This window comes from Hyperolius riggenbachi, chromosome 3 (genome assembly GCF_040937935.1).
Source record: "Hyperolius riggenbachi isolate aHypRig1 chromosome 3, aHypRig1.pri, whole genome shotgun sequence".
Lineage (NCBI taxonomy): Eukaryota > Metazoa > Chordata > Amphibia > Anura > Hyperoliidae > Hyperolius > Hyperolius riggenbachi.
Genome location: NC_090648.1, coordinates 469,384,581 through 469,456,669, shown reverse-complemented (window position 1 = coordinate 469,456,669; position 72,089 = coordinate 469,384,581). Strand labels below are relative to the sequence as shown.

Sequence of the window (72,089 nt, the reverse complement as noted above, 5' to 3'; positions counted from 1 at the left end):
AGGGGACATCTCCTATTACCCTCTGACACAATTTCGCCGCTCCCCGCCGCATTAAAAGTGGTTAAAAACAGTTTTAAAAAGTTTGTTTATAAACAAACAAAATGGCCACCAAAACAGGAAGTAGGTTGATGTACAGTGTGTCCACACATAGAAAATACATCCATACACAAGCAGGCTGTATACAGCCTTCCTTTTGAATCTGAAGAGATCATTTGTGTGTTTCTTTCCCCCTATTCTCATGCACTGAAGTTTCAGGCTGCTTGTTTCTTCCTGCAAACAGCTTTGCCCTTGTCTGTAATTCTTCAGTATGTGAAAGCCCAGCCAGCTCAGAGGACGATTTATCCAGCTTGTAAAAGATAAGAGAGAAGCTGCTATAATCCTAAATAACACACAGGCAGTGTGCATAGAGGGGCCTGGAAGGGGGAGTTCATAGCAGAACCACAACACTGAAGAACTTGGCAGCCTTCCAGACACAGGCCGACAAATCTGACAGGGGAAAGATACATTGATTTATTACAGAGACTGTGATAGTAGAAAGTGCTGCAGTAAGCCAGAACACATTAGAATATCTTTTTGAACTTGTAGGATGATAAAAAACAGGATGCAATTTTTGATACGGAGTCTCTTTAATGACAGTATGTTTGTTTAGGCTGAAATTCCTCTTTAAGTGACGCAAATGACATGAATGAAATGAAGTGACACAAGTGTAAAATGCTGCAAGAAAATACTGGTGCTATATACTGTAAATGCATAATAATAGTAATAATCTACATAATGTTGTCTCCCAAAATGAAATGAAAAGATATCATTGTCCATCATCTAGCAGTTCTCTGATCTCTGAATGTGCTGCCAATTGCCAACAGAGGGAAGATGTCAATTGAGGGAAATCATGTGATTACTCATCAACTGCTGAACATTCTGCAACAACCTGCTGAAGTCTCTGAAGATCATGTGAGCGATTGATCACAATGTCAAATGATACCACAAACACCAGTGTAATTTCACTTCAGATTTTTAAAGTGAGCTGAGAAGTATATGAAGGCTGCCATATCTGTTTCCTTTTAAACAATACCAGTTGCCTGGCAGCTCTGCTGGTCTATTTGGCTGCAGACGTGAGTGAATAACACCAGAAACAAGCATGCAGCTAATCTTGTCAGATCTGACAATGTCAGAAAGGCCTGATCAGCTGCATGCTTGTTCAGGGGCTGCAGCTAAAAGTATTAGTGTTAGAGGATCAGCAGGGCAGCCACGCAACTGGTATTGCTTAAAAGGATAGAAATATGTCAGACTCAATATGCCTCTCGCTTCAGTGGTCCTTAAGGGCTCGTTTCCACTATCGCGAATCTGCATGCGTCCAACGCATGCAGATCCGCACATGTAATACAAGTGGATGGGCCTGTTTCCACTGTAGCGTTGTTGAGGTGCGTTTTTTTCAGCGTGAAAAAAACGCACAAAAGAGCCAACGATTTCGCCTGCGTCGGGAATCCGTGCGAATCGCCGCTAATGTATTTAATAGTAAAAACGCATGCGTTTGTTACATGCGTTTTTACCCGCGATTTCGCACCTTTTTCAATTTTATTTAGCCCTGGCAGTGTCATGGTTAATTTCGCATGGCACCCTGCCATGCGAAATCGCAGGCGAAATCGCGGGTAAAAACGCATGTGGAAACGCATCCGCATGCGTTTTTACAAGCGTCGGAATGCGGCCGAAATCGCGTCGCAACAGTGGAAACAAGCCCTAAAGTAAATCAAATCAAAATACAAATTTGCTTCCGTGTATGACTGTGCGCTGCTGCACAAAAGAACAGATTAGAAACAAATGTCATCAAGATTTTCCAGCCTGTCTGATCACATTTTCTATCGAACAGACCTTAAGAATTAGTTGGAAATGTTTGACTACAGCAAACACCATGAAGATATGACCAAAGATACCAAATTTGCGTAAAGGTGGTCATACACAAATCGATTTTTTTTTCCTTTTTTTTTGAACCTGAGAAATTCGATTGATTTTTTCCCCCAAAAAATGTAAAAAAAAATCAAACCAGTATACTGTAAAGACTGAGGCTAAGTTCACAGTGGGACGTTAAAGTCGCGCGTTAAAACAGCATTTAACGCAGAATAACTCACTGCAATGAAAAATCAATACCCCGTTCACAGTGCACACGTTGCGTTGGTGTCTAACGCTGCACGTTAAGTAAAAGTACTGCATGCAGTGCGTTATACACGTTATTGGCTGCGTTGGACTGTTTGCACATGCTCAATGACTTGGAAGCATACTTTTCATTGCCTGTATTTTTTACTGTATCTGCTGTATGCGACGGTAATGCTGCGTTGCCACTTTTTGGGCACGTTGCGTTGTAAGCTTGCGGTGCGACTTTAACGTGGCATCAAAACGCAACGTCCCACTGTGAATCTAGCCTCAAGGTGCCCATTAACAGTACAATATTCTTCCTGAGCAGGAAGTACGTCACTGGGATTCCCGTTGGTCCGTGCATGCGCGCCATATTGCACCCTGCTCCTTTCTTTTACACTTACTGCGTTGCCCATGTACTTGCAATGCTGCATAATCCGTGTGGTAGCCATGAATCATGCAGCAATGCGCTGCAGCCTTTGCATCGGGGATGCAGCAGTTTGGATACTTCCAGCACACTGCGTTAAAGTGGACCTGAAGATGGTAAAAAAAACAAAAAACAGTCACTTCCCTGGGGCTTCTGGCAGCCCTCTGCCGCCGATCTGCGCCCGCGACATTACCAAACAATCCTCCGGTCCCCCGCCGCGGCTCACTTCAGCTCTTGACGACTTGCAAGTCAATGTCCACTGCGCCAGTGTCCTAGTACGTGCTCCCGTAGCTGGCAGCATCCTGCGCCGGAGCAGTATGAGAAAATCTCTACTGCATCTGCGCAGTATTCTCCTGGCAACAGGAGCGTGAACGAGAACACGCACAGCCAGGGCCACGCAGACGCACTGGGCAGCGACTGCCAAAACCGACAGTAGCCGCAGCGTGGGACTGGAGGATGGTTTGGTAATGTCGCGGGCACAGGGCGGCTTCAGGGAGCTGGCATAAGCCCCAGGTAAGTGAAACTTTTTTTCTAAAAAAATTTATTTGATTGTTCAAGTTTCTTTTATCCCCCCCCCCGGTTCACATTAGCATTTTTTTCCGGAACGCAACCGGAACGTATACTGTACAAATGGAACGGATGTGAATGGATCCAATGCTAACCTATGGATCCATTCACATGTGTCCGTTGGTACCGATACGTTCCGTATGTTCCGGTCCCCGGACCTAAAAATTGCTGCAGGCCCTAATTTTCCGAACCGTTCTACTTAGCGGAGCGGATCCGGACAAAAATGTAGCAGCATTGGGGGCAATGGGAAACGGAACATTTCTTCACACTAGTGAAGAAACGGACCGTTCCACAGGGGATGGCGGTATGTGCCGACGCGAATCTAGCGACGGAAGGGTGAGGGGAGGGTGCAGCAGCCGGGCGGGCTACAGAGGGTTTATAGATACCTTATCTTCATAGGCAGCCGGTGGTAGAGGTATGTGACTGCATGACATGTCATGTGATTAGTCACATGACGCGCTCTGTAGTCACAGCGGAAGAAGAGGAAGTCTCTACCGCCGGCTGCCTATGAAGATTAGGTATGTATTGCCGAGTGAAAACGGATCCGGTCAATCATTGATCAGATCAGTTTTCACTATGTGAACCGGGCTACAGACTGAGCCATCCGGATCCGGTGAAGCGGAGACCGGATCAGCTCACCGGATCCATTTGGCTTATTTTGCAGATGTGAACCGGGCCTAAGTATGCAAGTCTCCTAATGCGGCGGGGAAGCATAACGCGGGGCGACACAGTAGGTAAATGTAAAAGAGTCCTTAATGAGTGAGTAAATTGAATATTTGGGCAACATCACGCGCAATACTGATGATAATGTCGCTTGCGGGACAATCACAGTCCAATCGGTGCCGTGGTCAAGTAGTGTATGGCCAGCTTCAGAAGCAGAGCAGCAGCCCAGCTCTAGCCTGTTGTGTTTCTCCTGCAGGAAAGAGACGGAAGTGGAAGAGGGACATTTGGAAGCAGTTAGGATTATTGAGAAACACAAAAGGAGTAAACCCGGGAGTTGAAAACTTCTAGTAAAATTCCTCAGAGGACAAAACATCTCTTTTCCTAGAATGTGTAATTATGTCAGCACAGAGGGAACCTCCTCCACTCAGACATGAGCTGATTGCCATATTGAGCTTCAGATCATTTGCAGTGGGATACTCCCATCGGCACAAAGATTCCAAACTGGCCACCGATAACGCTTTCCACATCAGTAGTATTTATCGGTTATCTACCTCTGTGGCCCCCATACCCCGAAATCAGGAGGACCACTGACAGCAAAAAAACTCAGAACCATCGCAGACTGACTCATAGAGTTCCAGATCAACAGAACATTACAGCCTTGTACACACGCCTGACGGCAATGGACAAGATGATTCAGCAGTCCGAATCACTAATTCCAAACAACGCGTCAGTGGGAGTCGCAAACAGCAGTTCCTGTGCCCCTCTCCATAGCAAGAAAAAGTAATAGACAGCATTATTATTATTATTTAGTATTTATATCAGGGCTGTGGAGTCGGAGTCGTGGAGTCGGGGCAATTTGGGTGCCTGGAGTCGGAGTCGGGAAAAAATGCACCGACTGCGACTCCTAATGAATTTAAATTGTAATTAAAATAGAAAATATGATAAAATGTTCTATATCTCAGATAATAGTCATCATAAATAATTTATACATACAGTAATAGCTGTAACTTGTTAGTTTTTCTTTGGTGTATATGCAGAGCCTCTGTTTGGGTTCAAGGTGCGTTTGTAGTCTCTGGGGGGGCTCAGCGCATCTCTGAGCTGAGGCCATTCGGAGGCAGCCTGGTGATGCGCTGATCCCACTTTTTCTGCGCAATTCTTAATTTTACTGGTAGCGCGCCCAGGCTATGCATATGCATAGGTAGGATTTAGTTAGTGTTAGGTCCCCTCCCATGGAGGAAAGACTTCTTCGACAGTGGGAGGGACGAGTACCTAACAAATTGCATGCAAACTGTTAGTGGAAACTAACATCCTCCAAGTGGTAGACAGGTTGTATGTGTGCTCATTGTGTATTTGTATCCCATGAGTGGGGTCTGCACTTTTTTGCAGGTAAGCATTCATCTGTTTTTAAGTCAGCGCAGTCAGCGCAGTCCGGCCGCATGCCACTTCCACAGCCAGGAGCGTTCTGCACCTGCGCAACAGTGCTGCGCAGGTGTAGTACGCTCTCGGCGGCGGAGTGTGTGCATGCGCACTTCGCCAGACTGGCTCAAGTACCTGGACTCATAGCAGAAGATCCAGGTGGCGGAGGAGGACAGCGAGTGACTGATTAGCCTTAAGGGGACTGGAGGAAGCCCCAGGTATGTATAAAACTTTAATTTCATCTATCTCAGGTTTACTTTGTTACACAGTAGTACTATACTCTACATATGCACTCCCCACAGAGCTGCAGGGAATCCACTGAGAATGCTGTGCACATTGAACACAGAGGTGTTGTCTATCACCCATAAACCTGGTTCAGATTGTGCATGAAGAATGTGAATTAGAGGAAGAATCCCCTTATTCCCCTCCCCTGCAGAGTACCTGCACATCACTCTTACATGTGCCCACAGTTACATTGCCTAGGGACTGATAGATGTTCTTTGTTCCGGTCTGTACCTTTTACAAGTACTCTTACCAAGGACTAGTTAGTCTATGACTAAAGGGAATAAATATGGCAGTCTCCATATCCTTCTCACTTCAGTTGCCTTTTCAAATTCCTTATGCTGCATACACACTTGAGATAACAGTCTTTGGAAAATGAAAGATCACAGACCAATTTTACCCCCTTCCATGTAGTATGAGAGCCATACCTACACAGTCTATTCTATGGAGCTGCACTCCCCAACAAATAAAATCTTTGCAGGATGCTGCACACACAGATGCCCGTACACACTCAAAAGATCATTATCTGCAAAAGATCTGTTCCTGCAAAAGATCCATTCCATGCAAAATGCATTATAGTCTATGAGATCTGCAGATCATCATACACACTTGGTTTAACAGACTTCATCTGCATATCTGGCAATCATTATCAATAATCTAGAGGTACGGTCCTTTGTATTGTGAAGGATCAAAAACACAGTCCTTTTTCAGGGTAGTCCACCTTACCCACCAACACTTATTTATAACTTTAGAAAAGGACTATATAAACTGATGCAATCTCAAAACGGCAAAAACATTCTGAAAAATATTTATTGACACATATAGAAAAACATCAAAAACACATGATTCTTCAGTATCACAGTGATTGGTCTTGGGAATGCAAAAAATAGATTGAATTTGACAAGTGGTTGCAGCTTGGCGGGTATTGAACTTCAAGGCAACGACACATGTTCGTTTCGGGCTTTTATGTAAAATTGTATGCGCCCTTCATCAGGCCGTGATACCCAATTCTAAAAAATGAAGATATATAACAACATATTAAAAACACGAAATACATCAAGTGCAACAAAAGACCTGTCGCACAAGAGAAACCACCACCTAGAAAAGGTTCATAGCATGTACCCTAGGTTTAGTTCAAAAACCTACATGCGTAGATCAGACCAGAGATTTGTGAAGCAAATTGTAGAAGAATGTGTGGAGATGAGGATAAAGTAAGTGAAAAGAGGAATAAGGACCTAAGAATAGAAAAGACCACAGTAAGCCAACTTCCTGGGGACTAGTAAATATCAGTCCTCCTATGAGAGAAACAAAAGCCTAGGAGTAAAGTAGGCCACAGTGAACCAACTTCCTAGGGGCTAGTAAATATCAGTCCCCATATTCATAAGTTGGTCACCAAGGAAGTGTGAAATATATAGTATATAGTACATGGATTGTGACTAGGCCAGAGATTTTAATATGAACATGGAGAAAATCAACAAACCTGTGTAGCTCTACCAAAGGGGAGGAGACCAATCAGGCAACAAAGGCCGAGTACTGGGGGGTGTCTGAAGTCACCAGACACACAAAATCTAGAATAAAAATTTAAAGGAAGTATAAAAACTCAGCAAAACTCATCCCAATATGGTGAAAATGCCCAAACACATAACACACAGCCGAGCCCTCTGTATGTCAAAAAAGAAGGGACCCTGTAATATGTGTATTCAGACCCGGGCCACCTCCATGTGATACCCAGCACGTGAGCACATGCAGAGGCTCACACAGAGACATGGCCCAAGGTCAGACAACCACAAATGTACAAATACCAACAGTATCTCAATATAAATGCTCATTTCCATATAATATATCTATACATATCCTACCTAGGACAACACAAATACATTGTGTATCAAATAAAAAGATCTAGATCATAAGCACAAGCACAACTGTATAAGCAGAGTTCCACTAGAAAGCATATAAATAATGTGCACAGGGCAACATATGGCCACCACATACAATACAAGGCAGACCATCAGCGTTAAAGAGACACTGAAGCGAAAAAAAATATATGATATAATGAATTGGTTGTGTACTATGAATAATTACTTGAAGATTAGCAGCAAAGAAAATATTCTCATATTTTTATTTTCAGGTATATAGTGTTTTTTCTAACATTGCATCACTCTATAATATGTCCAGATTACACAACACTCAGCATTCAAAATGAGTCTTTCAGAGCAGACTGTGAAGTAATAAACTCTCCTCTGCTAGAGGAAAAGTAAACAGTTCAATTACAGTTGAGATAATAAAAGTCAGATAACAGCCCTCTCCAAGACCAAGTTGGTCGGAGAGCTTAATAGCTTTTTTGCATAGAGATAACAACTGGAGTTTCTCAACTCTTCCTGCACTAGAAACAATTAGACTGATGTATCTGATCTTAATGTTTTTTTTCTTAGCTGTACTACACATACAAATCATAATATCATCATTTTTTTTTCGCTTCAGTGTCTCTTTAAGAGTCCATAACAAAGAGAACAGCTAATCAACAAACTAGATAGGAGATGGAAAATGTATAAATGGATTTACCTTCCCAACGGCTAGAAACAGGTGCTGCAAGGTGGGAACCCAGATAGAGACGGCATATCCTGCCATTTAAATATCCCACCAAGCACCGCTGTCTATTAGAGGTCAGCCAATCCGGAGCTGGCAAAAACGGAACCACCCTGGAGCGCATCTCAGACCCGGATATAGAGTCTACATACACGGAGTAGCTCATAGGGAGCAATAGAGAGGGCGCCGCCCCCTCTAACCGGAAGCGGCATCAGACTATCCATGCACCAATGGGAGTGAGACTAGTGGCCATACTGAAACACACGAGACAGTAAATATATCGGGCTCCAATAGGAATGCGGCTAGTGACCATGCTGGAGCGCAAGCGGAAGTAAGTATATCCAAATCCACAGGCACCAATAGAGATGCATCTCGTAACCACGCTGGAGCGCAGGAGGAAGTAAGTATACGTTAGAGGTACCAATGGGGATATATTGCACAGTAGACCATTCCTAACCACGCAGGCGCGCAAAGAGAGGTATATATATAGGGAAGACCTCCCATATAACATCTAATCCTAAAAGGATATACTGACACAACGAATATATCCCTAATATTATATCCATAAAGCAAAAAAGAAGGGATTAAAAAGCAAAAATACATCACTAGAAACCCTCTTTTAAAGGGACATGTCAAAATTGTTTCAATGTCACAGTATCACAATAGGCCACCCCATCATAGATAGAGGTCCCACTAATATAGAACACCAGAGAAGATCAAGAGTAGAGGCTATGCAGTGCGTCACATGTCCAGGCACCCAAACCATACCAGAAGTGGAAAGCCGAAACCCCAAAACGTTGGATGAGCCCACAGTGGTAATGTTGATCAATAATCCATAGTCCAAGTAGCTTCTAGAAAAGAATGTAAAGAGAAGAGACAAGGGACATATTAACATAAAACTTTCAAATAGACAGTTCGTTTCAGAAAAACAGATATATAAAAAAATGGGGTTGCGTCCAGATTGACAATGTGATCTATAATGGTCTATATTCGACATTGAGTCCAGCTGGCGTTAGTGTCTGTAAAAATCTAATCCAGCGGGCCTCTTTATGTAATAACATTAATTCTCTATTTCCACCCCTTCTAGGGGGGGGGGGCTATGTCTAGGATGCAAAATCTCAACTGGTTCGCCGAATGGCCCATAGAAACAAAATGCTGGGCCACCGGGGAGTCAATCTGGGATGGATCTAGGTTGCGTCTCAGAGCAACATTAATTCTGGACCTGTGCTCAATGATGCGCTCCCTCACAGATCGAGTGGTTTCCCCTACGTACATCTTGCCACATGGGCACCTGATACCATATACCACATATTTAGTATCACATGTGGCATGGTGGGAACATTTAACTGGGAACCCTTTCATGGGGTGATTAATGCTTTTCCCCTTTAGGACCAATTGACAACACGAGCAGTGTAAACACGGGAACGTGCCCTTGCGCACAGGTGCCAGAGTTCTCTGAGTCCCAACCTTACAAGATCCCATATCCGCCCTGATTAAGTGATCCCTTATAGACTGCGCCCTCTTGTAAGCCACCATCGGAATCTGCTTAAATGCTGGTATTTCAGTACTAACAGACCGCAGGATAGGTATCACATGGAGGTGGCCCGGGTCTGATTACACATATTACAGGGTCCCTTCTTTTTTGACATACAGAGGGCTCGGCTGTGTGATATGTGTTTGGGCATTTTCACCATATTGGGATGAGTTTTGCTGAGTTTTTATACTTCCTTTAAATTTTTATTCTAGATTTTGTGTGTCTGGTGAGTTCAGACACCCCCCAGTACTCGGCCTTTGTTGCCTGATTGGTCTCCTCCCCTTTGGTTGAGCTACACAGGTTTGTTGATTTTCTCCATGTTCATATTAAAATCTCTGGCCTAGTCACAATCCATGTACTATATACTATATATTTCACACTTCCTTGGTGACCAACTTATGAATATGGGGACTGATATTTACTAGCCCCTAGGAAGTTGGTTCACTGTGGCCTACTTTACTCCTAGGCTTTTGTTTCTCTCATAGGAGGACTGATATTTACTAGTCCCCAGGAAGTTGGCTTACTGTGGTCTTTTCTATTCTTAGGTCCTTATTCCTCTTTTCACTTACTTTATCCTCATCTCCACACATTCTTCTACAATTTGCTTCACAAATCTCTGGTCTGATCTACGCATGTAGGTTTTTGAACTAAACCTGGGGTACATGCTATGAACCTTTTCTAGGTGGTGGTTTCTCTTGTGCGACAGGTCTTTTGTTGCACTTGATGTATTTCGTGTTTTTAATATGTTGTTATATATCTTCATTTTTTAGAATTGGGTATCACGGCCTGATGAAGGGCGCATACAATTTTACATAAAAGCCCGAAACGAACATGTGTCGTTGCCTTGAAGTTCAATACCCGCCAAGCTGCAACCACTTGTCAAATTAAATCTATTTTTTGCATTCCTAAGACCAATCACTGTGATACTGAAGAATCATGTGTTTTTGATGTTTTTCTATATGTGTCAATAAATATTTTTCAGAATGTTTTTGCCGTTTTGAGATTGCATCAGTTTATATAGTCCTTTTCTAAAGTTATAAATATCTGGCAATCATCTGCAGATCTGAAAATCCACCCTGTTGAATCTGATCTGCAGATGATTGTCTGTTAAACCAAGTGTGTATGATGATCTGCAGATCTCATAGACTATAATGCATTTTGCATGGAATGGATCTTTTGCAGGAACAGATCTTTTGCAGATAATGATCTTTTGAGTGTGTACGGGCATCTGTGTGTGCAGCATCCTGCAAAGATTTTATTTGTTGGGGAGTGCAGCTCCATAGAATAGACTGTGTAGGTATGGCTCTCATACTACATGGAAGGGGGTAAAATTGGTCTGTGATCTTTCATTTTCCAAAGACTTTTATCTCAAGTGTGTATGAAGCATAAGCGTTGACAGTTAAGAGACGAATTTCATGTTACATACTTTCAATCAACAAGATTGTAATATGCAAATTAGAGGAGTCGGTGTCGAGGAGTCGGTGGATTTTTGTACCGACTCCACAGCCCTGATTTATATACTACAGACATCTTCTGCAGCGCTGTACAATTTTGTCTTGTCACTTAACTGTCCCTCAGAGGAGCTCATAATCCAATCCCTACCATAGTCATATGTCTGTGTATGTATTGTGTAGGAATCCCACACTGACACGGGGAGAACATACACACTTCATGCAAATAGTGCCCTGGTTGGGATTTCAACTGGGGACCCAGTGCTGCAAGGCGAGAGCGCTAACCACTACGCCACAGTGCTACCCCCATAGTAGTCCCATCTCTATAGCAACAGAGAGAGTGGCAAACAGCTGTCACTGCGCTCCCCTTCCATAGCAACAGAGAGAGTAAACAGACAGCAGTCCCTGTGCCCACTCGATAAAAACAGAAAGAGTTGCAGACAGCAGTCAGTGCGACCCCCACCCATGTGCAGTACTAAACCCATACCTTCCAACTGTTTGAGATAAGAAAGAGGTACACTTAAGCCACACCCCAGGACACCCCTAGTCATGCATACCATAAATATTTCATAAGAAAAATGTGTTGTTTTATAATTCAAACAACACTGGTGGTTTCTATAGTGTATTATTTTCCTTCATATTAACATATGACAATACGAAATATATCAATATAAAGGATGGGATTAAAGTTTAAAGTTACCAGTAGTCAGTTAAACACACTTTTCAGTAGAAAAATACGCATATTACATACATATTAGAAAGACAGAGGGATTGGGTTCCCAAAAAGGAAGTGTTGTTTTGAAAAAGGCACAGTTGGGAGCTACTCTAAACCACTAATTTCAGGGACTGGGAAAAGGACACATTGGCACTTGAGGTTTAAAACAGTGGCAGCAAGCAAAACCACTGCGCCTGTGCGTCCTCGCTGACATCACTAATTATATTGCGCAGGCCCAGTACAGTCTGCGCAGTACGCTCCTGGTGACATCAGCGGGATCGCGGGCGCGACCATGCAAGCGCAGTGGTTTTCCGACTTTAAAGTCAGAAATTCCAGAAGTGAACCGGAGAGGGGGACAGGAGCATCGGTGAGTGGCTGCGTGGGCACAGGATGTCTGCGGGGGACCATTAGAAGCCACAGGTACAATCTAATCTTTTTTCCCCCTACACTAGTCCTTTAAAGCAGTGTTTCCCCACCCTGTCCTCAGGGCTCACCAATAGTGCATGTTTTGTGGAAATCCACAGAGGTAGTTAATCAGCTCTGCTGAGACACTAATTACCTCACCTGTGCATGTTTGTGGTTTTCTGCAAAAGTACTGTTGGTGGGCCTCGAGGACAGGGTTGGAGAACACTGCTCTAGGCCCCGTTCACACTGCACGCGTTTGTGTCCGTTTTTAAGGTACGCGTTTTGTGTGCGTTTTGCGAGGGCCAGAAAAATCAATGCAAAGGTATGGCCCTCGTTCACATATACGCGTGGCAAACGTATGCGTGGCAGAAACGCATAGTTGGATGCATTTCTGTGCGTCGCGCACAGAAACGCATTATAATGAAAGTCAATGGGCGCGCACTAAAAACGCATGGCATGCGTTTTTGTATGCGTATTCGGAGGTGCGTTTCTCGTCGGAAGTGTAGCTGACTCTTCCAGGTATGATCAAAAACGCATAAGGAAAAAACGCATACAAACGCATTACAAAAACGCGTACAAACGCGTACAAACGCATGCGTTTTTCCAGTGCGTTTACTACATGCGTTCTGCACGTTTTCCACACGCACATAATATGAACAGGGCCTTAGGGCTGGTGCACACCGAGCGGCTTTTTGGGCGTTTTCAGATCCGCTTGCGGCTGCGGATCTGCTTGGTCAATGTATCTCAATGGGGTGGTGCACACCAGAGCGGCAGGCGTTTTGCAGAAACGAAAAATGCCTGGGTGAGGCATTTTTTGGATTTCGGATGCGTTTCTGCCTCAATGTTAAGTATAGGAAAAACGCAAACCGCTCTGAAAAACGGCACTTCAGAGCGGTTTTGCAGGCGTTTTTGTTACAGAAGCTGTTCAGTAACAGCTTTACTGTAACAATATATGAAATCTACTATACTGAAAACCGCAGCAGCAATCCGCAAAACGCTAGCAAAACGCCTCATAAAAATAAAAAAAAGCGTTTAAAAATCTGCTAGCATTTTGCGGATCTGCTAGCGGGTTTTGGTGTGCACCAGCCCTAAAAGGATATATCTGGGGAGAAAGAAAGTTTCACTCACCTAGTACTTCTTCCAGCTTCAAGAAGTCTGTTGTGTCCCACGCCGTAGTCCCATGCTGCGCCAGGCCTGTGCTCTCCCCACTGGAAGATCGCGGCCGGGATCTTTTGCGCATACGCGGGTGTGCTCATGCTCCCGAAGCCTGGATTGCTCAGCGCTTGCGGTGTAGAGTGCTCCCAGCCACGGTAGGATGATCACTAGAGGAACGCAGCTCACCCGCGCAGAAGATCCCGACCCGGTCGCAATCTTCCAGGGGGAGAGTGGAGGCCTGGCTCAGCACTGGACTATTGCGTACGGCCTAGTGCACACCAGAGCGGTTCGGCAGCGTTTTCAGATCCGATTGCGGATGTGGAAACGCTAGGGTAATGTATTTCAATGGGGTGGTACACACCAGAGCGGGAGGCGTTTTGCAGAAACGCATACTCCCGGGCTGCTGCAGATTTTGGATTGCAGAGGCGTTTCTGCCTCCAATGTTAAGTATAGGAAAAACGCAAGCCGCTCTGAAAAACGGCAGTTCAGAGCGGTTTTGCAGGCGTTTTTGTTACAGAAGCTGTTCAGTAACAGCTTTACTGTAACAATATCTGAAATCTACTACACCAAAAACGCTTCACAAAACCGCAAAATGCTAGCTGAAACGCTACAGAAAAATAAGAAAAAGCGTTTCAAAATCTGCTCGCATTTTGGGGATCTGCTAGCGGGTTTTGGTGTGCACCAGGCCTACCAGACTTCTACGGGATGGAAGAAGCACCAGGTGAGTGAAACTTTTTTTTTTCACAGATAAGGGCCAGTGCACACCAAAAAGCGCTAGTGTAATTGCAAACGCTCAGCACTTTTTGAAGTGATTTTTGTAGGCGATTCTAGGCATGTGCCTAGCGATTTTCTAAGTATGCCTAGCGTTTTTTGGAGCGTTATAATGTAGCGCTTTTTATTTTTTGATACAGTAGAGCTGTAACTGAACAGCTACTGTAGCAAAAACGCTTGGAAAATCGCTCTGATCTAGCGCTTTTCAGAGTGATTTTCCACTTTCCTATACCAACATAGAGGCTGAATTGCCTCAGAAATCAGCTGTAATGTTGCAGGACCTGCGTTTGCGTTTGGGAGAAAATCACATTGCTCTGGTGTTCTCCATCCCATTCAAATACATTAGCCAAGCACTTTTCAAAGCCCTAGCGTTTTTAAAAGCGCACTTGGTGTGCACCAGCCCTCAATCCTTTAAAGTGTACCAGAAATGTTTAAATAAGCAACTTTTAAACTTACCAGGGGCTTCCTCTAGCTCTATGCCTCTTGAGCGCCTCTATTCCTCGGCTGTGTCCCACCGGTATACATCTCAGTCGTGGTTCATCGGGCATGCAAGGCCGTGTCACGCTCCCAAGGCCCAGGCCATTCCCCGTGGCCAAGGCTGCTCCTGGCGACAGTAGCGTGACATAGCTACACATGCGTGATGAACCACGACTGGCATATATACTGGGGGACAAGGCGAAGGAAGGAGCGGATGGAGCCCACGGCCAGCATGGGGCTGGAGGAAGCCCCAGGTAGGTATAAAAGCTGCTTATTCAAACATCTCTGGTTTCCTTTAACCACTTAAAGGGGTTCTCCAGGGGGTTTTGAAAATAAAATCTGACACTTGGGGCTTCTCTCTTCCCCTTGTAGCTGTAATGTCCCGCGCCATCCTCCTCTGATCCACCGTTCCCTGCCGCCGACACCAGGCAATTATTCGTCAGACAAGACGAATAATGCGTGCTCCCGCTCGCGTCATCGGAAGCTTACTGTGCAGGCGCAGTACACAGGTTTCTTGTACTGCGCAGTAAGCTTCCGATGACGTGCGCGGCCATGGGAGTGCAGCCGCAGTTGGATGGGATGCCGCGCTAGACCGGGGCTGGTGGCGGGGAACAACGGATAGGAGGAGGACGGCGCGGGACATTACAGCTACAGTGGGCTGATAGAAGCCCCAGGTAAGTGTCAGATTTTATTTTGAAAACCCCTGGAGAACCCCTTTAAAGTGGAACTGTAGATATAAAATAAACACAGTGTTTCACTTACCTGGGGCTTCCCCAAGCCCCCAGCAGCTGTCCTATCCTGCGCCGCGCCTCAACGAGTCTCCGTAACCCCGCCGCCGCTCGGCCCCGTACCTCGAGGCCAGTGCAGCCCTGTCAAGCGTATCCTTTCTTCGCGTTCCCCTCTGCAATAGCGCAGTGGCCCGGCGGCGAAACCGAAAGTAGCTGGCGGAGGGCGAACGGAGGCTCGTTGAGGAGCGGCGCGGGACAGGACGGCTGCTGGGGGCTTGGGGAAGCCCCAGGTAAGTGAAACAATGTGTTTAAAGGGAAGGTTCAGGGACGCTTTGAAAAAAATAAAAATCCAAATCCACTTACCTGGGGCTTCCTCCAGCCTGTGGCAGGCAGGAGGTGCCCTCGCCGCGGCTCCGCAGGCTCCCGGTCTCCTCCGGTGGCGCACCCGACCTGGCTAGGCCGGCTGCCAGGTCGGGCTCTTCTGCGCTCCAATGTGCGTCTCACTGGTGCGCGCTGACATCATCGGACGTCCTCCGGGCTGTACTGTGCAGGCTCAGCAGTACAGCCCGGAAGACGTCCGATGACGTCAGCGCGCCCACGTTAGGCGCATTTTGGAGCGCAGAAGAGCCCGACCTGGCAGCCGGCCTGGCCAGGTCGGGTGCGCCACCGGAGGAGACCGGGAGCCTGCGGAGCCGCGGCGAGGGCACCTCCTGCCTGCCACAGGCTGGAGGAAGCTCCAGGTAAGTGGATTTGTATTTTTATTTTTTTCAAAGCGTCCCTGAACCTTCCCTTTAATAGGAATCTACAGTTCCACTTTAAGTACCAGCGGTCTCTGCCCCCCAGAGACCGCTAGTACAATACCAACGGAATTCCAAAGAATCGCAGGGCATACCCGCTGCACGCCGGGATCACTTTCATTGGCTCCTGACCGTGTGTAACAATGTAAGCCTATGGGAGCGGCATTACATTGATAGACACGGCCAGGAGCCAATGAAATCGGCTCCTGACCACTCACATGGATCTGCCGTCATAGAGACAGGCAGAGCCAATGAGCTGCGGCGAGATACGTCGGGATTAAACGGCGAGATCGGTGGGGAGCGGCGAAAACTGCGAATGCGCGCTGCGGCAGTGATTGAAAACTACGCCCTGCCAGCGAGGTAACCACCAAAACAAGACGTAGAGTGCAGGAACAATCACAGAGGTCACAGGACTGTCAGCACTCACCTCTCTGACTCAGTACCTCACACAATGGTCATATTCGATGCAGCTTTTCTAGAGATGTCTTTGAAAAAAGTCATTAGTCATTAGGCCCAGAGATCTGTACCCAGAATATAGATAGAAGTGCTGAAGGAGTATCTTCCTTTGCCAGAGCCAATACCTGACCACGCCCACATCTCCCTTCTCCTCACAGGAAAGATCTGGGCGGGATCAGCCCTGTGCTCACAGCAGCACCTCCAGGCTCCTCCCTCTTCACCACATGAGACTCGGAGATGGTGGATGGGAAGATGTTTTGACAAAACAGAGAATGTAGTCCTTTCCAGCCAAGCAATATGTGATGTAGCACAGGAGGTCAGCATGAAATCCAGCCAGTCAGGTAATCAAAAGGCAATAATGCACCATGGCTTATGTGTAATAGACAAAACTTTACATAGATATATTGCAAATTATGGCATAGTCCTCACAAAGTGTCAAGAACACAAGCCTCCACTAAGGGCCTATTCACACCAGAGTGTTTTGCCGCGATTTTGGCAAAACGATCAAACGCTAGCGCAATGAAACCCTATGGGCCCGGTCTTACTTGGGCTTTTTGCGCTAATTGCTGCAAATGCAAACGCGTCGCCTGTACCATTTTCAGGTGATTTCCCGGCGATCGCGTTTCAGTGCTATAGAAGCGCTAAACACAATTGTGGCAAAATCGGCGCAGTGTTCAGTGGTTTTTCCGTGTGAAATTGCGGGAAAATCACTCCTGCAAAACGCCAGCAAAAATCGCCGGCGTTTTGTAAGTGTGAATGGGGCCTAAGGGCTTGTTTCCATACAGTGCGCTTTCAGCCGCAATTATGGAAACATGATCGCAGGGACAGCAGACAGTGCATAGACTGCACTCTCTGCTATTTCCATTCATGCTCTGCAATTCACTTTTGAAACGCAGCGCATGGTTGACAGTAATATGAATGGGTAGTGATGCTAAATGCGGAGCCGCGTGGCCCTGCGTTACATGGAAACGAGCCCTAACGGCTTGAGGTGAACTCGCTGGGAACTCTCTGGAAGATCCTAGCTGCCCTCCTTTTCAAGCACGAGTGAGGCCATGCTTGCGCAGTAACAAAAGGCAGCTCTGGCATACTTTGCAGGCACAGCCGTACTTGCACAGGCGCAGTATGGCTGTGCTTGTACATAAAGAGTAGCGCCGCCCGGTTCTGAAATCTGGCAAGCTGTTGCTGGATTCCTTTTGGGGGGCCGCATGCAGCAATGATGGTCCGGAAAACAGCGTAGAAAGCATCTACAAGAGGTTCGCTTGAGGTGCACTTTGTTGTGTATCTGGGATCAAAAAGGTCTCAGGTTTTATACTTACCTGGGGCTTCCTCCAGCCCCTTTGAGGCTGCTCGTTCACTTGCCGTCTACCCAGGCCGCTCCTGTACCCCACTCAGGGCAGGATTTACCATAAGGCACTGTAGACACGTGCCTACAGGGGTCAGATGATGGAAAGGTGGCTCATTCCCCTGCCTAAGTGCCTCCCTCCTGCCTTATCTAGGCAGAATCCCAAGCGAAAATTAGAGGTTACTCACCCAGTTCTCAGCATTCCGCTGTCCAGATCTCCCTTCCGGGGCACCTCTCGCTACCTTATACTTGGGGGAACCCCTAGCTGCTTAAAACTGAGGATAGCTCTGGCTACCTAATACTAAGGGGCCCCTGTAGCTACCTATGATGGGCAAAGGAACTAAAGGAGAAGTGACAGTGGGTGGGTGTATGTAGGTTCATGGAGGGGGAAGTCTATGGTGCCAGGACATCTGTGCCTATGGGCTGCTGTGATGTAAACCCGGGCCTGATCCCACTGGATGCCCATTACTGTGGCTGAGTCGCGCAACTTCACCAGAGTGGCTGATGACGTGTGATTTGCCCAGTGTACTGGGCCGTCCAGCGGGTACTGGAGCAGCCTGGGGAGACGGCAAGTGGCCTCAAGGGGGCTGGAGGAAGCCCCTGGTAAGTATAAAACCTGAGACCTCTTTGGTCTCAGGTACACTTTAAAGTACCGTCTGAGGCCTAGTGCACACCAAAACCGCTAGCAGATCCGCAATATGCTAGCGGTTTTGGGAGCTGATTTCAGAGCGATTCTAGGTATGTTAAGAGAGGTTTTGGGTGCGTTTTTGTGTAGCAGATTACACATATTGTTACAATAAAAGCTGTTACTGAACAGCTTCTGTAACAAAAACGCCTGGCAAACCACTCTGAAGTAGCGTTTTTCAGAGCGGTTTGCGTTTTTCCTATACTTTACATTGAGGACGAAACGCTTCTGCAAACCGCAAACGTGCAGCAGGAGGCACGTTTGCGGCTGGGCAAAAAACTCAAACCGCTGGTGTGCACCATTGCAATACATTAGCCAAGCGTTTTTACAGGCGGATGCGGCCGGCGGATCGCTCCAAAAACCGCTCGGTGTGCACTAGGCCTGAGTGAGTTTTCATTGTTAGCTGTGTGAGTGGTGCTGTGACATATGTCATTTAGTCACTACTAGTCTAAAATATTTGACTGGGTTGCCTGTCAAATATGGAAGAGGTTCAAGGGGCAGTCCTCTACCCTTTCCCAGTGGCGCAGCAATAGGGGTTGCAGAGGTCTCGACCACACCAGGGCCCTCCCTCAACTGCAGTATTAGCCCTTTATTAGTCCTGTGCTGGTAATAATCCCTTCTATAGAAACCTTGAATAGTAGTTATCATTAACAAGCTTTTCCCCAGACCCTTCTTGCACCTCCGACACTGTGTTGTCCTTGGCAGGTTTTGGTGAACCGCATCAATTATTATGTATAAAGTGCTTGGGGAAGGGCCAGTGTAAAACTCGCACCGGGGCCTTAGCTACGCCACTGCCCTTTCACACCCAGTTCACTCCCCCTAGTTTCTGCCATTTGCGTACGTTCTTGATGACATTGCATCCAGTGCATGTGCATTACAGTCTCTTGCTCTTGAACATTGTGCACTGATGGAAGAAAAGAGAAGGTGAGGAGAATCAGCAGGTGGTAAGTAATGTTGTCATGTGTTTCTTTCCATAGGTACCGTTCGGTTTAGGAGTACTCTAAAGTGTACCTGTCATGACACAAGGGGTCACAGCGTCTGGAGACCTTACAGTTAACCCAGGTATGCATATATTTTAAAATTTGTCTTACCTCAAGCTTACATTAAAGTGTACCCAAGCCGAAGATTGGGTACAGAATCAGATACTTATCTAAAGAGAGGGAAGCCTCATGATCCTATTAAGTCTTCCCTCGCTGGTCTGATGTTCCTTGTCACTGAGCGTGTCTCCCCTTCCACCGCCCCCCCCCCCCCCCCCCCCCCCCCCGCAGATTAGCGATAGGGCATTGTTGCTAATCATATCGGGGCCATGCAGCTTGCTTTCACGTATCGTGGCCTGTCTGCCAGAGCTGCAGGCACTGTGCTACTGCGCGTGCGGGCTCGCGCGGCTGCTGCCCGGCCATGATACAGGAAGACGAGCTGCGCTGCTCTGATGTGGAGGGGGGCCGTGCTCAGCAACAGCGGGATTCAGACCACCGAGGGAAGCCTCAATAGGATCCTGAGACTTCCCTCTCTTCAGGTTAAGGTCTGATTTTAAATTTAAAGTGTACCAGAGACCAGAAAAGTAAAGATTTGATACTTACCCGGGGCACCCTCCCGCCCCTTAAACACATGTGAATCCTACACCGTCCTACCGAGGTCTGCTGTTCAGCCCCGGTAACGGGCTCAGTCTGGGTCTTCTGCGCATGAACTTTCCTCCCGCACATGCGCAGTAGACCAGACTGATGCAACTGAATCAGTTTTATGGGGCAAGAGGAAGCCCCGGTAAGTATCAAATCATTACCTTACCAGGTCTCTGGTTTACTTTAAGGTCCTGCCATAGCATATTGATTATTATTTATATAGCGCCAACATCATCCACAGCGCTGTACAGAGTATATTGTCTTGTCACTTAACTGTCCCACAGAGGGCTCACAGTCTTATCCCCACCATAGTCATATGTCTATATGTATCATGTAGTGTATGCATCGTAGTCTAGGGCCAATTTAGGGAAAACCACTTAACTTATCTGTATGTTTTTGGGACCTGGGAGGAATCCAGAATGCCCGGAGGAAACCCACACAGACACGGGGAGAACATACAAACTCTGTGCAGATACCGGTAGTGCCCAGGCTGGGATTCAAACCAGAGACCCATCACTGCAAGGCGAGAGTGCTAACCACTATGCTACCACGCTGCCCGATGGGGGTTCAAGTCAATCCAAAACTTCTTAAAGAAACAATTAAAAATGAAAGCTATTATCGTGTAACTTCACATTTCTGTCTTCCACGCAGATCTAATTCTTCAGCCTGGCCCAAACATGCTCTGCTTCCACAAAAAAAAAAACTCACGACATCTACTTTATTACTCCAAGACCCCCGCATACAGCTGTGCTGCTGACAACAGTTTACACTCCGTCGTGTAATCATCACATATTTATCTTGTTCATTTGTTTAAAATAGTCGCCCTTATTTCATGCGAGCTCTGCAAACAATCGTTTGTGCGTGTAAAAAAATAAAGAGGCCCGTTGAACAATCCTGTTTTAGGAAAACTCACACACAGGAACACAAAGACCTCACAACTGGAGTGCGGGATTCTGGGAGGGACGTGTTCCAAGCATAAAGCATATTTGGCATTCCTAAGTTCACAAAACATAGGTCTGAGCTTACAAAACATCTCAAGCAAGTGATTTATTTCTTGATAACATCGTGTAAGATCCCTGAGCAGGGGCTTGTCGGAGCTTGCGAGGCTTCTGCATTGTTTCCCAGTGACAATGTGGTGTATAATAATATTATTGTTTTCTCAGACAATTAAAACGGGGTAGCCTATCTCGTCTTTTGTTCTCCACCACTGAATCACATGTCAGCTTTGAGAAACATGATCGCCCTCACCCGTCACGTCCCGGACGGTGAACGGGCTACAATGGCGCTGCGCCTACCCAACACCTCTCTCACAGTTTGGTATTATTCTCAACCCATCTGAGCGCGGCAGTGATGGGAAAATCTAGCCTGAGCCTATTCTTCACGGGAAGGCCTTTGTCCTGAGCAAACATGGAGACCACGGATGAAGCCTTAGGCCTCCCTATTGTGTTCCTGGTTTTTGCCACATAAAAAAAAAATAAAAAGCAAGAAAGAAGAAAAAACTAATTTTGATAGAGTTGTGCAGAATCCTTGAATGTCTATTGGATGTCGGCAATTGTCTTGCTCTGACCTCAATTTGGTACTGTAGGGTCCCTTGAAAGCACTGTCTGATGTCACAATGGAGCCATTCTTCTGCTTTCAGCCAAAAGGATTAGTTAAAAGGGGTGACATTCCGTGCGCTGGGTTCCAAGTGCTCGCAGAGACAAAAGCCTGAGATGTTTTTGAAGTTATTTTTAATTGAGTTGAACTAATTTAATAAAGGTCCCAAGGATGGAGAGGAAAGAATAGAAGGAGGGGGGACAACAAAACAAAAGAGAAAGCGATTGTTTTCTCGGCGCTCTGTTACTCCGCTTTTCTTTTCAGAGTTTTCAGGAACAGTAGCTGCATTTAGAACGACCGGGAGCAACTTTAATAAACTGTTCCAAAAAAACGTCTCTTTCAGGGAGCGCGACGGCTTATAAATAAATACGTCAGAAGAAATTCAGCATAAAGCGCATCTGCAACCGGCTCGCCAAAATGAATTCCACTTTTAATGACAGAGGGCCGCTGAAAGTGTTTCCTGAAAGGAAGAAAGGGCCGCCTCTCATTATGACTCACTAATCCGTCTATGGAAATCATTTTCTGAGCCGAAAAGGTGTACATAAAATGTAATTCAATTCAAGAGAAAAAACAATGTTACAGGACTGAAGTGAGAGGGATATGGAGGCTGCCATATTTATTTCCTTTTAAACAATACACATTGCCTGGCAGCCCTGCTGATCTATTTGGCTGCTGGAGTGTCTGAATCACACCAAAAACAATCTTGTCAGATCCGACAATAATGTCAGAAACACCAGATCTGCTGCATGCTTGTTCAGGGTCTATGGCTAAAAGTATTAGAGGCAGAGGATCAGCAAGACAGCCAAAGACAAGACACATGCATTATTTAAAAGGGAATAAATGTCAGCCTCCAAATCCCTCTTGCTTCAGTTGCCCTTTGAGCAATACCAGTTGCCTGGCTGTCCTTCTGATCATCTGCCTCTAAACTTAGCCATAGACCCTGAACAAGCATGCAGCAGATCTGGTGCTTCTGACATTATTGTCGGATCTGACAAGATTAGCTGCATGCTTGTTTCTGGTGTAAATTCAGACACCGCTGCAGCAAAATAGATCAGCAGGGCTGCCAGGCAACTGGTATTGTTTAAAAGGAAACAATTATGACAGCCTCCATATTCTTCTCACTTCAGTTGTCCTTGAAACAATACCAGTTCAGTGTTCTCCCCAGGCTCTTTTAGCCGGGTGCTCCACCCGCCTAATTTTGGTGAGCACCCGCCTCATGCCCCTCCTATTCTGTAAGTAGAGTTGCTTTAGCCCTGCATTCTTCCCTCGCACCCCACCTGGCTACTTTTTCATGCAACCCGGCTGGAAACATTTTCTAGAGAGAACACTGCAGTTACCTGGCAGCTCTGCTGGTCTTTCATGCATCAGTAGTGTCTGAATCACACACCTGAAACAAGCATGTGGAAAAATCCGGACAAAAATCTGATCTGCATGCTTGTTCAGTGTCTAGGGCTAAAATACTAGTGGCAGAGAATCAGCAGGACAGCCAGGCAATGTGCATTGTTTAAGAGGAAAATGTTTAGGTGAGGAATATGCACTCCAGTTATATGCTTGATTGACGCGCCTGGTTCCGTCCAGCAGCACCCAGGATGTGACTTTAAAGCCAATGGGTACCGGATTCAAAAAGAAAAAGTCAGATACTCACCTAAGGAGAGGGAAGGCTCGGTCCTAATGAGCCTCTCCTCTCCCGGTGCCCTCGGTGCTGCGCTGGCTCTCCCGTTCGCGTCCGCCGGCGCAGGGTCTTCGGAGGTCTTCGGGAGCACTCGGGCTTCCGAAGACGGGCCGCTCCATACTACGTACGCGCGAGTGCGTCATAGAGGGCGCTCGCGCATGCGTAGTATGGAGCGGCCGCGTCATCGGGAGCCCAAGTGCTCCCGAAGGCTTCCGAAAGCTCCCGAAGGCATGCGAAAGTGGCAGTATTTGACCGAACTGGTCGAATACTGTTACAGGGGATCCTGGGCGGGACCGGGCATCGGGAGAGGAGGGGGAAGGCTCATTAGGACCGAGCCTTCCCTCTCCTTAGGTGAGTATCTGACTTTTACTTTTTGAATCTGGTAAACATTCACTTTAAGCTTCAATGATGAAAGGCAGACACTGTCATATTGTTGCAGTATTAAGATCTTTTTATTCATGGTAAAGTGAAGCAGAGCTTACAACAATGCCACCCTTTTATCATTGTTTAAAAGGAAATAAATGTGGCGGCCTCCATATCTCTCTCACTTCAGGCGTGCTTTAAAGGACAACATATTGATTTCCTTTTAAACAATACCAGTTGCCTGGCAGCCCTGCAAATGCATTTGAATGCAGTAGTGTCTGAATCATACCAGAAACAAGCATGCAGCTAATCTTGTCAGATCTGACAATAATGTCAGAGACACCTGATCTGCTGCATGCTTGTTCAGGGTCTGTGGCTAAAAGTATTAGAGGCAGAGGATCAGCGGGATAGCCAGGCAACTGGTATTGCTTAAAGGAATACTATCGATTCACATATTTTTTTCAATTGACACAGGAATTGTTTGGGAAGTGCTGCTAAGTACTGGTGTATACATTTTAGTAGCAACTTCTTTGTTTACTGTTATCAAAATACATTCAAACTTTACTGATGCCAAAACTGACGACTGACTGAGCCATGAGGAGAGAGGAAATTCCCCTAACACTTGATCAGTTATCTCTATGTGTACAGGGGCATATCTACAGGGGTGCACATAGGGCACCTGCCATGGGTGCCCCCCCCACCTGGGGGGGGGGGGGCGCGCATCCCCAGTAATCAATAAATCTTCCCTGTGTCCCGTGCTAGTCCTGGCATGCATGGATGCACTGCATGCCTTCCTAAATTGCTGAGCTGGCTCACCGCCAGCGCATTTTTGTATTGCACCATCATCCCCCGCACCTGCAGAAGGAGAGAGCGGTACCGTCTCTCAGCGTGAGTGAGCCCGGAGCCGCCACCCGGCCGCCGCTACTACGGCTTTCCTTCACTTCCGCCAGTCTGGAGTTGTCCTCCCCGCTGCGCTGCCCGCCCCCAGCATCTGTGGTTGCCGTAGTAATGTCGGCTCCACCGTCCACTTGCTGCCAGACAGTGCCTCGCAATCCCCGGGCGCTGGCGATCCTCCTCCATTCGCCGATTCCCAGCGTCTGGTGGTCGCCATAGCAACAGCGGCCAGGCCAGCGCTACTTGCTGCATTTCATCCCCGGCCGGCGATCCCGCTCCTGATTGGCTGCCTCCATGCCGCTGGGGCTGATGGGGTGGGAGAGGAGAGACAACGCGTGTAGCAGCAGCAGGCGGTCAGGTGACGCAGACAGTGAGTGCACATAGATTACGTGCACACCACTGACTGCGTGAGAAGCAGCTAGGTGGCCAGCCAAGCCCATCACAGCAGAGAGAGAGAAATCATGTAAGCAAAGTCTTCACTTCATGAACGTAATAATGCACCTCCAACTTGCAAACCTTTTACTCCTCTCTGTCATACATTAGCTGTTTAGCAGTCATATATGCACACTTTTTTTTACTGCCTATCTCATCTCTCTGCCCACCCCCCAACTCCTGTTTTTTCCCCCTGTTTTGCATTTAGTCTGTCTCTCACTCACACTATCCCTCACACACACTTTCCCTCCTTATCTCACTCACATGCTCCCTCTCACACACACTTTTCCCTGTTTTTCTCTTTCCCACATCTTTTCACAAACTTTCCGTTTCCTCAAAGAGACTCAGTCTCACTACTAATCCTCCTTCCTTCAATTTTTTGATGACAGAATTGTGTGCATTTCATTTGGGGCCTAAATTGGTCACCCTGTCTAGTCTTAATCTGCCTCTGGTAGCATTCAGTCTGAATGCCCATTCCAAAAGCAGCATTCAGTATGAGAACTCCAGCTCCCTATCACCCAAAGGAACATTCCCCCTTCTCTACTGGCATCATCCATTGTAAACCCCTCCACACACTCCGTACCAAACAGCATGAGGATCTCACCCCCTCCTCATTTACTAGCACCCAGCATGATTCCCCCACTCTTCTCCACACAGAGTAGCACCTAACATGATCCTCCCTGCCCCTCCCTACTTGTTGCGCCCAGTGTCACCCTCCTTTTCCACCCAGCATGACCATACTGAGCCACCCAGCTGGAAAAAAATTCTGTGAAGAACACAACTTTTTGATTATCTGGGGGCATGTGACTACCTTATTCTTTTATTTGATAGAATGTGACTTCATTTATTTAAAGGGGAACTGCCATGTGCCCCAACATTAAAGGGCAACTGAAGTGAGAGGGATGTGGAGACTGCCATATTTATTTACTTTTAAACAATACCAGTTGCCTGGCTGTCCTGCTGATCTATTTGGCTATAATAGTGTCTGAATCACACCAGAAACAAGCATGCAGTTAATCTTGTCAGATCTGACAATGATGTCAGAAACTCCTGATCTGCTGCATGCTTGTTCAAGGGCTATGGCTAAAAGTACTAGAGGCAGAGGATCAGCAGGATAACCAGGCAACTGGTATTGCTTAAAAGTAAATAAAAATGGCAGTCTCCACATCCCTCTCACTTCAGTTGCCCTTTAATGTTGGGGCACATGGCTACTTAATTTTAATATATTTCTGAAAAAAATAACCAGCAATATGTAGCAACTCGAAGGGAGGTGTAATTTAGGGTCTGACGATTGCCGAATCACCAAATTACTTTTATGCAGGGCGTGCATCACAGCATTGCTATGAAATGCTCAGCTTCGGCACTCTCCTCGGAGAGCAAAAATACTCTGCTTCACTGGGGGGGGCGCAGTTTTAGTGTTTGCCATAGGCGCCGTATTACTCAGATACGCCTCTGTATGTGTAGCTCTGTGTGTGACAGAGAAGAGAGCTCCCAACAGCTGCAGCTCCTGTGTCCTGTGTTTCTGACTGACATGTCTGAAGAGAGCAGAGAAAATGTAACTAATTGTCACAGCTTTTTCATACTGTTTTTGCTTTCAGAGTTTGATATGTTTGATATTTGCTTTCTGTAGTCTGATATGCAACTCTGGCTGTGCATTGAAGCAGACACCCCTTCTGCAATTGATTTGTCCCAATATAGCTAAATCCTACCCTCAATAAATTACAGCTTTTGCCTCTGATATTTAACATGAAAAGTAGGACAATGTTTACACAGCTACTTAGACATTATTTGCACACTGTCATTTTAGAACACTTGGGTATCGATAGTATTCCTTTAAAGTGAACTTGAGTTGAGAGTAATATGACGGCTGCCATATTTATTTCCTTTTAAAGGGAACCAGAGAGAAATGAAACAAAAAAAAAGAAAAAGCTTTTATACATACCTGGGGCTTCTTCCAGCCCCATAAGCCTGCATCGCTCCCTTGCTGCCATCCTCCGCTTCCTGGATCGGCGGTACCGGGTCCCGTCACTTCCGGCGGACGCGGTCAATTGTCCGCATCACGGGCTCCCTCCATGTATGTACGCGTGAGGCTGCGCAGTAGGCAGCCTCACGCGTACATACATGGAGGGAGCCCCATGTGATGCGGACAATTGGCCGCGTCTGCCGGCCGACTGGCCGACAGGCGGCCATGACGGGACCCGGTACCGGCGGATCCAGGCAGCAGAGGACGGCGGCGTGGGAGCGATCCGTGCGTATGGGGCTGGAGGAAGCCCCAGGTATGTATAAAAGCTTTTTTGGGGGGCCTCTGGTTCCCTTTAAGCAATACCAGTTGCCTGGCAGCCCTGCTGATCCTCTGCCTCTAATGCTATTAGCCATAGCCCCCGAACAAGCATGCAGCAGATCAGGTGTTTCTGCCATTATTGTCGGAACTGACAAGATTATCTGCATGCTTGTTTCTGGTGTAATTCAGTCACTACTGCAGCCAAATAGACCATCAGGGCTGCCAGGCAACTGGTATTGTTTTAAAGGGAATATATATGGCAGCCTCCATATCCCTCTCACCTCCGGTTCACTTTAAAAGAAAATAAATATGAGAGCCTCCATATTCCACTAGCTTCAGTTGTTCTTTAAAAAGGAACTTTACCAAAAAATAGTAGTAGGCGGAATAAAATAAATCAATACACTGGAAAGCGAGAAGTTAAAAAATAGAATATAGATCAAGAAATGAGTGATATGTGCTGTGTAATTCAACCATGTGGTTTGATCCACAATGAGAGGGAGATACTGCTTGTTTGGCAGTTGAAAAAAACTGTTATTTCCCACAATGCAGTGAGGTTCACAGACAGGAAGCTGTCATGGCCATGGCATCACACTGTGGGAGGGGTTTTGCCACAATATCAGCCACACAGACCCCCTTCTTTCTGATTATATATTTCAGAAAAGGTATAGATTTCTCAGGGGAAAGAGGGTGTCAGCTACTGATTGGGCTCCTCTTTAAGATATTAAATAGGGTAAGAAGCTCCCCTCTCCAAAAAATATAAAAAATGACTATCCCAGCAGAGAGAGTCAGGAGACCCTGGCAATGCGTGTCATAGGTGTGCAGAGCTGGGAGTTCAAAAATGCAGAGATCTCATGGCCGTTGTGCCTGGAAATCATAAGGAACGGTTCAGTGGTTTATCTCTGCAGCCTCCACCAAACACTGAAAAGTGCGTTTTAGTTGGAGTGACCTTTTAACTCTGCCCGCTGGGCCTGACCCATGGAGCTGGCACTCAAGCACATCTCTGCTTCCAGCACAATCTATCTCGAGCTGGCCGTTATCTTTCCTGTCGGTCTATTTTTAAAGTGCGGCGCCTCACGCGCAGGATGACTGATCTGCCGTGAACCAAATTTAACATTTTCACAGATTATCTTGTCAGAGTGATGATACCAAATCCAGTTATTAAATCTTAAAATGGACTCTTCATGCAGAGAATATTTCACTCTCCGCTAAACAGCCCTTTCCTGTCCGAAGCCAAATGAGGGTTATCAAGTGCGCCGCCAATAAGTGACACCTATTATTTGTATTATTCTTATCCGGAGTAATACTAACTATTAGAAGTGTTTATCTGGCATCAAGGATTAAAAAAAGAGCTCTGCTGAACTCAGCTCGTACAGGAGGCAGCCACATAAGTTGACTTCATTATAATTTATGAGTTTGGGAACTTAACTTCTAACCTACTACAGTGTTCATTTTGGAGTGCTATGCCATTGGTTAATTTTGACTGCACGAGTTCTGCATAATTACAGATGTGGCTAAAGGTGTAGCAGAATAACTGGAGCTGTGGCTGAAAGTGTGGCAACAGAACTGGAGGTGTGGCTAAAGCTGTAGCAGCATAACTGTGGGTGTGGCTAGAGCTGTAGCAGCATAACTGAAGGTGCAGCAGCATAAATGAAGCTGTGGCTAAAGGTGTAGCAGCATGGCTGGAGGTGCAGCAGCAAAACTGAAGGTGTGGCTAAAGGTGTAGCAGCATAACTAGAGGTCTGGCTGGAGGTGCAGCAGCATAACTGGAGGCGTGGCTAAAGGTGTAGCAGCATAACTGTGGGTGTGACTAGAGCTGTAGCAGCATAACTGAAGGTGCGGCAGCATAAATGAAGCTGTTGCTAAAGGTGTAGCAGCATAACTTTAGGTTTGGCTGGAGGTGCAGCAGCATAACTGAAGGTGTGGCTAAAGGTGTAGCAGCATAACTGGAGGTCTGGCTGGAGGTGCAGCAGCATGACTGAAGGTGTGGCTAAAGGTGTAGCAGCATAACTGGTGGTGTTGCGGGAGGCACTACAGTAAAACTAAAGGTGTAGCAACATAACTCGGGGTATGGCTGGAGGTGCGGCAGCATAACTGTAGGTGTGGCTAGAGGTGCAGCAGCATAACTGGAGGTGTGGCTAAGGGTGTAGCAGCATAACTGGGGGTATGGCTGGAGGTGTGGCAGCATAACTGGAGGTGTAGCATGAAATATGGCAACATAACTAGAGGGGTGGCTGGAGGTGAGGCAGCATAAGTGAAGGTGTGTCTAGAGGTGTAGCCACTTTCCCACGAGAAATCTTTACCTTTTATATAATTATATATATATTTTTAACATTGTTAGTGGGTGTGTTTCTAGACAATGGCACTTAGTGCTGTCTGTTTTTTCCATCTCTGCCAGTAGTAAAGATGATGACTCGCAGACTCACGGTGGATCAAACAACATGAACAAATTGCACGGCGAATATGAATCACTTCTTGATCTTTCTCCTATTTTTTTTTTTTTTATCTTATCACTTTGCAGTGTCTTGATTATATTTTGTCTGCCTACTTCTATCTTTTGATAAAGATCCTCTGTAAGGCGCATTCATACAGATGTCTGAGTGAAGAAGAGAAAGTGCAGAAAGGTTAGTCCCTCAGTCAGGTTCTTGTTGCTGTTTGTGTCCCCCAGTGGGGAAGGGGATTTGGCTGGGTTTGGTGCACCATACTGGGAGCAGGAAGGAGGAGACGCTGCCTGGTGGAATTCATTAAAGAGTGATAATGATTATGAAGATAATGTGAGGAGAGAATAGAAGACCTAATTGAAGCTTCTGTGTGTTCCAAGTAAAACAGGAATTATTCCATATTGTAGCGGCACAAGTAAAATTGGCTTCTCCATCTCCTCTGCTGCTATTCTGGGGAGACTTGGGCCATCCTCTGCCAATTTTCAGCAGAATAGAGACCCCCCCCTCATTGTGGGGGACGGCGGACAATCACTCTCTCTCTCTCTCTCTCTCTCTCTCCCACAGTGCTAAGCCTTAAAGAGGACTTGTCACTCTTATCACGCTCTATGAATCTACAGGACGCATGAACACCACCGTATGACTGCATTACTTTACTTCCCAAACCAAAGTATGATAATATATCTTAAAGGGACATCCGCTCGGATCGCTCCCACGCCGCCATCCTCCGCTGCCCGCAGCTTCAGGAACCGGGTCCCGTCACTTATGTCAGTCGGAGCCAGTCTACGCAGGAGATGACATATGCCCTAGATCAGTCTGGGATGCCTACAGGCCCTGTAGTGACCTATACCATATAATAATGCATTAAATTATTCAGGATATCCACTTTTATGGTAATTTTTCTGGTATCAGCACCAGAAACACTTCCTAGATCTACAGGTGAAAATCAAAAAATTTGAATATTGTGTAAAAGTTCATTTGTTTTAGTATTTCAACTTAATAGGTGAAACTAATATATGAAATACAGGTAGTCCTCAGTTAACGAACGAGATAGGGACTGTAGGTTCGTTCTTCACCTGAATCCGTTCTTAAGTCGGAATGCTGTGCTATTTCTGTCCCCTTTACCTCCCATGTGCCCTTCTTTGGCTCCAGTGTCCCCCTATGTGCCTCTCTGTCTTCCCCTGTGCCTGATTGTCCCCTTCAGTGCCCATTTGTCCCCCCTCTGTTTGTTCCCCTGTGCCTCCATTTGTACCCTCTGTGCCTCTGTAAGCCCCCCCCCCCCCCCCCCCCCCGTGCCTCCGTTTTTACCCCCCTGTTGCTCCTTCCCCTCACTCTCCCTATGGACTCACTTTCCAGCCCGAGTCCAACACTGTCTATCCTCCGCTCTCTGCCTTCCAATAGCCGCTTACAGCACCGCTAGATGCAGCATCGCACTGCTTCCTGTATGTCATGTGACATACAGGAAGCGAATGGGTGCTGCATCTAGCGGTGCTGTATGCGGCTATTGGGAGCAGAAGGCAGAGAGCGAACAACAGACAGCGTTGGACTCTGTTCGGAGGAGTCCAACACTGCTGGGGACATGCTCCGGCACTCGGGGAAAGTTTGAAGCCGCCTCTTCAAACTTTCCCATGCGGAAATGACGTCATCACGACGGGATCGGGCCGTTCGTATTGGCGGGTCATCCGTATGTCGGGCGTTCGTAACCTGAGGACTACCTGTAGACTCATTACATGCAAAGCGGGATAGTTCAAGACTTTGGCTAGGTGCACACATAGCAGAAATGCTAGCGTTGAGGAAAACACTTGGTTTTTGCTGCTAATGGAAGTCTACCGGCTGCAGGAAAAATGTCATCCCAGACATCCCAGGGCATATGTCATCCCAGACTGATGCCCCCTGATGAGTCCCCTGTAAGCCGGCCGCACTGTGTTCGCTCACAGCCTCGCCTTTTGCAGACGGTTATGTGTGCAGCCCTCAAATCCATTTATGAGAACAATCTGCTTATCTGATGGAGTCCCGGGCGCATCCTTTCTACAAAGAAATTATGGCCGTAATCTGCGGCCTGTCCCCCGTGCGGAGATTAACCGCGAGAGCGACAGAGAGCGAGAGGCCGGACAATGGCTGTTTCCATTGCTCAGCAGCAGATTAGACCACAGAGCGGATTACATCTGGAATCCCCCCCTATATCTCTAACCAAACCCTCCTTCCCCTCCACCCACCTTCTTGTTCCTATTTTGATTTTTTTTTTTTTTATGCATTTTATTTTGGTGGTAAATATCACAGCCGTCCGTAGATGTGACACAGCCGCCTCTCGATGACATTTTACATTTCGCCTCTTTTGCATCTTTCCTTTCCTCCCATCAACACGAATGTGAAGTCAGGGAGAGGTGTAAGAAGGCCCCGAGCGGATGGCGACAGAGGCGCGAACGTCCAGAGGACGGGATCACAAGACGGGGGGGGGGGGGAGGTGTTTTTTTAACATTAAAAATGATGATGTTGTTTTAACTGGATAATTAGACAAATCATCTCGGTAATAATCAGTTGTGTGTTTTCTCCTCCATCTAGGTGCGATCTTGTGATAATAGCAGGTTTTGTGAATGCATCACCAAAAGATCTGTTGATAACGGGGAGAACGGCCGACACGCACCCCTGACACTCCACTTATTTCCCAATACAAGGTTACCCCTATTTACAAATCTTGTTCAGTCCTTGTGCACATCTAAAATCGCTGACGGAAACGCTTTTCAATTTTTTGCGTGTTTTTTTCCCCCTCCCGGCTCTCCACTGCGCGCTACGATTTTGTGAAAATCACTTTTGTAAGCGCCTTTGCAGAGAGTTTCTGTTTTTTTCACTTCCAGGGAAGTGAACTCTTTGACCCGGAAAAGAATAAATACAATGTATTTATTCTTAAAAACGTGAACGCAATCGCCGGATAAAAAAACCCCAAAAAAGATTTGTGAGCGTTTTGCGTTTTTCCTATACCTTCCATTGTAGCAAAATGGTACATGCAGCGCTTTGCTGAACGGAAAGCGGACGCAACACCCTGATATGAACTATCCCATAAGGAATCATTGCACAAGCGATTTCAGGGTGTTTTTAAAAATCGCCAGTGCTCAAAAAACCACAAAACGCCCTAGGTGTGAACAAGCCCTAAAGGAGGATGCCAGCATGTGCTAAATAAAAGTTTCCTCCTAGTTATACCACTTATAGCAAGTTTACCCATCTAGGCCGTCTCCTGCTTACAAATGATTTGAGTTGCAACTTTTTAGAGATACAGGCAGTTCTCGGTTAACTAACAAGATAGGGAATGTACTCAGTTCATTCTTAACCTGAATCTGTCCATAAGTCGAAACACTTTTCCACCTCTGTCCCCTGTACATCCCCCATGCCTTTATTGTCCTCTGTGTCACCTCTGTACCCCTGTTCAGCTGTAACAAAGAAATGTTTTTTTTTACTTTTCTGGTTATTATGCTGTTGCTTATCTTTTAGAGGAGAGAGGAAGTTATGAGCTCAGGTCAACTTTAACACCCCCCCCCCCCCACACACACACACACACACACACACACACACACACACACAGCACAATAACATTTAAAGAAAACATTTTTGTTATAGATGATACAAATCCTTCAATAAATCTGCAGTGTGTCTACTTCCTGCTTTTATGGAAGCAGACATAGGGTTAACATCCTGTGTTTACGAATTGGCTGCTCTGCAGAGGCAGCCAGCTGACACAGTTGAGGGATCAAATTACAGTTGTGATCAGTCACAGATGAGGGGGAATTAGACAGGCTAAACTCTCTAAATACATACAGGGTGTATTTCTCGTTGTTTTCCTTCTACCCTGTGCAAGAGTTCAGGTCCACTTCAACTGTCCTAACTTGAGGCGATGTGCCTGGATTTGGGTGTTGTTTTCATAATGCTGAGTGAACTGACCCACTGTATACAGCGGGAGGGCTTTCCTAAGATTTGGAGGCGGAGCTCAGGCAGAGGGTTACAGCTCCTGCGTTTTGGAAACTCTACAGACGATCGTACGCAGGCTACACACAGAGGATTCTGGGAATTTGTTTACAGCGTGAATGTGGTGCTCCGATTCCCACTCACAAGTCTGATCGGAGGGAAACATGCGAACACGAAACGCCGGCACCTCGCGTCACGCGGCCCAACTACTTACAAAGCATATGCTGACAATCCACACCCAACACAAGACAAACTCCATGGAAGCTTTTACATTACCCCAAAACCAATCTGCTCACTTCTCCATTGTTTACTGTCCCGCTGGCAGGACACAGGCAGCACTATTTCCATATTTTCACACAATGTCAGTATTTCTTTTTGGTTTGGTTTTGCGTTGGGGCTGCGAACAATCACAGCCGCTCTCCTCAGGCAAGAAGCTAAACTCAAAGGAGTGCAAATTTACATTGCTGTGATAAAGGAAACCTGACGGGAGATGGCTATGGAGGCTCACATGATTATTTCCTTTAAAAGGAATACTGTGCCCGTGCAGCCAGTAACCGATGCTCTGGCCCCGCCTCCGGTTCACTTCTGGAATTTCAGATTTAAAAGTCTGACAACCACTGTGTCTGCGTTGCCGTGTCCTCGCTCCCCTGATGTCACCAGGAGCGCACGGCGCAGGCCCAGTGTGGTCTGTGCCTACGCAGTACGCTCCTGGTGACATCAGGGGAGCGAGGACACGGCAACGCAGGCACAGTGGTTGTCAGACTTTGGAGTCTGAAATTCCAGAAGTGAACCGGAGGCGGGGCCAGAGCATCAGTGAGTGGCTGCACAGGTACAGGATGTCTGCGGGGGACCATTACAAGCCCCGGGTAAGTTCAACTCATTTTCCCCGACCCCCCCCCCCCCTACAGTATTCCTTTAAATAATGCATATTGCCTGGCTGTCCTGCTGATTCTCTGCCTCTAAAGGTAGCCATACATCAGGCGACTTGGCAGCCGATCGACCATCCGATTTGATTATTATAATCGAATCAGGTGAAAATCTGTGGCAGTGCATGCCCGACCGACAATGCGACCAATTTCCGCCGGAAATTGGTTGCATAAGTCGATTGCACATGCTGCAAGATGTTGGGCCGACTTGCTCAATTGGGTGTGCGGCAGTAACGGAGTGCCATTTCGGGAAGATGGACGAAGGCGACGAAACCCCCGGCGCTGTCCCCCTAATGTTAAATGTCCCTCTGGTGCCCAGTGCAAGTTATTCATTACCTGTTCGCTGCCCCTGTTTGTCCTCTGGGCGCACTCCGCTCTCCATACACACGCGACCCACGTGGTTGCCTAGTAAGGGTGCACGTATGATGTCAGACGTCACTCACGGGGCCACGTTACTTGGTAACCATGTGGCGCGCATGTATGGAAAACAGAGTGCCCAGAGCCAGCAGTGGACAAGCGGAGGCTGCGGACAGGTCATGTATAACTTGCACTGGGGGGGCATTTTATGTTGGGGGATAGCATTGGGGCAGCGAGGCAGCGAATGCATGAAATTGATCAGGAATCAGCCTGCAGTGTATGGGCAGCCAACAGATCAGATTCAATTACAGAGAAATTTGTCTCTTGGTCGAATCTGCCCATCATCGCTAGATGTTTGACTACCTTAACCACTTCCGGATTCTCGGTGCGTATATATACGCCCCTGAATCCTGAAGTGTATACCATGTCAGTTCACGGAGGGTGTCTCCGTGAACACCCTGCGAGCCGATCGGCGGCTCGCAGGGTAAATGTAAACACACGGAGAAGACCTTCCCCGGTGTTTACATGTATACAGCGCTGCTGCGCAGCAGCGCCGTAGAGGAGTTCGGTGATCCCCGGCCTCTGATTGGCCGGGGATCGCCGGCATCTGATAGGCTAAAGCCTATCCCATCAGGCGCAGGATGGAAATCCGTCCTGCGCCGCTCACAGGGGGAGGGAGAGGGAGGGAAGGGGAAGGAGGCCAGGAAGCGCCCCCCCCCCGCAAGCGCAAGCAGCCGGCGGCGATCAGACCCCCCCAGCTGGACATCCCCCTAGTGGGGAAAAAAGGGGGGAAGTCTGATCGGCCTGGCTGCTATCTGATCTGTGCTGTGGGCTGGAGAGCCCACGCAGCACAGATCAGCACACAATTTCATGGTATGGAAGTGGTTAAAGAAAACCTGTAACAATACAAAGTTCCCCTGGTTAGTAGTCACCTTGGGTGGGGGAAGCCTCCGGATCCTATCGAGGCTTACCCCGTCCTCCTGTGTCCCACTGCGGTCTCACTGTGCCCCTCCAAACAGCGGGGATGTAAATATTTACCTTCCCGGCTCCAGTGCAGGTGCAGTATCGGCTCTCCGCTCTGAGATAGGCGGAAATAGCCGAACGCTGTTGGCCCACTCTACTGCGCAGGCGCAAGTCTCCTGCGGCTGCGTAATAGAGCGGACCTGACGGAGATCGGCTATTTCTGCCTATCTCCCTGCAGAGAGCCGCAACAGCGCCCCCGCTGGAGCCAGGAAGGTAAATATAGCAAGCCTTGTCAGGCTTGTCGGCTTGTCGAGAACTGGATTGCAGGAGACTTCGGGGGAGCCAGCGCTGGATTGCCTGTAGCTACAGCGGAGGGGGAAGCCTCATTGGGACCCTGAGGCTTCCCCCTATGAGGTGAGTACCCCCCAGGGGAACTTTTTTTTTATTACAGGTTCTCTTTAATACTGTAAGCCATGAACTCTGAACAAGCATGCCGACCATACAGTATGTCTATGACAAATCTGACCAGAGAAGCTTCCTGCGTGTTTCAGGTGTGTGATTTAGGCCCCATTGACCAGAAAGATCAGCAGGTTGGCCCGGCAACTGGTGTTGTTTAAAAGGAAATAAATATGGCAGCTTCCAATAGATCTCACACCTTGGGTTCCGGGATCACACTCAAAATTAAATGTTTGCCCCAATGAAACACTAGAAGACTACTCTGATGTAATTTCAATGCATATTTACATCTAATGGAAGCTAACATATATCATTGGCTGCAGGAGAAATTCTCAGACTGACTCCTAATCAAGCAATTAATGAGCAAGTAAAGTAGGGAAAGTTAACTGCTTTGACTGTATCCCCCTTAGCTGTTAATTTTATGCTGTGTTTAATGCCTTAGACCAGGGGTGTTAAACTCAATCCCGTAAAATCTATAACATAGCATGAGTCACGGGCCGAACTGTTTGTTAAGATTTAACACTTATTGAACAGTCACCCATATAACACTGCAGATAGGCCAGCTTTTTGAAACCCAAGTTTTTAATGTAAGGTGGGGTGTAGACTATCTGCGGGCGAATACCATCGGATACATGGGAGGGGGGGGGGGGGCGGGGGGAATATGCAGAGTGCATGTTGGAGTGTGTTTCAGCATGTTTAGCTCCCTGTCCTTCCCCTGACTTGCATCCTATAGTGTCCCATGCAGATTCTGAACTAGAGCTCTAGACTCACTACTGTCACATGACAGTGAGCCTGGAGCTCTAGTGGCCTGGTCAGAAGCTGCACGGGACACTAGAGGATGCAAGCCGGAGCAAGGACATGTAGCTATGCATGCTGAAGCCTGCTCTGCAGTGAAAGGTATGTATGTGTTTTACCATCCACTAGGGGAAGGGCCTGGGGGTTTTGAGCCTTGAAGGTGCATGCAATTTGCATGCAAGCCGGAACTATTAGCATCCCTTTGACCATCTTCACTGCTGGCTGGCCAAATATTTACAAACCACCTCCCACTGTTTTCAGCTGTCGGTATCCTGCTTCTGTGACCAATGATGAATGTGGGTGTGTTTCCTGATTCCAGCTCCGCCTCCTCTCACTGATGCCACTGCAGTCTTAAGAGAACTCCATGAATCCAGACATTATTAGTCTGTACAGTGTGAGATAAATTATATTGAAATTACCTCTTTGGCTTCTGGCAGGCTGTATCCAGTTGCTACTTCTTGCCAAGAAAGTGAGAGCTCCTTCCCGAGCATAAAGCAGGTCACAGGGCCAAGTCCACCTACTCCCACTGCTTAACTAAGAGGTCTAACAGTTCCCCTTTAATGAGAGGGAGCAGAAGCTGGGGGGAGCAGAGCAGAAGCTGAGCACTATACATTACCTGCTTCTGGCAGCAATACAGGTCCTCTTCGCTCCTGTTCAGTTTACAAGTGGAGTTCAGCCAGCCAATCCCCATGTGGCTCTCATCCCTGTCACATGACGGGTCTGAAGCCGCATGTTGATATTGGCTGGTTGCATGCCACTTGTATACTGAACAGGAAGTGAGGGAGGGACCTTTACCGCCGCCAGGAGCAGGTATTGTAGAACACTCCACAGCCGCTCTGCATTATGTACAGGTCTGGGCTTGGGCAGCCAGGCCCCTAAACCCCGCAAAGATCTGTCAGCCGCCCCCTCCTTCTCCATCATGAAGGGGGGGGGGGGCTTCATGATGGAGAAGTGGGGGCGGCTGACAGATCTCTGCAGGGTTGGGGGGCCTGGCGGCCCAATGTAGTTACGCCCCCGGCTTAACTGTTTATGGCCAGTATTCCAACTTTGAGAGCCATGTGCACCTCTCATCACCCAGCAGTAAGAACCATTTCTTATTATTTATCTTTCTTATGTAAACACACTGGAGAGCATGTGGAAGGGTAGAGCATGAAAGATCTAGTCAGGAAGGGGTGTTGATACGCTGCAGTGCTGGCCACAAAGAGATAATCTCAGTCATCAGCACAGAGGAAGTGGGTGGAGCTTGGTGCTCTTACCAATAATCCCACCCACGTTGTATAGCAGGATGATGTAATAGAAGGAGGAGTTTGGACAGTTTGCAGGAAGACAGTTTTGCAAACCAGGTAATTAAAATAATTTAAAAAAAAAAAAAAAAAAAGGTAAATGTGAAAAGGAAAAAGCATTGTACATTGCAAATTATGTTATATTCTACATGGCCTCAATTCTGGTAGGGTTATCAAACAAATTTCCTTATGTAAGGTAATTTTCCTCATGAGGTAATGACATTTAGCAATTCTGGTAGGTTTTAGTTATGTTTTACCTCATGAGGTAAATTATGAGGTAATTCATGAGGTAATTTGCATTAATTTTACCGAAAATGGCTATTCTCATGGAAATTAGGGGACATGTTAGCACATAATTTACCGATCAGTTTAAGACCTACCAGTACCAGGAGGTAAAGTCAATTTGTAATTTGGCGCTTTATTAAATTAATGTTCAGCGCTGCGTAAAATGTTGGCGCTTTATAAATACAATAAATAAATAATTTGTATGCAATTTGCAGTTTTTAGTGTCGTTCCTATTGCTGTTTTGGGCCTCTTTCACAGTAGGACGTTGCGTTTTGCAAATTACAGCGCAATGCCCCCAAAAAGTCGCAGCACAACTTAATTCCCCATTATGGTTGCATACAGTAGAGCATACAGGCAATGAAAAATATGCTTCCAAGTCATTACTGAGCATGTGCAAACAGTCAACGCAGCTAATAACGTGTATAACACACAGCATGCAGCACTTTCACTTAAAGAAAACCTGTACTGAAAATAAAAGTCAAAATAAGCATACACAAGTCATACTTACCTTCCATGTAGTCTACTCCTCAGTGTCTTTCTCCTGTCCTGCGTCCTATTTGTTCACTATGATCAAGGGAATTTTCCGTCCTCCATTTTGAAAATAGCCATTACCCATAACAGCTTTCTGGTCAGCACACAGTTAAACTGTAACATCGCTCACTTGAGCCATAGGGAAACATGAACATTACCTGGTACATCCGTTTTCCTCTCAGCTATAACTAACAGCAACTGTCCTCTCAGCTATAACTAACAGCAACTGATATTTTACTGACAGCAACTGATATATTTCAGATCTGACAAAATATTGTCAGAACTGGATGGGATTATTGTCAGAAGAAAATGGTGAGCTTCTGAGAGGAACTGATGGCAAGGTAACTCTGTAATGTTCATTTGAAGTTACCTCATGTGTTTATTTTAAATATTTTTACTCAGTACAGGTTCTCTTTAAAGAGTAACTGTCAGGCTGCAGAAGCTAATTTAAACCTCTATTCTCCTGTGTTAAACAGTTTAGAAGGAAGCCCAAAAGCCATTAGTGAAGATAAAAATCTCAGTTACCTTTGATGTGTGCTTATCTTAAAGGCTGTTATAGACCCATAAGGACGCAAGCCGCATACTAAACTGCAAAGCATTCTGGGGCTCTCCCCTCGGCTGCTAATGAGACGTTACAGCAGCTTCTAATCAGTCCAGCGCGTAGCACTGATAAATCTCCGGGCAGAGTACACTGCAGGAGTCAGCTATTGTTCCTAGCCACATGGCTCATTAATATTCACTGCACACTGTGTTGTTCAAGTACCAGCTTTTCTGTGATCAGGAAGCAGGCAGGACATGACGACACATTTGACAGAAAAACATGGAGCCTGCCATGAGCTGTCAGGAGCATCTATCTCTGCATATACTATATACAAATTCTGTGAAATCTAAACGTGGACAGTGAAATGCATATGTAATGTAAGTACAGCCAATCTTTAGCTACTGATATATGTGTTTATTTTCTCTGAGACCTTATACCTAACAGCTCCTCTTTAAAGAGACTCTGAAGTCTCTAAAAAAAACGTCTTTTTACTTCACTAATCTGTTTAATATCTTTGCCCTAACTAGAGATGAGCGTAATGACCTAATTACGATTTCGCAAAATTTCGCGTAATTAGTGTAATTACGATTATGGCCGTAAGTACATAATCGTAATGAAGAAGGATTTCGCGAAATTTCGCGTAAGCGTAATTTTCGCGTAATTTTCGCATTACAGTCGTATCATGCCGTAATTTCGCATTAAACGCTACCGTAATTTCGCGTTAAACCGTAACGCTCCGTATAATATAAAAAAGCCGCCGACTTTAAGGGTTAATAGCAAAGCCCCCTTAAATGCTAAGAGCCTCAAATTTGGGGAATATATTAAGGAGATCAGGAGGAATAAGAGGAAAAAAAAAATTTTCAAAAAGACCTTATAGTTTTTGAGAAAATCGATGTTAAAGTTTCAAAGGAAAAATGTAAACATTTAAAAACCCGCCGACTTTAACGGTTAATAGCAAAGCCTGCTTAAAGTTTAGGAACACCAAATTCCCAGGGTATATTAAGGGGAACAGTGGGAATAAGAGGAAAAAATTTTTTTTCAAAAAGACCTTATAGTTTTTGAGAAAATCGATTTTTAAGTTTCAAGGGCGAAAATGTCTTTTAAATGCGGAAAATGTCAGTTTTTTTTGCACAGGTAACAATAGTGTATTATTTTCATAGATTCCCCCAAGTGGGAAGAGTTTTACTTACTTCGTTCTGAGTGTGGGAAATATAAAAAAAAAAACGACGTGGGGTCCCCCCTCCCAGACCTCTTTAACCCCTTGTCCCCCATGCAGGCTGGGATAGCCAGAATGCGGAGCACCGGCCGCGTGGGGCTCCGCACCCTGACTATACCAGCCCGCATGGTCCATGGATTGGGGGGTCTCGGAAGGGGAGGGGCAGCCAAGCTTTCCCCTCCCCCTCCGAGCCCTTGTCCAATCCAAGGACAAGGGGCTCTTCTCCACCTCCGATGGGCGGTGGAGGTGGAGGCCGCGATTTCCTGGGGGGGAGGTTCATGGTGGAATCTGGGAGTCCCCTTTAAAAAGGGGTCCCCCAGATGCCCACCCCCCCCTCCCAGGAGAAATGAGTATAGAGGTACTTGTACCCCTTACCCATTTCCTTTAAGAGTTAAAGTAAATAAACACACAGACACTTAGAAAAAGTATTTTAATTGAACAAAAAACATAACCACGAAAAAAGTCCTTTAATATTCTTAATTAACCATTAATACTTACCTGTCCCTTTAAATAAATGATCCCTCGCAATATCCTCGGAAATGTTCTATCATTTACAATGTAACAAAGTTATTACAATGTAACAACTTTGTTACATTGTAACTACGCCGCACCCGACGTCACTCGCCGCCGCTGCCGCGTCTGTGCTGCAGGGCCCGACAGAGCTCTGAGCTATAGCTCAGAGCTCTCTAAGCATCTTTGTATTTGGGCTCCAAGGAGCCCCATTGGTCCTTAGCAGACCAATGGGGTTCCTTTAAATCAGAAGGAACCCCATTGGTCTGCTAAGGACCAATGGGGCTCCTTGGAGCCCAAATACAAAGATGCTTAGAGAGCTCTGAGCTATAGCTCAGAGCTCTGTCGGGTCCTGCAGCACAGACGCGGCGGCGGCGGTGAGTGACGTCGGGTGCGGCGTAGTTACAATGTAATAAAGTTGTTACATTGTAATAACTTTGTTACATTGTAACTGATAGAACATTTCCGAGGATATTGCGAGGGATCATTTATTTAAAGGGACAGGTAAGTATTAATGGTTAATTAAGAATATTAAAGGACTTTTTTCGTGGTTATGTTTTTTGTTCAATTAAAATACTTTTTCTAAGTGTCTGTGTGTTTATTTACTTTAACTCTTAAAGGAAATGGGTAAGGGGTACAAGTACCTCTATACTCATTTCTCCTGGGAGGGGGGGTGGGCATCTGGAGGACCCCTTTTTAAAGGGGACTCCCAGATTCCACCATGAACCTCCCCCCCAGGAAATCGCGGCCTCCACCTCCACCGCCCATCGGAGGTGGAGAAGAGCCCCTTGTCCTTGGATTGGACAAGGGCTCGGAGGGGGAGGGGAAAGCTTGGCTGCCCCTCCCCTTCCGAGACCCCCCAATCCATGGACCATGCGGGCTGATATAGTCAGGGTGCGGAGCCCCACGCGGCCGGTGCTCCGCATTCTGGCTATCCCAGCCTGCATGGGGGACAAGGGGTTAAAGAGGTCTGGGAGGGGGGACCCCACGTCGTTTTTTTTTTTATATTTCCCACACTCAGAACGAAGTAAGTAAAACTCTTCCCACTTGGGGGAATCTATGAAAATAATACACTATTGTTACCTGTGCAAAAAAAACTGACATTTTCCGCATTTAAAAGACATTTTCGCCCTTGAAACTTAAAAATCGATTTTCTCAAAAACTATAAGGTCTTTTTGAAAAAAAAATTTTTCCTCTTATTCCCACTGATCCCCTTAATATACCCTGGGAATTTGGTGTTCCTAAACTTTAAGCAGGCTTTGCTATTAACCGTTAAAGTCGGCTGGTTTTTAAATGTTTACATTTTTCCTTTGAAACTTTAACATCGATTTTCTCAAAAACTATAAGGTCTTTTTGAAAAAAAAATTTGTCCTCTTATTCCTCCTGATCTCCTTAATATATTCTCCAAATTTGAGGCTCTTAGCATTTAAGGGGGCTTTGCTATTAACCCTTAAAGTCGGCGGCTTTTTTATATTATACGGAGCGTTACGGTTTAACACGAAATTACGGTAGCGTTTAATGCGAAATTACGGCATGAACGAAACGCGGAATTACGCGTTGAAAATTACGCTTACGGTATTTTCAATTACGATTTTAATGGCAATTACGCTACCGTAATTTCGCATCGTAATCGCAAATTTCGCATGCGTAATTTTAGTAATGCGAAATTACTAACATTTCGGCTCAACTCTAGCCCTAACTAAACAGCCGCATCCCCGCCGCTATAAACTCTGGATTCTAAATCCCCCCAAACTCCCCGGGGCACACTACGGGGAGCGCTTCCATGGGAGGCAGGGCTATGAGATGCAGTCTGTCAGCGGCGGATCTCCGCCTCTCCCCCACCCCTCTCAGTCTTCCTTCGCTGAGAGGGGTGGGGGAGAGGTGGAGATACGCGCTGACAGACGCGTGTAGAGGCAGAGCTGCGGCTCATAGCCCTGCCTCACACGGAAGCGTACAGGGCAGCGAAATCCACGACCAAGAAAGTCATGGACTTTGCAGGGAGAGGGAGGGGGGAGTTAGGGGGGGATTTAGATAGTTTAGAGCGGTTGTGGCGGTTTTAGGGCTAAGGTATTAAACATATTTGTTAGATAAAAATACTTTTTTTAGAGACTTCAGGGTCTCTTTCACGTGCAGCGTTAGTCACCAACGCAACGTGTGCACTGTAAATGGGGCATTGATTTTTCATTGCAGTGAGTTATTCTGTGTTAAATGTTGTTTTAATGTACGACTTTTGCACTGGGAAAGAGGCCTAAGGCTGCTTTCAGAGTGGGACGTTACAGGCGCAAGTTAGAGCAGCCTGTAACGCAGCCCAACTCAGAGTAATGAAAAATCAATGGGCTGTTCACAGTGCCCACATTGCGTTACAGTGTAACGCTGCACGTTCTATGAACGTGCAGCATGCTGTGCGTTATATGCGGTTTTAGCCGCGTTAGACTGTTTGCACATGCTCAGTAATGTTGTTTTATTGGTTCTTTTTTGTGTGGAGGAGGGGAGAGTCCACTATTTTTCCTAGCCACATGGCTAATTAATATTCACTGCACTGCAATGCCGGTTCTCTTCTCGGTTCTCTGCCTGCTAGCAATGATTCATATGAATCATTCTCGGTTCTCTGCCTGCTAGCAATGATTCATATGAATCATTCTCGGTTCTCTGCCTGCTAGCAATGATTCATATGAATCATTCTCAGTTCTCTGCTCGCTAGCAATGATCCATATGAATCATTCTCAGTTCTCTGCTCGCTAGCAATGATCCATATGAATCATTGCCGGTTCTATCGAACGAAAGTGGCGCACCAAGAGCCGCATAACTCGGCTCTATGTGGCGTCCACATTTAGCACCACCATGCGTTGCGTTAGGGGAACGTTATGCGACCTTAAAGGGAACCAGAGAGGTTGGGGGGAAGCTTTAATACATACCTGGGGCTTCCTCCAGCCCCATAGGCACGGATCGCTCCCAAGCCGCCGTCCTCTGCTGCCTGGATCCGCCGGTACCGGGTCCCGTCATTGCCGCTAGTTGGCCAGTCGGCCGGCGGACGCGGCCGATTCGCCGCATCACACGGAGCTCCTTCTATACAAGTACGCATGTGGCTGCCTGCTGTGCAGCCGCATGCGTACATGTATGGAGGGAGCCCCTGTGATGCGGACAATTGGCCGCGTCCGCCGGAAGTGACGGGCCCGGTAACGGCGGTTCCAGGAAGCGGAGGATGGCGGCGTGGGAGCGATCCAGGCTTATGGGGCTGGAAGAAGCCCCCGGTATGTATAAAAGCTTGTTCTTTTTTTTTCAGCCCGTTCCTCTCTGGTTCCCTTTAACGTCCCCTGCAAAGCAACGTCCCACTGTGTAAGAGCCCTAAGTGTCGTTCCTATTCAGGCTGTGTGATAAAAAAAGAATAGTAGAAATAAAACTCGTTTTATCTATTTACTGGGTTTTTTTTTTTTTAATAAGGGATGCCTATAAATATACTTTTCATAGGTTTCTACATAATTAAATACACCTTCCTCCCCCCCCCCCCCCCCCCCCTCAAAAAAAAACATCTTCCAAAGACTATCCTAACTTTAGTTAAAGACTACTAATATTTATTTACTGCATGCTTACCACTGAAATACCTCATGCTTTACCTCACTTTATGCATTTACCTCATGTTTTACTTCATATTTTACCTCATGTTTGGAAATGGAGAAAACATTTTCAGAATTGCTAAAAAAAAGAGGAAAATACCTCATGAGGTATTTTACCTACACAAAAAATATTTACCTCGCATAGCTACCAGAATTGAGGCCAACATGCAGGAGAAAAACATCAGCCCGAACTGGCAGTTTCAAAACTTCTCATTCTTCATAGATTGTCAGCAGCAGAAGTTCCAATGACTTTCTGCGGCCACCTGGCCGAATCACCTGGCTGAATGAGCCAGGAGCTAAGCAGAAAAGCAGATTATTTGTGTTACAGCTTCAAGGACAATAATGTTATCTTTAATCGCAATACAGTGCTTGCCAAAATAATATATTTTTTGGGGGGTAAAAAAAAAGCTCTACTGCCTGGCAATGCCATTTATAGAACCGTCTTCCTCTTAATCTTTACTATTCACCCCAGGATGATTCAGGCCCGTATGACCCTGTTAGGATATGAATAAGGATCACATAGACCTGAAGATGTAAACCGTTTCTACGCTGGTCTGTGGACAATACACGGCATTGGCAGGCAGCAGAGCATTTCCATGTATTTTGGTGAAGGTGTGCTCCTATGTTTATTATATTTCTGCGCTGCCCCCATGTACCTCTTATGCTATCCCTGCTATGCAGAGCAGGATCATCCACCAGGCAACCTAGGCAGGTGCTTGGGGCCTAGTGGGTGTCAAGGGGCCCACCTGTCACCTTCTCTGAACTCTATTTCAGCTTACCAAAAAGACCACAAGGGGGCCCCAAATCTACTACCGTGCCTACTGTGTCATCTGCATTTTCTGCCATATGGATAACACTCTTGTACAGCAGCAAATACAGATGACACAATTAAAGCTTGCCATACATCACACGATTTTGGTGGCCAATCGACCAACAGACTGATCTCTCTCTGATCTGACCTAAACCACAGGCTGATCCCGATCAATCTCAACATGAAATATTTTGTGAATCTGCCTCGAGACACCGTCTCGTCACCTCCGACATGTCCCCCCAAATATTAGATGGAACCTCCCTGTGCCTGTGCAGTAATACTTTACCTGCCCGCTGTTCCCCCGAGTATCTGCCGCTGTGTCTCCGCTCTTCCTCCTAGGTGCCCCACATTGTCGCCAGCATGTGGCGCGAGTGTAATGTCACACATGTGCCCCATTTGCAATACGGCAGCAACCACGTGGTGCGCCAATGAGGAAGAGCGCAGGCACAACGGCAAATACTCTGGGGGGGCAATCCGCTTTATGTGAGGGGGGGGCTTCTGGTCATGCTTGTTGTGGGGCTGTACCACTCTGGACACACTTGGTATGGGAGGAGGCATAAGGCAGTGTAGGCACGTGCCTACAGGCGCCTGATGATGGAAAGGCGGCTCACTCCCCTCCCCGAGTGCCTCCCTCCCTCCTTCCCTATGCAGAGTCATGATGAGTATGTAAATGAGACGTTACTCACCCGCCTCTCTGCATTCCACTGACCAGATCTCCCTTCAGTCAGGGGCACCACTAGCTACTTAATACCAGTGCTGTGGAGTCGGTACAAAAATCTTTCGACTCCGACTCCTCAGTTTATGAAACCACGACTCCGACTCCGGGTACCCAAAATGGCTCCGACTCCTTAATCTAATACTTCACAGGGCTGTGGATTTTGTACAAAAATCATCCGACTCCGACTCCCGACTCCTCAGTTTATAAAAACAACGACTCCGGGTGCCCAAAATTGTCTCGACTCCAACTCCGACTCCACAGCCCTGCTTAATACTGAGAGTACCTCTGGCTACCTAATGCTAAAGAACACCTGTAGCTACCTATGACGGGCAAGGGAAGTAAGGGAGTAGTGACCGCTGGGCCAGCCAGCACACTTGTGGTGCGATTTGGCGGGTGTTTGTAGCTTCATGGAGGGTGAAGTCTAGGGTGCCAGGCCGGCATGATCGATCAGCTGAATCCGAGCTTGGGAGGAGTTATACTTCACTGGGGGGTGGGGAGGATGGCAGCTACCGTGCTTAGATGAAACTCTATGAAGAGGGGCTGTCTTTCTGCCGCCCGTGCCGATCGCTAACAAGAGCCCTGCTGGTGGATGCGAGCAGCTGACAGGCGGTGAGAAAGAGCCTTAACTTGGGAAGTTGGAACTTCTGTATTTCTACTGTATCTATTCTACTGAAGTAAAATAACTTTTCAACGCTTTGCAATTGAAAAAGTTCCAAGAAGTAAGTGAAAAAGTACTGTCAAAAATTATTCTGAGTATTTTCTTGCTTGCTGTTGGCTTAAATGACATTTTATTTACAAGGTGTGAAAATATCACCTTGCAGAAAACTCAAGAGAAAAAGTGAATTGAATAAGAGCCGCAGTGTTTTCAGTAGAAGTGTTGTTTGCAGCAGTATCTCAAAGCCTACAGCTGAAAAGTCTGCTTTTAAATTCTGGACATGTGATACCCCAATAGATAACAAGTGATATGCATAGGGCTGCTCCTGAGTGACTGAGCAAAATTATTCTGTTCAATGAACTTTCAGGCTACTTACACACCAAGACGTTGCGTTTTAGGGGACGTTATGGTCGCATAACGTGCCCCTAACGCAACGCATGGTGGTGCGGGAGAGGACGGTAGAGTGAGCCGCGTTAGGCGGCTCTATCCGCATAAGGTCTCCCAGGGTGGCGCTGATTGGCCGGCGGGACCACGTGATATCACGTGGTCCCGCCGGCCAATTAGCGGCCGCCAGTGCAGTGCATATTAAGTAGCCATGTGCGCGGCTACTGTAGCGGCATCTCCCCGCCTCCTCTCCGCCCCCCACTGAGCATGCGCAAACAGTCTAACGCGGCTAAAGCCGCTAGAACGCACACCATGCTGCACTTTCACTACAACTTGCAGCGTTACATGTAACGCAACGTGGGCAGTGTGAACAGCCCACTTGTGTTACATTGCTGTGCGTTGGGGGAGCGTTACAGGCTGCACTAACGTGCGCCTGTAACGTCCCTGTGTGGAAGCAGCCTAACACTGCATTGCTGTGCATTTACCGGCTAAAATGCACTGAAGCATACCTCTATGTAGTGTATGCTTCACTGTACGCGTCACATTGCAGTGTAATGTTGCAACACTGTTATGTTGTGATCCTATTTTTCTGGATGCACAACCGAACATGCACAGTGTGAACATATCCATTCTGTATATGTAGACAAGAGTGGCCAGTATCACAATATTAAAGGACCACTATAGTGAAAAAGGTAAGCAGTTAAAATCTCACATAACTGACAGATTTTGGACTAGTCCATCTCCTCATGGGGGATTCTCAGGGTTTTCTTTGTTTTCAAAAGCATTCTCTGAATGGCAGTTGCTAAGTCTTACTGCCATTAGGCATTGTTCACATCATAAATCGCCAGCGCTATCGCAAGCACTGAGCGATTTATTGAGAGTTTTTTTCTGTACTTTTCCCTGCGCTTTGTGCTTAGAAAAGCTCTTTTCTAAGCGCTTTTGCAGAGCAATTTGCTTTTTCACTTCCTGACTTCAGTGAGGAAGTGAACTCTCTCACCCGGAAATGAATAAATACAATGTTTTTATTCATAAAAGCACTTGGGAAATTGCTATCCAAAGCGCTTTTTCAAGTGCTTTGCGATTTCCCTATACCTTCCATTAAGCAAAAACGTTTAGAAAATGGTACAGGCAGCGCTTTGCTGGGTGAATCGGAATCGAGCCGCTCAGATGTGAGCACTCTCATAGGGAATCATTGTACAAGCGCTTTTAGGGCGATTTTGAAAACCGCCGTCCCGTAAAAAAAAATGTGTAAACCCGCTAGGTGTGAACAAGCCCTAAGGGCTGGAACCCACAGGAGCGCTTTTGGCAGCGTTTTGGCAGCACTGCGATACGCTAGCAGTTTGCCAAAACGCTGGGCTAATGTTAATGGATGGGGCAACTTCCACAGGAGCGTTTGCGTTTCCCAGAAACGCAAACGCAGGACCTGCAGCATTTTGGGAGCGTTAGCGCTTCAATGTAAAGTATTGAAACGCTAGCAGAAACGCTCAGCAAAACCTAAACTGAGCGGTTTTGCTAGCGTTTTGCGGTTCAGCACACTGTAACAAAATGAAAAATAATTCACAGGACCAATCAGGATCAAAACGCAAAACGCTAGGCACCCGCTGGGGAAAAAAATACAATGTTGCAAAACACGACCAAAAACGCGCATGAATCCGCTTGCAAACCGCTCAGACAAAACGCTAGCGGTTGCGTTTTGCGTTTGCGGTTTTCAGTGGGTTCCAGGCCTAATAGTGTGCAAGTGAGTGGGTAGGCTGACTGGTATCTTACTATTTTTGGCAGTTAGCAACTGCCATTCAGAGAATGCTTTTGAAAACAAAGAAAACCCTGAGAATCCCCCATGAGGAGATGGACTTGTACAAAACCCCATTCACACTTAGAAGCAAGGATCGCCGGCGTTTTGCGGGAGTGATTTTTCCGCGATTTCACGTGGAAAAATCACTGGACAGTGCAGCGATTTCTCCGTGATCGTGTCTATCGCTTCTATAGCACTGAAACGCGATCTCTGGGGAATCGCCTGAAAATGGTGCAGGCTACGCATTTGCGTTTCGCATTTTTGGGCGATTTGTGGCAATTAGCGCAAATCTCCCAAGTAAGAACGGGCCCATATGGTTTAACTAAAGTAGCGATTTCAAAAGCGCTAGCGTTTGGCCGAAATCGCCGGCAAAACGCTCAAGTGTGAATGGGGCCTTAGTTCTGTCAAATTTTAATTGCCTACTTTTATGCTGTACAGTATTGGTCCTTTAATTACAAGAAACTTACAAAATAAGTAACCAGTAACTTTAAAATAAAAAGTTCAGCGCTCCTTCTAGATACGTGCCCCACGTAGTTGCCAGCACATTCCATTATAGCACGTGTGCGACTCAGTACGCTGGCAAACACGTGGGGTGCAAATGTGGAAGGAGTGCTGAGACAGTGGCAGGTAAAGTATAACTGCACGGGGCATCGGGGGGCACATTGTAAAATCGGGGGACAGCGGCCAGGGGTTCCCGCTGCGTTCAAGGTTCGCGATTATTACACGCCTTAACCAAAGCGCACCCGATAGATCATGCCGGCCTGACAACTTTCAGCATGTCTGATCAATACATGTGACCAATTGCGGCCCAAAATTGGTTATATCGGGCATGCTTTTGGTGGCACTGTCTCATCTGATTTGGTAATTAATAAATCGGTGGATGCATGGGCACCTTAAAGGGGCACTATGGTGAAAAATTGTAACATTTTAAATATGTGCAAACATTGACAAATAAGAAGTACATTTTTTCAGACTAAAATGAGCCATAAATTACTTTTCTCCTATGTTGCTGTCACAGTAGGTAGTAAAAATCTGACAGAAGCGACAGGTTTTGGACTAGTCCATCTCTTCATAGGGGATTCTCAGCATGGCTTTTATTTTTTATAAAAATATTCCCTAAAAAGGACTTAAACCAGGTCATTGGCCAGCTTCCCTGCTCGCTACACAGTTTTTGGGCAGTTGGACAGAGCAACTGCCATTCACTAAGTGCTTTTGAAAATAAATAAATCCCTGAGAATCCCCTATGAAGAGATGGACTAGTCCAAAACCTGTCACTTCTGTCAGATTTTTACTACCTACTGTAAGTAACAGCAACATAGGAGAAAAGTAATTTATGGCTCATTTTACGCTGGAAAAAATGTACTTCTTATTTGTATATGTTGGCACAAGTCCTCCCCTCCCAACCGGAGTGAACAAATATTATAGAATTTACTATAGAGTGTATTAAATAATTTAGAAATAGGATCCAGAGGCTTCCCCCTCTTGGGGCAAGTACTCCCCAGGGGCACCTTTTCCCTTACAGGTTTACTTTGATCTCATCCATTAAGCAGTGTTCCGCAACCCTGTCCTCAAGGCCTACCAACAATGCATGTTTTGTATAAATCCACAGAGGTGCTGCCACCACTAATTACCTCACCTGTGCATGTTTTTGGTGTCCTGTAAAATATGTATTGTTGGTGGGCCTTAAAGGGAACCTAAACTGTGAAGGGTATGGATGTTTCCTTTTCAAATAATACCAGCTGCCTGACTCTCCTGCCGATCCTGTGTCTCTTATACTTTTAGCCACAGCCCCTGAACAGGCATGCAGATCAGACTGAAGTCAGACTGGATTAGCTGCATGCTTGTTTCAGGTGTGTGATTCAGCCACCACTGCATCCAAAGAGATCAGCAGGACTGCCAGGCAACTGGTATTGTTTAAAAGGAAACATCCATCTCCCTCTCAGTTTAGGTTCCCTTTAAGGACAGGGTCAGGGAACTCTGCATGGAGAGTCTCTGGAGAACATACCAACTTCATTCAGATAGTGTCCTGGCCCACATCCTGTCAGTGGTGGCCGTGGCCTAGCAGTCACTGCACTCAGATTTATCTTCAGCTCACAAATTAAATGAAATATTTGAGAAGTGAACAAGCTGCGTGTTGCTGGGGTAATCTGGTAGCAGTTATCTCCCAGGCGTTTGCCCGCAGTCGCGGTGAGAAATGTAGGCCGCGTTTTTCCTCCCTGCTCATAGTGTCTTGCTAGGAATCCCCCTTTCCATTGTCTGGTGATCCCTTCCAGACAGGCCTCTTGCTGCAGAGGAAGCGGTGAGGGGGCTCAGGATAAATATATATATACACGCCGGCCGGGGAAAGAAAGGCGTCTTTTGTTCAGAGCTCGCACACCAGACTTCCCTCGTTGCAGTGGCTGCAGATAGCCGGGAAAGATTAGAGGAGGCCGAACGTTGGCGGCGGACAAAGACGCGCTGTGTCAGGGAGCCCTGTGTTTGCCTTGCACAGTGCAGGCCCTCCTAGCTGCTCGCAGCTCGTTCGAGGGGACACGTCGGGTGAGGAGAGTAAAGCTGAATACTCACCACCAGATGGGTCCGGCGATGTCCCCTTGACGACGGTCGATAAGTGACGCCTCTTCCTGCACGTGACATTACACGACGGGCGCAAACAGGAAGTCAAGCGATTGTGTTACTTTGAGTGGAGTCATTGGGAATCTTAAAGATCTGATCCGCCGTGATTGTCGAAGTGACGTTCGCCTGATCTTGCGCCTGTACCCATGTTGCGATGTCATGTAAATGACCACTCGTTGCTCAAAACAATCGCCGGCCATCTGTAAAATCATCAGGAAAATTGCAACATGGAAACATACTCACCTCGCGACGCAGAAAGATCAATCCAGCGATGTCTCCCTGACGACGAGGGCTCCCTGATCGCTTTACTTTGCACGGGAGTCGTGAGGGATCTTAAAGATCTGTTGTGATGATTGTTAGCGCCACGCCACACTAAGCAACGTCCTCGTGATCGTGCACCTGTACCCACGGCACAAGATTGCGGAAACGACTGATCATCACTCAAAAAATCCCGGTCGTCTGGAAAATCGTCAAAAAAATCGTCAGGTGGGTATGGGCCTGAACAAAACGAGGACACTCTGCGAGTTTGCTGGTCCGTTCAGATTTCAGAAGGTGCTGAAATTGAGGCCTTGCGTATGTCACTGGTGAGGACACCTCCATCACTCACATATGAAACACATATGAATTTCTGATTCAATTAGCAAAACATAATTATTGTAATAATATACATAGAGGGACATTAAAAGAGGAACTCCAATGAAAATAATGTAATAAAAAAGTGCTTCATTTTTACATAACTGCATAAATTATTTAGTCAGTGTTTGCCCAATGTAAAAATCTTTCCTCTCCCTGATTTACATTCTGACATCATATGACATTTTTACTGCTGGCAGGTGATGTCAGTGGAAGGGAGATGCTGCTTGCTTTTTTGGCATTTGGAAACAGCTGTAAACAGCTGTTATTTCCCACAATGCAACAAGGCTCCCACAGTGTGATGTCAGAACCATGGGCCTGACATCACACTGTGGGAGGGGTTTCACCTGAAAATCAGCCATACAGACCCCCCTGATGATCCGTTTGTGAAAAGGAAAAGATTTCTCATGGGAAAGGGGGTATCGGCTGATCTTGCTGATGCCATGGTCATTCGTTACAAGCACTTTTATTGGTGTACTAACCACCAGCGACGAAAACACGCACGGAAGCATGCACAGCGGGTGATCGGGGCGAGGTAAGTATATCTATGCCCAGGAGCTAAGATTCATTCTCAAGGGGGTGTAGATATACTGTCACAGTTACAATAAGTGTAAAAGAGGCTTGGGGGGGGGACCCCAAAACGTTCTATCTTCTTAAAATAAGTATAAATAACTTATTACTTGGTATATATTATAAGTATACCACAGGAAAATGTAGTTGTGAATTGTAGTTTTTTTAAATAGATTTTCTCAAAAACTACAATGTGTTTTTATTAAAAAGCAAAACAATTTTGACTTGTTTCCAGGCAATCAGATTTCGCATTTTCACGTACTTAAAGAGACACTGAAGTCTCCTAAAAATCATGTTTTTATTTAAAAAATGTGTTTAACATGTTAGCCCTACCTAAACCGGCACATCCCCGCCACTGAAATCTAACTAAATCCCCCCCTAACTCCCCCCTCCCTCTCCCCCGCAAAATCCACGACTTTATTAGTCGTGGATTTTGCTGCTGTTGGAGGCAGAGCTTTCAGCCGCAGCTCTGCCTCCATTCGTGTCCATCAGCGGCGGATCTCCGCCTCTCCCCCGCCCCTCTCATTGAAGGAAGACTGAGAGGGGCGGGGAGAGGCGGCGACTCGGGCTGATAGACGCAAATGGAGGCAGAGCTGCGGCTCATAGCTCTGCCTCTCACGGAAGCGATGCCAGGATTGCCCCTCGGGGAGTTAGGGGGGGATTTAGTTAGATAACAGTAGCGGGGATGCGGCGGTTTAGGTAGGGCAGTAATGTTAAACATATTTTTTAAATAAGAACAGGATTTTCACGAGACTTCAGAGTCTCTTTAAAGGGATACTGTAGGGGGGTCGGGGGAAAATGAGCTGAACTTACCCGGGGCTTCTAATGGTCCCCCGCAGACATCCTGTGTTGGCGCAGCCACTCCCCAATGCTCCGGCCCCGCCTCCGGTTCACTTCTGGAATTTCTGACTTTAAAGTCAGAAAACCACTGCGCCTGCGTTGCCGTGTCCTCGCTCCCGCTGATGTCACCAGGAGTGTACTGCGCAGACACAGACCATACTGGGCCTGCGCTGTGCGCTCTTGATGACATCAGCGGGATCGAGGACACGGCAACGCAGGCGCAGTGGTTTTCTGACTTTAAAGTCAGAAATTCCAGAAGTGAACCGGAGGCGGGGCCGGAGCATCGGTGAGCTGCTGCGCGGGCACAGGATGTCTGCGGGGGACCATTAGAAGCCCCGGGTAAGTTCAGCTAATTTTCCCCCGACCCCCCTACAGTATCCCTTTAAGTGTAATTGTGAAATTACAGGAACGTAATTACGGTTATGCTCAAAATCAATTATTTGCTGAAAATTCTGTATTATGATTTCGTACAGTAATTGCAATTTTTTTATGTGAAATTACAATTACCGGTATGTGAAATTTGAGCTCAACTCTAGTCGAGAAGCTATAGCCTCACCACAGGTCTGTATGCCAGGAGACTTGGGCACAGGATACAGCCGATACGGCTTATCCTGCTCCTGCACAAGTTCCCGGCTGTGTTAAATACTATTCCCCCTCCAGGACGCCATGGATAGTGGGGAATGAAATAGTTTGGCTTCCAGCAATTGCTGGCGGCTGAAATATAGTGTTTTATAAGTAACTTTAGCTCCGTTTTCTGACGGCACTGAAGTTACTCACTGTGCGCCGCTATAGATGTAATTCCTATTATGGCCTATGGTGGCGCCCAAGTCTCCTGCGCTGGAATGAAAGTGTTCGGGTCTGTACAGCTCTCGGTCCCGACCTGTCACCAGAGGGATTGAATCCCAATTCCTGTGGGTGACATTTTTCTTGCATGTGTACACAGGTTTGGGGAGTCCCTGACAATAGGTGCTGTAGGTGAACACAGCTGGGGATTTGGATGCAGAGATCTCGCCACCAGAGTCCCTCAGACACAGGAGAAGATATTGATGTTACATACATTTAATTATACAAATCTGCACATTGGGCCAAAAAGAAGGACAGTAGCAGATGACAGAGGGACATGAAGACTGACTCGCCTCCAAAAGAATGGCAGTAATAGCTATGGACTGAGATACCAGTTTTGGTGGAGTGCTTCTTTAAGACGCGTCAGAAGGTAAAGATAATTGGGGGGACGGTAGCTGTGATTGGGCGCACATCCCGGACACCATGCAGACAAGTGATGTCATGAATTCTTCAGGCAGACTGATAGACAGGAGGACGCATTGTGGAAACTATGAGTCAGGGCAGTGACATCATCACACTAGGTCTGGTGAATGGCTGGAGATATGGCGGTTCTGCTGCCGCTGCCCTGCACATATATTTTAGTTCAGTCACCTGTAAGGCTAATGGACATTAGATGAAACTGGGGAGACCTCAAAGCACGCCTAAAATATAAGGCTCAGACTGTGTGAATTTGCAAAAAACGCATTCACCACACCAGGGCCGGTCCTGGACTTTCTGCTGCCTGAGGCAAAGATCGTGAAGGCGCCCCCCGGGCCCCAGGCACCCCCCCTCCGGGCACTCTTACCCTCCTCCCCACCCACGGTCATTCATCCTCACCACTCACGGGCACCCTTATCCTCCTCCCCACCCACGGCCATCCTCACCCTCCTCACCACCCACAGGCACCCTTACCCTCCTCCCCACCCACGGCCATCCTCACCACCCACGGGCACCCTTATCCTCCTCCCCACCCACGGCCATCCTCACCACCCACGGGCACCCTTACCCTCCTCCCCAGCCACGGCCATCCTCATCCTCCTCCACGGCCATCCTCCTCCCCAGCCACGGCCATCCTCCTCCCCAGCCACGGCACTCCTCATCCTCCTCCCCAGCCACACTCATCCTCCTCCCCAGCCACGGCCATACTCATCCTCCTCCCCAGCCACGGCCACACTCATCCTCCTCCCCAGCCACGGCCATACTCATCCTCCTCCCCAGCCACGGCCATACTCATCCTCCTCCCCAGCCACACTCATCCTCCTCCCCAGCCGTGGCCATCCTCATCCTCCTCCCCAGCCACACTCATCCTCCTCCTCAGCCACGGCCATACTCATCCTCCTCCCCAGCCACGGCCATACTCATCCTCTTCCCCAGCCACGGCCATACTCATCCTCCTCCCCAGCCACAGACACCCTTAGCCTCCTCCCCACCCACGGGCACTATCACCCTCCTCCCCACCCACAGCAGGCACCCTTACCCTCCTCCCCAACCATTCCAAATAAATGTACCACCTCACCCACCAGTCAGTCTGACTGACTACATTACAAAACATTAAAATACAAAATAGGAATCCGACCCGACCCCACCGCTAAGAGCAGCCAGAGCTAGGGGCAGCCGCAGCAAAGTGACTCACCGGGGATGGTGGGGTCCGGCGACAATGATGGCAGAGGGCAGGCCAGGCGTCGGGCACGAGCCAGGCAGCATCCATCTTGTGCCGGCGGGCAGAGGACAGCGAGCTTGCTCCTCCATCTCTCTCTGGAGCCGGGCAAGGCCGGGGGGCGGGCTCATCATTGTCACGGGCGGCAGCACTCAGTGACCATGCCGATCATGGCGCAGCGGGCGGAGGCAGCGTGACTCCAGTTACTTCCGTTCCCGCCCGGATTCTGCAGACGGAGGGGAGGCAGTGCAGCGGTGCAGCCAGGACAGCCTCACAGAGGCCTAGTAGGCGGCGCCGCGGCAGAGCTCGCCTCGGAAGTCCGGCGGCATGGTGAGTGGGCGAGGGCGGCACGTCACGCAAGTGGCAGGGCTGGCGCCGCCGCTATGACACTGTGCACACAGGCAGCCAGGGCCACCAGGGTCACTCACCGATTTGGTGTGCTGCGTGCTGCCACTGCCAGGCAGGGGAGACTTCACTGCAGCACTTGAGGCGGGCGGCGGTAGCCGGTAAGTGACACTCCAGTCTCTCCTGAGGGCGGCAAGAATCAGGCGCAGGCACTTCCTCTTAATGCCTGGTGCCGCCCCTCCACTTCCTGCCGCCTGATGAACCCGCCTCATGGGCGGGCCGGCCCTGCACCACACATACAGTGAATGTCAATGGAGAGTCAAACTGCTGTTTGAGAATTGCAAAATTCCCTTTGTGTTTTCGAATGCATGTGAAAGAACGCACGTGAAACAATGCAAAGAAACGTGTCCAGAACATTTGCATGCAAACTTTTTTTGTCTTAAAGTGGATCTGAACTCAGAACTATCTCTCTGCTCTAAAAGATACACAACAGAAAAATAACCTTTAAAGAAAAACATTTTATTATTACAGCTGATACAAATCCTACAATAGATCTGCACTGTTTCTACTTTACTGATTTATGGAAGCAGACATATTGTTAACATCCTGTATTTTCAAATGAGCTTACCTGTCATGTTACACAGGGGAGAGATCAAATTACAACTTGAAATTAGACACAAATTGGGGGGGGGGGGGGGGATTAAACAGGCAAAACTCTAAATACATATAGGGTGCATTTCTTTATGTTTTCCTTCTGTCCTGTGCAAGAGTTCAGGTCCACTTTAATTGCTGCAATATTTTGCACACAAAACATAAATACTCGTACCAACCATCATAAAGGCTCATACCAATATTTGTGAATCAAGAGAGGATAATTCCTGGTCGGTACTGGAACACCAGGGTCACCTAACAAAGAAGAGAGACCAGGAGCCCAATGGTGGCGTATAGCCAGAGTGTTACGGCATTATAATTTATGATCAGAATTCACCTGAAGAAGCAGACAGGATCCCATGAAATGTGTTGTCCTTTTTAGTGCTTAAAGGTAACCTGAACTGACTTAACAAAAAGAGGTTCACTTACCTGGGGCTTCTGCCAGCCCCCTGTAGCCGCCCTGTGCTCGGGCCATCACGGAACAATCCTCTGGTACCCCGCCACAGCTAAGTTTTGTTATCACAGACTTGCTAGTCAATGGCTACTGCGCCTGCGCGGCCCTCGCTGCACACGTCCTCGTTCGCGCTCTCGTCACCGGGAGCATCCTGCGCAGGCGCAGTATGAGGTTTTCTCGTACTGTGCCTGCGCAGGACGCTCCCAGCGACGGAGGAGCATTAGTTTTAGTTGGGGCGCGGTGCGGTAATCGCATTGCAGAGCTCCAATGGAAACAGGCCCCTAGTAAAAATCTTTCCAGTAATACTGGCCTCATTTTTCAGGCGATGTAAGACCAACACTGCATCTGTTTACAACGTGAGAGGGCTATGGAGGCTGCGTTTTATATATGCTGGGCAACTGACAATGTCTTTGCTAATATTTGTACATAACCTTTGAGCAGATCTATTGGTTTTACTGCATACATTTGCATGCTCATAAACTTGTTTTTATCATTTTTCTTTCTCTTGCATGCAGGTTGTGGCACAGTGTGGACAGATTCAGGATTAGAATAAACCTACAGTCCCTATCTTTCTTATGATTTTCCCTTTCTTATACAGGTAATTATGTACTTACTGAACAGAACCTAGTCAGAGTTTGCCACACACGATTTTGTTTATGATTTTTAATGAATTTTATTCACTTCTTCCTTTTTCTAAATAAAAGGTTTTGAACCAGTCCATCTCCTCTTGGGGTATTTTCAGTGTTTCCTTCAGGCCTCTTTTCCATATATGGCTGAACTGCTCATTGGTCGAGCTTCAGCCGTATTACTGCCGGCCACAAGTGCCATTCGGCTGCAATTACATGCAGTCAAATGGCATTGTTTAGTAACACCAAGGCATTACCTGGTGTTGAAAAACACCTCTTGTGGCATCTGAGCAGGGGTTCTAACATCACGCTTGTCAAGCGCTGACAGGCAGAAAACGCTTCCAATAAGTCAAAAAAGTCTCATGTCGTCTGTCCGCTGCCCATGACGAGCGATAGTAAGCACCTGGCCGGTGGAGATGAGCAGCTGACAGGTGGTGACTTCACCGCCTGTCAGCTTTTCATGGAAATTTATTATTCACATAAATTCTCCCTGGAAAGGATCCATATATAGATGTCAGCCAACGTCTCATTTGCACCTTTCTTGCAGTGGGCCTGAGTAACTGGCGTTCAGTAAGGCCTTGTTCACATTATAAATCGCAAGCGCTGAGCGATGTATTGAGCTATTTTGAAAGTGCTTTTCTAAGCACTTTTTTAGAGCAGTTTGCGCTTAGAAAAGCGATTTTCTAAGAGATTTTGTGTAGCAATGTTTTTTTCACTTCCTGACGTCAGTCAGGAAGTAAACTCTTTGCCCTCAGGAAATCGCTTTTTTACCTCCTTGCCGGTTATCCCAAGCTCAGCTCGGGGTAACCTGCGCTGGAGGATTTCTCAGGCCCCGCTGGGCCGATTTGCATATTTTTTTTTTGTTACAAGCAGCTAGCACTTTGCTAGCTGCTTGTAACTTCCGATCCGCCGCAATCCGCCACGCCGAGCCCCCCCCCCGACCCCTGCGCAGCCTGGCCAATCAGGGCCAGGCAGCGCTGAGGGGTGGATCGGGATTCCCGATGACGTTGATGCCATGGCGACCAGGGAAGCCCAGCAGGAAATCTCGTTCTGAACGGGATTTCCTGCTTACTCCGATTGCCGGAAGCGATCGGAGTGGCTGCAGAGCTGCCGCTGCTCAGCGGCTATCATGTAGCGAGCCCTAGCTCGCTACATGATTTAAAAAAAAAAAAGTGCTGCGCTGCCTCCTTGCTGGGGGACTTAGACCGGCAAGGAAGTTAAAGCGCTTTTTCAAACGCCTAGGGATTTTCCTATCTTTTCTATTGAATCGCTCAGAAAATGGTGCGAGACCCGCGTTTGTGATTGGATAGAAAGCTCATCGCTCATGTGAGAACACTCACATAGAGCAACATTGCAGAAGCGCTTTTATGGCGCTTTTTAAAATCGCCAGCGCTTAACAAGTGAAAACGCTCTTAGGGCTTGATTCAGTAAACGGTGCTAACCTACTTGGCACGCCTAAAGACTTTAGGCGTGTTAACCAGGGTGCTAAGTAGGTTAGCACCGCTTCTAAAATCAGATCGCGCGCAAAGTTCCGCGCGCAAATCTTTGCGCGTGTTAAATCCAGTGCGTGCGAAACGTTACATAGATGTGAATGGGCACCTCGCGCGCACCGTGCTGTGTGCGCGCAAAGTTTTGCACGCATGTCTTTGCACACAATCTGAGTTTAACACGCCCAAACTGAGTTTAGGCGTGATAATGGCCTTTTCAGAAGCGTGCTAACAGTTAGCACCGCTTACTGAATCAAACCCTTAGTGTGAACAAGCCCTAAGGGTTTTTGAGAATGAAAAATTCCTGAGAATCCCCCATGTGGTGATGGACATGCCCAAACCCTGTCATTTATGACATTTTTACTGCCTACTGTAAGGGACAGGAACATAGGAAAAAAGTAACGTATAGTCAATTTTACTCTGAGAGAGTTGTACATTTTTTGTGTATACAAATAATACTGTCTATGTATTTTCAATTTTTTTCACGATAGCTGCATGCCATTTCCAGGCAACACTACCTACCAGAGGCGTACGTATCAATGTGTCCTGTGGATGGAGGGACCCCCTGTAGGGCTGCGGGGCGGTGGTGGGGGAGGCAGCCTCTGGAGCCCGGCGTATGGTGGAATGGTTGCTGGGAGATGAATGTATAGCAACCATGCACAGAAATGGTACAATCAGATGGAAACAGCAGGAAATGAGCATGAAATCGGCTGTAAAAAGTGACATTTCCCGAGGCTCTGTCAGGCTGCTGGGAATTCTGAGGGACTGTTCGATATGAGGAGGTAAAACATCTTCTGTCTATGAATAATCATTACCTGGAAATTCTTTCCCATCCACCGCTGTTCCATGGCCACAAGAAGCCCATGTGCTGTCTCCTATCCACACCTATGGGGAGAGATTCCAGCCCCAAAAACTGGGCCATGTGGTTATTTCCTGCATTTAAAGGATACCTGAGGTGACATGTGACATGATGAGATAGACATGGGTATGTACAGTGCCTAGCACACAAATAACTCTGCTGTGTTCCTTTTTTTCTTTCTCTGCCTAACACAGGTGTCGGGAACCTATGGCTCGGGAGCCAGATGTGGCTCTTTTGATGGCTACATCTGGCTCACAGACAAATCAGTAGGGGTTGATTCACTAAGCTACACCCCTCAAGCAGCGCTGCTTAGTGTGGCAGAGCAAGTACAATTTTCACTGCTGTAGCATGCACTACTAACTTACTTGCGCTACCCCAAAACAAACAGCTGCCCCAGTTGTCCTTCTCTGGACCCTGTCAGGTCAGTGACTTTGTAGGATGAGATCCCTGCACTTTGATTAGCCCAACAGGCTGCCTGTCACTTGGCCGAAGTGCAGGGATCTTGTCCTACAAAGTGAATCAACTCCCAAGTCAGCTAGCTAATTGTACAAGCTGTTAGTCTGTATTTCTCCTGTCTGGCTCTCTGGGAAATTGCTAATGTTGCTGAAACCCAAGAGAAGCTGAAGACGTGTCTGACACTTCTGCTGCCCGGTGGATCAACTGTATACACATCACCATGTCAACAGGGGTGTGAGCCCATACAACATATTGTATGGCTCTCATGGAATTACATTTTAAAATATGTGGCGTTTATGGCTCTCTCAGCCAAAAAGGTTCCTGACCCCTGGCCTGAAAGAGACAGGAAGTGACTACAGTGTGACCCTCACTGATAAGAAATTACAACTATAAAACACTATCCTAGCAGAAAATGGCTTTTGAGAGCAGGAAAGAGATAAAAGGGGTCAATAGTTCATAGATTTTAGCTCTGGCATACTTCAATGAATGTGTCATTGAGCAACCACAGTCACACATTATTATAATAGTTATATAGCTCTAACATATTCCGAAGTACTGTACAGAGATCACTGATCAATTCACATCAGTTTCTGCACCAGAGAGCTTACACTCTAATGTCCATACTTACAGTGATCCCAAGTCGAAGTTCGGGATCAAAATGAGATACTTACCTGAAGAGAGGGAAGTCTCAGGATCCTGTTGAGAATTCCGTCACTGCTCTGAAAATAATAATAATCTGAACATTTGTATAGCGTTTTTCTCCTGTCGGCCTTTAAAGCACTCAAGAGATGCAGCCAGTGGGACGCGCTCAGGAGGCCACCCTGCAGTGTTACGGAGTCTTGCCTTGAACTTCTTACGGAATATGTACTGACCTTAGCCAGGATTCAAACCCTGGCCCTCAACCAGCACACTATCTAGCCTCAAGATGTCCCCTGTCGCTGAGTGCAGCTCCCCTCCAGATTGGGGGCTGTGCTCCTCTGTTATGAGCCCGCCCATGCATGCGCAGTAGCACAGAGCTGCTCGTACACAAGTGGCTTACTGCGCATGCGCGGCCACGCTACAGGAAGAGGAGGTGCGTGGCCCCAATATTATTAGCGGTAATGCTTTGTCACTAATCTTCCAGGGGGCTGCACTCAGCAACAAGGGACTTCAGGAATACAGAAGGAAACCTCAGTAGGCTTCCCTCTCTTTAGGTAAGTATCTAGTTTTGTACCCAAGCTTTGGCTGAGGTACACTTTAAATTATACCTGAACTGAGAGGGATGTGGAGGCTGATTTTATTTATTTTATTTTAAACAATACCAGTTTCCTGGCAGTCCTGCTGATCTCTTTGGCTGCAGTAGTTTCTGAACACCTGAAACCGTCATGTGGCTAATCCTATCATACTTCAGTCTGTTGGCATGCTTGTTCAAGGTCTATGGCTAAAAGTATAAGAGGCAGAAGATCAACAGGAAAACCAGGCAATTTGCAGTACTTAGACATGGCCCGAACTGTTCGCCAGCTAGCAGTATTCTGGGAACTTCCGCTGTTTGCATTTGTGGCGAACGTTTGGACCTGCCCCCTATACATCATCATTGAGCTAAACTTTGACCCTTACCTCACAGTCAGCAGACACATGGCAGCCAATCAGCTAGCACCCCCTCGTGGACTCCCCTTTAACCTCCCCCCCCCCCCCCCCCCCATCAAAAAGCAATTGCGGTGGCCATATTGGCCATCTCTGCTGGCTGCTGACTGTTAGTGAGAGCAGGGTCAGACTTGCTGCAGATAGGTAGGGAACGCATTATTTAGGCCTGTGTTCTTGTTCCTCACTTGCTGTGAAAGCACCTCAAACTGCCCTTTTGAGGGCTAGAACATTAGTCTCCTGTGTTTTTTTGTGTGTGACACTCCACAGCCCACTGACACCCCAGAGCTGTGTGCAAACTACTGCTGTCGCCTCATTAAGTTGCACGCACAGTACCACTCCAGTGCATTATTACCTGTATTTCACTGTATTCTAATAGTACTATTGCATTTGGCGTGGCGAGTTTCATGGGGGGGGGGGGGGGGGGGAGGGGAGTTGGTCGGGTGCACCCGACAATTTGCACTGCACGTTATAGCTGCGGTGAGCACCCCCCAAAAACACCCTCAGTTTAGCTAAGTAGCCAGGTATAGGTGCCCACACTATTGGTAGCTAGGTACAGTTGGCCCCAGTATAGGTTAGCCAGGTACAGTTTCCCCCAGTATAGGTTGGCCAGGCACTCTCTTCACGTTTTGTTTCTGCCTGGCGCCGCATCCAGACTTATGCCGCCTGAGGAAGTCGCCTCACTTGGCATTATGAGCTGATCGGGCCTGCCAACAGGTGTAGGCCTGGATGGCCTATGCATTGAAACGCCCCCGGGTAGTCATGATATTACTGAATTTTATGATATATCTTAGTCCTGGACAGAAATTTCTGCAGCGTTACCAGTGAAAATCCTTTTCCTTCCCCACAGATGAGGCAGCAGTATTATGCACACTACGAGGAGCCCGGGGGAATTTGCATTGTTATAACTCTCAGCTTCACATGATGTAAAAATTGCTGTTTACTTTGTTGGGAGTGGGAAGCATATTGTGCCTAGTGTACCGCAATCCAGCAGCTCTGGGAGCCGAACGCATGAACAGCCCTGACAGCGCCGCACCAATGTTCAGCACACACCAAGACAAAAACGCCTATTCCTGCAAATACAAACATCAACAACACCCGCTAAGGAGAATTCATACAAGCGGTTCAAGACAAGAGAAGGTCTGCTGAGAAATTTCCAAACACACAGAGCAAAAGCAGATCCTGAGAATTACACCAAGCGGACAGGACAAGAGAAGCGATACTGTGCAATGTCTGCATATACAGAATACTGAGAATTACACCCAGCAGACAGGACAAGAGAAGCAATACTGTGCAATGTCTGCATATACAGAATACTGAGAATTACACCAAGCAGACAAGAGAAGTGATGCTGTGCAGTGACTGCATATACAGAATACTGAGAATTACACCAAGCGGACAGGACTAGAGAAGCAATACTGTGCAGTGTCTGCATATACAGAATACTGAGAATTACACCCAGCAGACAGGACAAGAGAAGCGATACTGTGCAATGTCTGCGTATACAGAATACTGAGAATTACACCCAGCAGACAGGACAAGAGAAGCGATACTGTGCAGTGTCTGCATATACAGAATACTGAGAATTACACCAAGCGGACAGGACTAGAGAAGCAATACTGTGCAGTGTCTGCATATACAGAATACTGAGAATTACACCCAGCAGACAGGACAAGAGAAGCGATACTGTGCAATGTCTGCGTATACAGAATACTGAGAATTACACCCAGCAGACAGGACAAAAGAAGCGATACTGTGCAGTGTCTGCATATACAGAATACTGAGAATTACACCCAGCAGATAGGACAAGAGAAGCGATACTGTGTAGTGTCTGCATATACAGAATACTGAGAATTACACCCAGCAGACAAGACAAGAGAAGTGATGCTGTGCAGTGTCTGCATATACAGAATACTGAGAATTACACCAAGCGGACAGGACAAGAGAAGCAATACTGTGCAGTGTCTGCATATACAGAATACTGAGAATTACACCCAGCAGACAGGACGAGAGAAGTGATACTGTGCAATGTCTGCATATTCAGAATACTGAGAATTACACCCAGCAGACAGGACAAGAGAAGCGATACTGTGCAGTGTCTGCATATACAGAATACTGAGAATTACACCCAGCAGACAGGACAAGAGAAGCGATACTGTGCAGTGTCTGCCTATACAGAATACTGAGAATTGCGTACAGGACAAGAGAAGCGATACTGTGCAGTGTCTGCATATACAGAATACTGAGAATTACACCCAGCAGACAGGACAAGAGAAGCGATACTGTGCAGTGTCTGCATATACAGAATACTGAGAATTGCATACAGGACAAGAGAAGCGATACTGTGCAGTGTCTGCATATACAGAATACTGAGAATTACACCCAGCAGACAGGACAAGAGAAGCGATACTGTGCAGTGTCTGCATATACAGAATACTGTGCAGTGTCTGCATATACAGAATACTGAGAATTACACCCACCAGACAGGACAAGAGAAGTGATACTGTGCAGTGTCTGCATATACAGAATACTGAGAATTACACCCAGCAGACAGGACAAGAGAAGTGATACTGTGCAGTGTCTGCATATACAGAATACTGAGAATTACACCCAGCAGACAGGACAAGAGAAGCGATGCTGTGCAGTGTCTGCATATACAGAATACTGAGAATTACACCCAGCAGACAGGACAAGAGAAGCGATGCTGTGCAGTGTCTGCATATACAGAATACTGAGAATTACACCCAGCAGACAGGACAAGAGAAGCGATGCTGTGCAGTGTCTGCATATACAGAATACTGAGCATTACACCCAGCAGACAGGACAAGAGAAATGATACTGTGTAGTGTCTGCATATACAGAATACTGAGAATTACACCAAGCAGACAAGACAAGAGAAGTGATACTGCGCAGTGCCTGTATATACAGAATACTGAGAATTACACCCAGCAGACAGGACAAGAGAAGTGCTACTGTGCAGTGTCTGCATATACAGAATAGTGAGAATTACACCCAGCAGACAGGACAAGAGAAGTGATGCTGTGCAGTGTCTGCATATACAGAATATACAGAATATACAGAATAGTGAGAATTACACCCAGCAGACAGGACAAGAGAAGTGATGCTGTGCAGTGTCTGCATATACAGAATATACAGAATACTGAGAATTACACCCAGCAGACAGGACAAGAGAAGTGATACTGTGTAGTGTCTGTATATACAGAATACTGAGAATTACACCCAGCAGACAAGACAAGAGAAGCAATACTGCGCAGTGCCTGTATATACAGAATACTGAGAATTACACCCAGCAGACAGAACAAGAGAAGTGCTACTGTGCAGTGTCTGCATATACAGAATAGTGAGAATTACACCCAGCAGACAGGACAAGAGAAGTGATGCTGTGCAGTGTCTGCATATACAGAATATACAGAATACTGAGAATTACACCCAGCAGACAGGACAAGAGAAGTGATACTGTGTAGTGTCTGTATATACAGAATACTGAGAATTACACCCAGCAGACAGGACAAGAGAAGTACTACTGTGCAGTGTATGTATATACAGAATACTTAGAATTACACCCAGCAGACAGGACAAGAGAAGCGATACTGTGCAGTGTCTGCATATACAGAATAAGAGCAGATACTGAATTACACCCAGTATACAGGACAAGAGAAGTTTTACTGTGAAATTTTGAAACACCGAATAAAAGCAAATTCCGGAAAATTACACCAGCATAAAGAACAAGAAAAGTGCTACTGAGCAGTGTCTGTATATATTGAACAAGAGCAGGTACTGAATTACACCCAGCAAACAGAACAAGGGAAGTTCTACTATGCATCCTCCATACATTTAAAATTACATCCAGCATACAGGACAAGACACGTCAGGCTTTTGTCCCTGGGAGAGGAGGCACATCTGGTTATTATGGGGGCATGTTTGCTACCTATACTGGGGCGGGCACACTTCAGGGGTTGCACCAGGGAATCTCCGCCTCTAGTACTGGAGAACCTTGTCCCAGCCTGGACACCCAGCATGCAGGGCAGCACAGTGGCATAGTGGTTACCGCTCTTGCCTTGCAGCACTGGGTCCCCAGTTTCAATCCTGGGTCCCCATGTTGAATCCCACAATCTGCATGTGGTTTGCGTCTTCTCCCCATGTCCGCATGGGTTTCCTCCAGGCACTCTGGTTTCCTCCCACATCCCAAAAACATACAAATAAGCAATTTGGCTACATACACAGACATATTACTATGGTAGGAATTAGATTGTGAGCCCCTCTGAGGGACAGTTAAAGGACCATTATTGTGAAAATTGTAAAATACATGTGTACATGTACATATTAGAAGTACATTTCTTCCAGAGTAAAATGAGCCAAAAATTACGTTTCTCCTATGTTGCTGTCACTTACAGCAGTTAGTAGAAATTAGACAGAACCGACAGGTTTTGGACTAATCCATCTCCTCAGGGGGTATTCTCAGAGTTTTCTTTATTTTGAAAAGCATTTTATGAATGGCAGTTGCTCTGTCCGACTGCCAAATCAGTGAGCAGTGAGCAGTGAAACATCTTTGTATGAATCCTTTTCAGGGAATGTCTTTATAAAGAATAAAGGCCATGCTGAGAATCCCATATGGAGAGATGGGCTAGTCCAAAACCTGCTGGTTCTGTCAGATTTCTACTAATTACTGTAAGTGACAGCAACATAGGAGAAAAGTAATTAATGGCTTATTTACTCTGGAAGAAATGTACTTCTTATTTGTACATGTACTCATGCATTTTAAATTGTACAATTTTCATAATAGACAATATACTCTGTATAGTGCTGTGGGAGAGGTGCAGTAGAGCACTATGTTCCCGTGCAGTAAGCAGATTCGTAGGACTGTGGTTTTCTGCTATTACTGTGAAGTGCTGTAAAATCTTGCCGACACGCACGCTGCGCAGCTGATGTGCTGTGTACATCGGACACCTGTATAATGATATGTTAGGGTTAGTGTCGCACAGTGAATACAGCTCTGGCTGCCATCTCTAGCCTGACCACAATCCCGGACTCTGGGCGGAAGCCAAAGCCACAGCAAGTCATTCAGTGGCGGCTGAACTTCTATCTCTCAGCTCTCCAGATGCAGCATCTGCCGCGGCCAACATCTGAATGAATTATACATGCGGTTAAACCAAAATTAAATCCTAATTTTGATTAATGAAAAGCTTTCAAGTGTTTTAGTATCATGAACTCGATCCGCGCATAAAAAACACTAACTGCATTAACAAGAGGCCTGACTGGGCCACAGCTGTGGGCTCTTGCGCACTTGTGGTGTGCAAGATATCACATGTATGTTACTATGATGGGGGGGAAGAGGCGTAGCTAGGGTTTTTTATCACCCGGGGACAGATGGTTTTTGCGCCCCCTCTGGACAAAATCAGCGTGGCCACACATCAGAATGCAGTCATGGGTGGAGTCAAAACTTATTTGGATGGGTATATGTGCCCCCTTACCCCATTCAGCCCGCCAGATGCACCCCCCTTTAAATAGCCAAATGTGTGCCCCTTTAGTTAGCCAGATGTGCCCCCCTTCACCCTGTTTAGATAGCCAGATGTGCCCCTTTAGATAGTCTTATTATGCAGCTGTTAACACCCCTGCAGAGAGTGGGAGAGAAACAGACTCGTACTGAGCCGCCGAAGTGCCGATGGTCCCATCGGTGGGCCCTGGCCGCCCCGCCTCCTGGGGGCCCCAGTGCTGAAAAGGAGGGGCGCAGGAAGGGGGGAAAGTGGGCACAGAGCAGCTGGGAGGGGGGGGGGAAGCCCCCCCCCTCCCTCACCTAGGGCCCCTCCCTTCCGCGCTCCCCCCCCCCCCCCCCTCCAAAATTGCAGTCAGCCAGCCAGCCAGTGGCAGCAGCTGGGAATAGCTTACCATCCGAGATGGATAGCTCTGCGTGCCGCTGGTCTGGTCTACACTGCCTGTCCAATCACGCTCTCGCAGTACTTCCTGTGAGAGCGTGATTGGACATTGCAGTGCAGGAGACTGGACCAGCAGCGGCACGCAGAGCTATCTGATTCTCTCGGATGGTAAGTGATTCCTGCGCTCGCTGCTGATGCTGTTGGCTGCAATTTTGGACAGGGGGGAGCGCGGAAGGGGGGGGTCCTAGGTGAGGGAGGGGGGGCTATCCCCCCCCCTCCCGCTGCTCTGTGCCCGCTGCCCCCTCCCCCTTCCTGCCTGGGGCACTACTGAGACACCTGCCTACCTAACTGGGGGGGGGGGCCCTAGGTGAGGGAGGGGTTCCCCGCCGCTCTGTGCCCGCTGCCCCCCCTTCCAAGCTGGGGGGAGCTTGCATTTTGTGGGGAAATCTGCCGCCAATCTGAATGCATTTTGTTAGGATATCTGCTGCCAATTTTATTGCATTTTGTGGGGGATATCTGCTGCCAATCTGATTGCATTTTGTTGGGGGGATATCTGCTGCTGTTACAATAACTGTCATCGGCGGTCGCGTGCGCGCACTCCTACATGCGCGCGCGATCGCGCACTGTCATTTGTGGTAGCTGGGCGTGTGCATGGAAGCAGTTGTGCCGCGCACACGCGTACGAGCGTTCGCGTCAGCGCGCATGCGTATGCACATACGCGAGCGCACGTGTGCGCACGCGCAAGGCGCGTCTTTCGGCGCCAATTTTATATTCAGTATTTAAGTGAGCTGCTGGAAGTAGCCAGTGCTGTTTCTTCTGATCAGCTTGGTGCCAGTAGACGCTGGAGCCTTGTATTGATTTATGATTTACCTGTTGCCGACCTTAGCCTGTTCCTGACTTACGATTATAGCCGCCTGTCCTGACCTCAGCTTGTTTACTGATTACGTCTGTCTTCAGCCTGCCCTGATCTCTGCTTGTGACCTCGACTCTGATTGATATCCGCCTGCCCCGACCCTGGCTTGTGACCCGACTACGTTCCTGTCTTCAGCTCCTGTATCTGACACACTGCTCTCTACACCGCAGTGTCATCTGTTCTCGAACCCACTGTGGGATTTACCTTAGCGCAACCTGGTGGGCACTAGGCAGCGAAGTTTCCACTTCCACCTCAAGGGGTCGTGGTCCTGCTCCCCCCTCAAGGGGTTGTGGGTGAAGACCCGTGGTCACTTAGACTCTGCGCTTGGGTGGTCCATAAACGCAGTGGGGCGGTCAACAGTCTCCACGTCCTGTTCTTCATAACAGCTGCCAATCTGATTGAATTTTGTGGTGGTATCTGCTGCCAACCTGATTGCATTTTGTTAGGATATCTGCTGCCAATCTGATTGCATCTTGTGGGGATATCTGCTGCCAATCTAATTGCATTTAGTGGGGGTATTTGCCGCCAATCTGATTGCATTTTGTCGGAAAATCTGCTGCCATGTGACTACTTGATGAATTCTCATGAGGCATGTAACTACTCAAATATTTTATCTAAAATGTATCTGGTCGGACCTAAACTCTGTGAATAACACCGCTACTTATTTTGTGTTTTTTTTTTTTTTTTTTAAGTCTGCCCATGACTCATCATGACCACGCCGATGTTCCAGTGCGTGGTGACACCCATTTATTTTTGCTGTGGACATATCCCTGTTGGAGACTGTCCACAGAAGTGCTCACAATCTATTCCCTACCATAAAATCATGCAAAATTTCTAGAGTACATGTGTATGTGAGCCCAAAATGAGGGGGGGGGGGGGGGAGGAGGGAGAGGGGGGCGGGCCCCAGTCTGAAACTTCCTTGGTGGGCCCTTAGTGTCCCAGTCCGACCCTGGAGAGAAGCAGGGGCACTTTGGGCAGCCAGTAAGCCGCCTCTCATGCACACGGGGGTGCAGCGGCCATCATGAGTGCCCTCGCAGTACTGCGCCCGGGGACATATGTCCCTCCTTGCCCCCCCATAGCTACTCCTCTGGGGGAGGCGGGGGTAGATGTCACACAAATGTTACTATGGTGGGGGAGGGGGGTACAGGCTGCACTGGAGTCCAGGGGGCCCCTCTGCAGTGCTGAGTACACCAGTGGTGTGTGCATTCTGTTCTTATGTGCAGGGGTGTAACTACAAACCATGGGGCCCCTCCGCAACACTTTGATGGGCCCACTAGGGTTCACACCCTCTCCCTTGCCTACCCCTGGTGACCCTCACAGCCTGAGGGCCTTTCCCACAAGGGTCATAGAACAAGTGTGGACATCCTAACCCTCACACCCATAACAAGTGTAGCCACAGAAACAGCTGATCTGGAGGATGGACCCTTTTAGGGAGTGAAGTGGTAGTTGTGCCCCCTTACAGCTCTGCCCCCCCCCCCCCTGCAGTTACAGGGGATTCTCCTCCGTAGTTATGCCGCTGCTTATTTGTTTAATCTCCCACACTGACCACAAGCATCCTTCATCAGGGGGCACCATGTGGGGCACCAGTGACAGTACAATATGAACCCCAACTAGTGGGGAGTAGGTTGTGCCCTATTCCACTAGGCACGTAACCTGAAAATCAGATTGCGCGTGTTTTGCTGATCGCTACAGCACCATGATTAACATGTAAATTGCAGCGCTCTTTTTACACTTTGAGTTTTTGACAGTTTGAGTTTTTCTGAAATTGCAGTTGTTGGCCTGCTGTGTTTTTGGTGCTTTTGCGCTCCTATACTTTGTATAGCACAGGAATATTTCATAGCAATCAAGCCGCTATGCAAATTTCCCAGGGATTCATCAATTCAAAATATTTTTTTTCCCTCCTGCCAAAAATTGCAAACACAATACAAATTTCACTGCAATTGTGGCAAATCGCAGTAGTGGACAGCAGGAATGCG

The 72,089-nt window shown here is 47.2% G+C and overlaps 1 long non-coding RNA gene across 1 annotated transcript; it reads left to right on the top strand.

The window, feature by feature from the left end:
* Positions 1–16,790: 16,790 nt before the first annotated feature.
* Positions 16,791–61,384, top strand: LOC137564295 (uncharacterized). Its single transcript, XR_011030569.1, has 4 exons — positions 16,791–16,901; positions 19,565–19,649; positions 58,774–58,856; positions 60,863–61,384. It is a non-coding gene; the product is annotated as an uncharacterized lncRNA (long non-coding RNA).
* Positions 61,385–72,089: the final 10,705 nt, after the last annotated feature.